This window comes from Loxodonta africana, chromosome 10 (genome assembly GCF_030014295.1).
Source record: "Loxodonta africana isolate mLoxAfr1 chromosome 10, mLoxAfr1.hap2, whole genome shotgun sequence".
In the NCBI taxonomy this organism is placed as follows: domain Eukaryota; kingdom Metazoa; phylum Chordata; class Mammalia; order Proboscidea; family Elephantidae; genus Loxodonta; species Loxodonta africana.
Window position 1 is genome coordinate 25,018,688 of NC_087351.1, and position 72,089 is coordinate 25,090,776.

The 72,089-nt window shown below is 36.4% G+C and overlaps 3 protein-coding genes and 1 pseudogene across 3 annotated transcripts; all 4 read right to left on the minus strand.

Annotated features, from left to right (window-relative positions):
• Positions 1-5,165: 5,165 nt before the first annotated feature.
• LOC100654767 (olfactory receptor 4K15) lies at positions 5,166-7,361 on the minus strand. The gene has a single exon (XM_010602604.3). The coding sequence runs from the start codon at positions 6,239-6,241 to the stop codon at positions 5,267-5,269; it is 975 nt and encodes a 324-aa protein (XP_010600906.1). The 5' UTR covers positions 6,242-7,361; the 3' UTR covers positions 5,166-5,266.
• Positions 7,362-22,642: 15,281 nt separating this feature from the next.
• LOC100677625 (olfactory receptor 4K3-like) lies at positions 22,643-30,474 on the minus strand. Its single transcript, XM_064291951.1, has 2 exons — positions 30,327-30,474; positions 22,643-23,670 (listed from the first exon to the last, which is right to left on the minus strand). The coding sequence occupies exons 1-2, from the start codon at positions 30,472-30,474 to the stop codon at positions 22,706-22,708; spliced, it is 1,113 nt and encodes a 370-aa protein (XP_064148021.1). The 3' UTR covers positions 22,643-22,705.
• Positions 30,475-37,590: 7,116 nt separating this feature from the next.
• On the minus strand, positions 37,591-39,031 carry LOC100664017 (olfactory receptor 4K1). Its single transcript, XM_064292229.1, has one exon. It carries the CDS (start codon positions 39,001-39,003, stop codon positions 38,068-38,070), a length of 936 nt encoding a protein of 311 aa, XP_064148299.1. The 5' UTR covers positions 39,004-39,031; the 3' UTR covers positions 37,591-38,067.
• Positions 39,032-45,938: 6,907 nt separating this feature from the next.
• LOC135232508 (olfactory receptor 4K5-like) lies at positions 45,939-47,412 on the minus strand (annotated as a pseudogene).
• Between the last annotated feature and the right edge of the window lie 24,677 nt (positions 47,413-72,089).

A 72,089-nucleotide genomic window follows, 5' to 3' on the forward strand; every position in this document is an offset into this window, starting at 1 on the left:
CTACCATAGTCTCCACCCTACTGAGTCCAGCACAACTAGATGGGGCCCCACTATCACCACTGACTGCTCAGACAGGGATCACAATAGAGTGTCCAGGACAGAGTGAGAGAAAATTGTAGAATAAAATTCTAACTCAAAAAAAAAAAAAAAAGACTGGACTTACTCATCTGACAGAGACTGTAGAAACCCCAAGAGTATGGCCCCCAGACACCCCTTTAGCTCAGTAATGAAGTCACACCTGAGGTTCATCCTTCAGCCAAAGATTATCCAGGCCCATAAAACAAAATGAGACTAAATGGCCACACCAACACAGAGGCAAGGACGAGACGGCAGAAGGGGACAGGAAAGCTGGTATCAGGGAACGCAAGGTCGAGAAGGGGAGAGTATTGACATGCCGTGGGGTTGGCAACCAACGTCGCAAAACAATATGTGTTCGAATTGTTTAATGAGAAGCTAGTTTGTTCTGTAAACCTTCATCTAAAGTACAATAAAAAAGTAATTGTACATTAACATTGTACTATGGTTAATAAGACGACAAGTAGGTTTAAATATGGATCTCTTCCAGTCAGTTGGCCAGAAAGCTGTCTTCCATATTTCTTGGCATAGATGAGTGAGCACCTCCAGCACCACATCTGTTTGTTGAAACAACTCAATTGATATTCCATCAATTCCTGGAGCCTTGTTTTTCACCAATGTCTTCAGAGCACCTTGGACTTCTTCCTTCAGTACCATTGGTTCCTGATCATATACCACCTCTTGAAATGGTTGAATATCAACTAATTCTTTTTGGTATAATGACTCCGTGTATTCTTTCCATCTTCTTTTGATGTTTCCTGCATCATTTAATATTTTCCCCATGGAATCCTTCACTATTGCAACTCAAGGCTTGGATTTTTCCTTCAGTTCTTTCAGCTTGAGAAATGCTGAATGTGTTCTTCCCTTTTGGTTTTCCATCTCCAGCTCTTTGCACATGTCATTATAATACTTTATTTTGTCTTCTCAAGAGGCCCTTTGAAATCTTCTGTTCAGTTCTTTTTCTTCATCAATCCTTCCTTTTGCTTTAGCTGCTCGATGCTCAAGAGCAAGTTTCAGAATCTCCTCTGACATCCACCTTGGTCTTTTCTTTCTTTCCTGTCTTTTCAGTGACCTCTAGCTTTCTTCATGTATGATGTCCTTGATGTCATTCCACAACTCTTCCAGTTTTCGGTCACTAGTGTTCAATGCGTCAAATCTATTCTTGAGATGGTTTTTAAATTCAGGTGGGATATACTCAAGGTCATTTTTTGGCTCTTGTGGAATTGCTCTGATTTTCTTCAGTTTCAGGTTGAACTTGCATATGAGCAATTGATGGTCTGTTCCACAGTCGGCCCCTGGCCTTGTTCTGACTGATGATATTGAGCTTTTCCATCATCTCTTTCCACAAATGTAGTCAATTTGATTTCTGTGTGTTCCATCTGGTGAGGTCCATGTTTACAGTAGCCATTTATGCTGGTGAAAGAAATATGGAGGACAGCTTCCTGGCCAACTGACTGGAAGAGATCTCTATTTATCCTATACCCGAGAAAGGTGATCCAACTGAATGTGGAAATTATAGAACAATATCATTAATATCATATTCAAGCAAAATTATGCTGAAGATCATTCAAAAATGGCTGCAACAGTATATCAAGAGGGAACTGCCAGAAATTCAGGCCAGTTTCAGAAGAGGATGTGGAAAAAGGGATATCATTGCTGATGTCAGGTGGATCCTGGCTGAAAGTAGAGAATACCTGAAGGATGTTTGCCTGTGTTTTATTGACTATGCAAAGGCATTTGACTGTGTAGATCATAATAAACTATGGATAACATTGGGAAGAATGGGAATTCCAGAACACTTAATTGTGCTCATGAGGAACCTTTACAGAGATCAAGAGGCAGTTGTTCGGATAGAACAAGGGGATACTGATTGGTTTAAAGTCAAGAAAGGTGCACGTCAGGGTTGTATTCTTTCACCATACCTATTCAATCTGTATGTTGAGCAAATAATCTGAGAAGCTGGACTATATGAAGAAGAATGGGGCATCAGGATTGGAGGAAGACTCATTAACAACCTGCATTATGCAGATGACACAACCTTGCTTGCTGAAAGTGAAGAGGACTTGAAGCACTTACTAATGAAGAGCAAAGACCACAGCTTTCAGTATGGACTGCACCTCAACATAAAGAAAACAGAAATCCTCACAACTGGACCAATGAACAACATTATGATAAATGGAGAAAAGATTCAAGTTAAGGATTTCATCTTACTTGGATCCATAATCAACAGCCATGAAAGCAGCAGTCAAATCAAGAATTGTATTGCATTGGGTAAATCTGCCGCAAAGGACCTCTTCAAAGTATTGAAAAGCAAAGATGTTACCCTGAAGACTAAGGTGCACCTGACCAGAGCCATGGTATTTTCAATTGCATCATATGCACGTGAAAGCTGAACAATGAAAAAGGAGGACCGAAGAACTGATGCCTTTGAATTGTGGTGTTGGCAAAGAATATTGAATATACCATGGACTGCCAAAAGAACGAACAAATATCTCTTGGAAGAAGTGCAGCCAGAATGCTCTTTAGAAGCAAGAATGGCGAGAATGTGTCTTACATAGTTTGGACATGTTTTCAGGAGGGATCAGTCCCTGGAGAAGGACATCATGCTTGGCAGAGTACAGGGTCAGTGGAAAAGAGGAAGACTCTCAACGAGGTGGATTGACACAGTGGCTGCAACAAGGAGCTCAAGCATAACAACGATTGTAAGGATGGCCCAGGACCAGGCAGTGTTTCGTTCTGTTGTGCATAGGGTCGCTATGAGTTGGAACCGACTCGATGGCACCTAACAACAACAACAGCAACAACATGGTTAATAAATTTGTTACACTTGATGGTATGTTGTTGTTGCTGTGTGCTGTCAGTTCCGACTAATAGCGTATAGGTTAACAATTCCAAAACTGCTTTGCATGTATTCTAGAGTTGAGCAAATAAGTAAATGGATGCATGATGGTTAAGTCAGGTTTTTCACTGTCAGTGAGGTAAGTTATAAATAAACTAGAAATGAAGGCTAGAATAAACCCTGTGGTATTGGATTAGAGTCAGAGACATCAATATGAACTGATGTTTAGCTTAATATAGATGCAGATGGATACATACAGAAAGAAAAATAGATATGTATGTATACATGGGTTACTATACATAGATATATTTCCTTGCTTTGTATGCTGAGAGGGCGTAGAAACAATGACACTACAATAGCAAAGAACGTTCGTAGTACCCAAATCTTGGTTTTTAAATACCATTCTCCAGGATCATTTTCTAAGGTTGTTTCTCTACGGCCTGTAATAAACTGCCAAGCCATTTTTCACTGCCCAAAATTAATGCTTATTTTTACCTAAAGCCTATTCTCCATCCAAAGCTGATATTGTTGTTGTTGTTAGGTGCCGTTGAGTTGGTTCTGACTCATAGCGACCCCATGCACAACAGAACAAAACACTGCCTGGTCCTGTGCCATCCTTATAATCGTTGTTATGCTTGAGCTACTTGTTGCAGCCACTGTATCAATCCACCTCGTTGAGGGTCTTCCTCTTTTCTACTGACCCTGTACTTTGCCAAGCACGATGCCTTTCTCCAGAGACTGATCCCTCCTGACAGTATGTCCAAAATATGTAAGACACAGTCTTGCCATCCTTGCTTCTAAGGAGCATTCTGGTTGTACTTCCTCCAAGACAGATTTATTTGCTCTTCTGGCAGTCCATGGTATATTCAATATTCTTTGCCAACACCACAATTCAAAGGCGTCATCTCTTCTTTGGTCTTCCTTATTCATTGTCCAGCTTTCACATGCATATGACACGATTGAAAATACCATGGCTTGGGTTAGGTGCACCTTAGTCTTCAACATGACATCTTTGCTCTTCAACAGTTTGAAGAGGTCCTTTGCAGCAGGTCTACCCAATGCAATGTGTCTTTTGATTTCTTGACTGCTGCTTCCATGGCTGTTGATTGTGGATCCAAGTAAGATGAAATCCTTAACTTCAATCTTTTCTCCATTTATCATGATGTTGTTCATTGGTCCAGTTGTGAGGATTTTTGTTTTCTTTATGTTGAGGTGCAATCCATACTGAAGGCTGTGGTCTTTGCTCTTCATTAGTAAGTGCTTCAAGTTCTCTTCACTTTCAACAAGCAAGGTTGAGTCATCTACATAATGCAGGTTGTTAATGAGACTTCCTCCAATCCTGATGCCCCGTTCTTCTTCATATAGTCCAGCTTCTCAGATTATTTGCTCAGCATACAGATTGACCAAAGTTGATAACCAAGTAAAATATTCAAGGCTGTTCCCACTAAGATTCTTTCCCTGATCCTAGATATACTACTTGCAAAATAAGATGTCTTTGTATTTTGATTTCTAGAAGTTGTGACTTGCTAAATGATAGGCAGTCCTGTTCATGTAGTCACTTGGCAGCCCATGATCAGGAACTCTGTTATACTCAAGCCCAGTAGCATGCTACGAGTTGGTTTTCAAACAGCAAATACTTCACTTCTTCAAAATATAGTCCTTTCGTCCAAAATCCTAAGAGTTAGCATTGTCATTCACATGTTTGACCTTGATATGGAATACACACAAGGACCTTCTTCCATTTAATTGGATTTCATTGTTCATATAACCTGAGTACCACTGTTCATATAATCTCACTTTGCATTGAAGACTGGGCTTGGCACAGGGCCCCCCTGAAAACTGGTGGCGATCCTCTTAATCACGCAATAACTGAGTCAGAGTAGTATTCACGAGTTGCTATTTGTTAGCAGGAGAGTTAACACAGATCTAGGCAAAATAATAAGGTGGCATCATCATTCTTCCCACTGAAACAAATTGTTGAAAAACGTATTCCCTTATTTACATATAGTAAAAATCATATTGGTTGGGGTCCAAACATACAGTTTTCCCCATATAGAGTCCAATGGGTTTATACTTTATGAGTAAATGCCATTTTCTTGTTGATTCAGAGTCAATAACAATTTATTTTAAAACTACTTTGAATTAAAAAAAAATCTGGAAGATAAATAAAATAAATAGAAGAAAAATAAGATTAAAAGTGCTAAAATTTATTATGCTTTTTATTATCACCATTATCCCTTAATTCACATTAACCCACTCTTTCCACTGGTTAAAGTGATTTGCTTTAACATCACAATGATTCCATTTATAACAGTCCAGAGACAAGACTAAAGTGGTAATAGTCCTGTAGCTTTACTTGGTTCCCAGGAAAAGAACGTTTATTACGACCGCAGAAACCTGGCCAGGCTTCAGATACGGGCTCTTCAGTTTTGACATAGCTGCCTTCACCTCTTTGTTCCTTAGAGTGTAGATAACTGGGTTTAAGATGGGAGTAAAGATAGTATAGAACACAGCAAGAACTTTATCCACTGAATAACTGCTGAAGGGCCACACATAGATGAAAATGCATGGTCCAAAGAACAACGTGACCACAGTGATGTGGGCAGTCAGCGTGGAGCGGGCCTTTGCCATGCTAGCAGAGGAGCGGTTTCTCACTGTGATCAGTATCACCGTGTAGGAGACCACCAAGAGGAGGAAGGAACTCATAGAAAGAAAGCCACTGTCTGCTACTATCAGTAGGCTTACAACATAAGTGTCAATGCAGGCTAGCTTGGTCACTAAAGGGAGGTCACAGAAGAAACTATCTACCTCATTAGGACCACAAAAAGGTAAGTTAACAGTAAAAGCCAGCTGACTAGTAGTATGGATGAAGCCAACACACCAGGAGATGAGAACCAGAACAATACACGTACAGCGGCTCATGATTGTCATATAGTGGAGAGGCTTACATATAGCAACATAACGGTCATAGGCCATGGATACAAGGAGCACCATCTCACTGCCCGTGAAGAGATGAACAAAGAAAATCTGGGCCAGGCAAGCATCAAAAGAAATAGTCTTTCGCCCTACCAGTAAGTCTGCAATCATTTTTGGTGTAGCAAAAGAGGCCACACATATATCTACAAAAGACAGGTTTGCAAGGAGAAAGTACATGGGGGTATGAAGGTGAGCATCTGAGGTCACTGTGAGGATGATGAGAAAGTTGCCTAGCAAGACAGCTATGTAGAGTAGAGAAAATATGACAAACAAAAAAGGTTGGAGCTCCTGAGAACTAGAGAGTCCCAGTAACACAAATTCGGTCACCTGAGAATAATTAGTCTCATTCATTGGCTTTGGAAGGGCCTTTATCTTCAGTTACCTGAATAGGAAAGAAAGAGAGGTCAATCAAACAACTGTAGGGGCTCGATTTCTCAATTTCACCTAGTTTTTAGGGATTCTAACTCTTACTAGCATTCATGTGTCCGGGTTTTCATGCATTACTAAGATAAAAATTCTACTCAAAAAGGAAAGTTGGTATGAGTGGATGGAGGATTGTCATGGAGATGTTCAACTCGTTGCTTCATCCAATTACATGAATTTAAGAAGTTAAATCAACTAATTTACAAGTGAAATCGAATATATGAAAAGTTATTTTGAAATCACAGAAATCCAGTCTAAGAATCTACAGACACAATCTGAATCTTTTTTTCCCCCTAAATCACAGGTAAGAAAGAAAGAGAGGGAGAGAGAAAGGAAGGAAGGAAGGAAGGAAGGAAGGAAGGAAGGAAGGAAGGAAGGAAGGAAGGAAGGAAGGAAGGAAGGAAGGAAGGGAAGAGAGAGAGAGAGAGAAAGAAAAAGAAAGAAAGGAAGGAAGGAAGGAAGGAAGGAAGGAAGGAAGGAAGGAAGGAAGGAAGGAAGAAAGGAAGAAAGGAAGAAAGGAAGAAAGGAAGAAAGGAAGAAAGAAGAAAGAAAGAAAGAAAGAAAGAAAGAAAGAAAGAAAGAAAGAAAGAAAGAAAGAAAGAAAGAAAGAAAGAAAGAAAGAAAGAAAGAAAGAAAGAAAGAAAGAAAGAAAGAAAGAAAGAAAGAAAGAAAGAAAGAAAGAAAGAAAGAAAGAAAGAAAGAAAGAAAGAAAGAAAGAAAGAAAGAAAGAAAGAAAGAAAGAGAAAAAGGAAGAAAGAGAAAAAGAAAGAAAAGTGAACTGCTACCACAGAGGAATGGAATTTCCCAAACTTAACATTGAGCAAAAATATCAAATATGAAAGAGTATATACTGTATGCACCTACTTAAATAATGTTCAAAAATAAAATTAATTGATGATGTTAGAAGCCAAGGTAGTAATTATCCTTGAAGGGGGAATAGGAAAAGGAAGGAAGCATGGTGGGGCAGAGGCTCTGGAAGTGCTAGAAATGTTCTGTTCCTTGATGCAGATGAGAGTTACACGGGTCAGTTCACTTGAGAACAGTGTTCTTAAAATTTGTGCTCTTTTTTGTATATATGTTTATATTAATAAAAATTAAAACGAGAGAGCCAGAGAGACAGTATTCTGGTTGTGAGATAGATCATAGGAAAAAAAAAAAAAAACACTGACTAGAGTAATTAGATATTATCCTTTCCTCTGTCCAGTGACAAATTATGTAAACTCGAATACAAAAGCCTGACAAAACTGAAAGGACCAGCAATTACTGGAACTCTTTCTGTATCTTCTGTCTGTGGCTCAGCTCTTCATGAAGTTCTACTTTATGAAGAAACCTAAGGCATTAGTTCCTTTCAGTTTATCCCTGGAGATACTAAGGTCATTTAAACTCAGCCAGAAAAAAAAAAAAAATTTTTTTTTTCTTTATTGAAGTTGCTTGGAGCCCTAGCGGAGCAATGGTTAAGAGCTTGGCTGCTAACCAAAAAGTCAGCAGTTCGAATCCACCAGCAGCTGCTTGGAAACCCTAAGAGGCAGTTCTGCTCTGTCCTAAAGGGTCAGCATGAGTCAGAATTGACTCGATGGCAACACATTGGTTTATTGGTGTTGCTTAATTACAATATACGTTTTACTGAGTTTTGATTGGTATTTGATTTGGTGAAGCTTTTTAATTGTAATGTTATATAAGATTGGAGTATATAGAATAAGGCATTTAGGCCTTTCTTTTCCGCTTATTTATTCTGTTCTGCTTTATCAGAACGTTCACATTTTTTATGTTATTTTTACTTTTATAAACTGTGCAGTACTTAGAAAAGTTCTGTGGTAAATACTGAAAATAAAAAGTGCAATTTAAATGAGCAGCATTTTATCTGATTTTGAAGAATCTAACCATTTATTAACCACTTGTATTTTTTTCTATTAATATTATCTTAAATTATAATTGCTTAGTCTCTTTTTGAGTGTTGCTGGAGGGTTTATGCATAATGACAGGACATGTGATGAATAATTTTAACTCTCAGACTCCCAGACTCATCTCTATAGTTCATTTCTCTAATACACACACACACACAGACACACACACACACAAAACCTAATGCATGTGTTATTATGGATCATATAAAAAATGTGATCCAAAGATTTCCAGAAGATGTTGAAAAGTGGAGTTTGAAGTCAAAGTAAGTCACTGGCCAAATTACACACTGGGACAAAGTTCATCTTGGAAAAGCCAGCAGATTCTCTTAAATGCCCTTCTCCCCTCCTCATCACTTCTCAGGAGCCTGCTGTCATCAGGTTAAACCAGATGCCACCTTGGCTTGTCCTCCCTGGAAAGCACCCTCTGAGGCTTCCAGATCTAAATGGTGCACTGAAGCCCTAGAGGTGGGAAAGGCAAAAATACCTGGTAAAAGCGGCTAATAAGGTCTCATATGTACCTCTTCAGAAAGAGCAAAGCCTTAAGCAGAGGGAATGAGTCTCCTAGAGGAAGCTTCTGGTGCTACAGCAGAGAAGGGTGGCAGGAGGCATTTTCAAGCAAAGGAGACTGTCTGGTGCCTTTAGAATGACACTGTGGCTAATCCAATTGTGTGGGAGAATCATCACAATAGTCATTCTCCTTATAGCTTTTCTGAGACTTCTGCAAAGCTGTATTCCTCCATTATGACTTTGGCTTTTTGGAGTGTCTAGAAAAAGAAGGGACCCTGCTTTCCATGAAGTAATATGTTGGGCAAATTGATCCCACCAGTATTTCAGTTTCTTAATATATAAGATGAATGCGTTAGGTGACAAGAGCTTTAAGTTTCTCTGTAATATAAATTCATTATTTTTTAGTTTATTCATTCTTGAGTATTTGAATACCTACTTTGACCAGGGTGTTGTACTAGACACTGAGATATGGCAGTTAGGCTTACAACTTGCCTGCCGGAAGATCATTTACTACTAATTATAATCCAGTGTTCATTTAGAGAAGTTAATGGTCCCTCATTTCTCTATACTTCCCAGCCCATTCCTTACTAGATGAAACAAAAGTGAATTTATTGCTTAATAAAAGGACTACCTTTATGCCCAATAAAATCACTGTACTACAGTGGAAACAACGTTATTGAAATGAAAGATTCTAAGTTAAAATCATATCAGGCGGGTATCTGACACTGAGCAGTGCATTTAGCCTTTCAGGGCTCATTGGCCTGAAATATTAGATATTGAGGACAATATTACCGTCAAAGAGACTTTCAATATGTTTTTTAAAAGATGATGTAGGTGAGAGGTCTTTAATAAATTGTGATGACTACCCATATGTAAACATTCTTAATAATGAATATTTCACATCAGAATTACTATTTTTTTCTAATAATTATGCCTGCTCAAAGATAGCATGATCTGACATATGTAAGGATGAGTTTCCAATTAGTAGATGTGCTCAAGTAAAGGCCAATTTTTCATTTCTTATGATATTTTAGGGAGACTTAATATATGCATGGAAACCCCAGTGGTGTAGTGGTTAAGTGTTACTGCTGCTAACCAAAAGATCAGCAGTTTCAATCTGCCAGGCACTGCTTGGAAACTCTATGGGGCAGTTCTATTCTGCCCTGTAGGGTCGCTAGGAGTCTGAATCAACTCAATGGCAGAGGGTTTTGATTTTGGTAATATATGCATACGGTTTTGTAGTAGGTGAGCTTCATGGCCCTCCTAATCCGAAATCCGAACAATCATACTTTTCCCTCATATTCCTATCTGGGATATTAGGGCAGGTTTGTGAAGTAAAGTATCAGTATAATTACAAACTTACCAAACCGTATCAGTTCAAAGGTACATCATTTACAAGCTTTTCACATCGCCACCCCCACCCCCATTCCTGCCCCAAATCCAGGTCAGAGGTATGTATAATGGTCACTATGACGACAAAGGCTGGTGTATGATTTCAGAAGAATGTTGAAAAATGCTTTCACTTACCTGAAATGAAATGGAAAGTGTGGAAATATCCTGTAGGCTGGGTGGCAAAAATGGTTTGCATTCAACTAAAGGTTGGAGATTCAAACTCACCCAACAGCACTGAGGAAGAAAGGCCTGTCAATCTGCTTCTGTAAAGACTACAACTAAGAAAACCCTATGGGTGAGTTCTACTCTGTGACACATGGGGTTGCCAGGAGTCCAATCAACTCAACAGCAATGAGTTTGTTTTTTTTGGTCGATAATCCTTGGAAAGAATTTAGTTGTTACTTCCTCCTCTTATAAGAAAACACCGACCTGATTCTGAGCAAATGAGTCATAAAGAGCTTTGTTTTAGGAAGAAGGAAACAGGCTCAGGATGTCCGTTGCCAGGATGGGCCGTCTCCAAGAAGGTGGGAGAAGGTTGGATGCAGTATTCCAATGGAGGCCCTAGCTGGGGGAGCACCTGGGAACAGTCAGGAACCTGAAAGACAGAAGGCAAAAAGAACAAAATGCTGAAAAGAAAACTTCCTGTTCTACAAATTTTCATAAAATTTGCCTAGCTGTAGCTATATAGCTTCTGTTTACAATAACAGTAAACTAGTTAATCATAAAAAAACTTTTAAAGACCTTTAGAAATTAAAACCAAACATACATGAAGAGTGTTGATTCCTGGCCTCCATTCCAGCTGCAAGCATAGAATTTTTACCTCTACATCATAGGAAAATGCCACTTTCCAACTTAATCTCCTCTGAAAGGTCCAGAATGCGGATGGAATCTCCGGGGTGTTAAAGCATTGTGTTTAAGGGGAAGCATCAGCAACTTTATCTGGGTTTTCACATAAGGTTCCATTTTCTAACTAGAAAATACTGTCAAGAATATTTTTTAGGAATTATAACAAATGATAGTGATTGTTTTAAGATCTGGGGACTGTAAAAACACTGCAATATTAGAAATATTGCACAAATTTAACAAAACCACGCTTAGCCTTTCATCTCATTTTTCCTTGATTCAAAGCATGGATAACTTTTTCCTGTTTTCCTCAGGGGTGTGTTATGTATAATCATCACATAATTGAGTCAAGCATTTTATTCAGTAATAATACAATGCATTTTCCTATAATGGCAATTCTATTTTAAAAGCTAGGAATCATGCATGGAATATACGTGTTTTGTTTTCCCATAACTAGGTGTGCAGCAGGACATTTTGACTTTTATTTATTACTTATGTTAGTATTTTTCTGTCATAAATTAAAAAGGACCATTCTGAATTATAAGCTTTAAAATGATCTGAAGTACTGGTGAAGAGTGAGCTTCTTGGAACAAGTAAACACATGAGACTATGTGGGTAGCTCCTGTCTGGAGAAGAGATGGGAGGGCAGAAGGGGTCCGAAGCTGGCCGAATGGGCATGAAAATAGAGAGTTGGGGAATGAGTGTGCTATCTCATTAGTGGCAGTGCAACTAGGAGTATATAGCAAGGTGTATATGAGTTTTTGAACGAGAGACTGACTAGGTTTGTAAACTTTCACTTAAAGCACAATAAAAATTAAAAAAAAAAAGTCCTGAAGTTCATATCAAAGAATGATGTCCAAAGACAACATGGACTATGCAGAGAGTATTAGCCCGGAATATAGAAAATATTGTTTCTACTGCTACCTCTGACTAAATAACTTTGGAGCTTTTGCCAAATCACATATCTTTCCATAGGTTTAGTTTCTCCTAAAAAACAAAACAAAAAAAAAGTGAAAATTTCTTCCTCCTAAACTCCAATATTCTATCATTCTGTTTTTAAAAACATGAAGCCCCCAAAAAGCAAATGAATTCCATAATAAAAATAATTGTAACAGGTTGAAGTAAAATAAACAGTATATGCAATCAAATGGGCAAAACCATCCTCACTTTAGCAAAGAAATACAGCCTTCAGTCATTTTCCAGTCAGGTATCTGGACAACAGTAAACAGGCAAAATGGGCACAGGATCTGGGAAGGTTAAGCCAGAGTGGGAAGGATAATTGCCCGCCCTGTCCTCTGAAGTAGAAGACTAAGAAACAACAGCACCCTTCCCTCCCTGGGCTTGTAATATCTGTACCTACCAGGAAAAATAACATTCTTCAGGATCCGTCGGAAGGGAAGCAAAATTGGGAAACTCGTGTCTTCCCAGATTTCTGTCTTCACCCTTTATTTACTCTCTAAAATGTCATTGTTCTTAGCTCACAGATATAAGAAAAGCCATCACAATGATTAGAAGCTCATTAGGGATTTAACATCACCAGGTTGTAGTGACAAAGGGACCTAGAGGAGGGTTGTGATAGCAGAAATCACCTGTATTTGGGATAATTATGTGAGAGCATTTTTTTTTTTGGCGCTGCTCACAAGAATAATAGTGCATCACCTTGAGTATTTTACAAATGGACCAAGCAGCAAATAAATGGAAATGGCTTGTCCTGTAGGGGAAATTGTAACGTGGTGGAAAGAAAGACATAATGATGAATAATTTTATTGACTACGGTAGTCCTTTCTACTTCAGGAGAGCATGAGAACAGTGCCATTGGGAGTGTTGCAAGTTGATGTGGAACAATTACGTGCCCCTGCATACTACACAGTAAGGCATACACCTGATATTTTAACAACCCCAGAAAAGCCACATGTTCGCTTTCCAAAGGCAAGGATTCTAGGGTAGGGTAGGAGAGTAAGAGTTTGTGTTTTACATCAGAGACACCGCATCCTCAGAGTAGATTCTGGATACAGATATCACCTACCCCAAACTCCCTGAACCCTGTTTTTCCTATTGTCAGCTCAAGTCAACTATGTTCTGGTTTGGATTACCTCCTCACGCCCCAGCAATGAGATGTAGGAAGTACCTCCAGGCAGAAAACTAGGTCGACTATAATGTTCACCTTTTTTTTTTTTTATTAGGGATCTAATCTTGTGTTGCCAGTAGTGCAATGCTTAAAAACAGTTATTTCATATACTTTGTCTAGATTTCTAGTTGATTACAAGGAGAGATTAAGTTCATTACCAGGTTTTTCATCATGGCTATAGGTGGGGGTTCTTGCATTCTTTTTTTTAATCATGAATACGGCTTACTTCTTTTTTAAAATGAGGTATAATTTAAGTACCATAAAATTAATGTTTTTTTTATTGTGGTAAATATATATATGTAACATAGCATTTGCTCTCTCCACATTCTCCACAAGCACAATACAATGACATTGTTTTTGTCACATTGTGCAAGCATCACCATTATCTACATTCAAATTTTTACATCACCGTTAACAAGCTCTGTGTCCTCTTAGCAATGAGTCCCCCTCTTCCCTTCCTTTTCACCTTGCCCCTGATAACGACTAATCAACCTTGGTCTGTATATACTTTCCCAATGTAGATATTTCACACAAGTGAAATCATACAACATTAGTCCTTTTGCGACTGACTTATTTAGCTCAGTATGATGTTTTCAAGATTCATTCATGCTGTACTGTGTGTCAGTAATCCTTTTTTGTTGCTGAGTAGTGTTCCATTGCATTGATGTACTGTATTTTGTTTATCCATTCGTCTGTTGATGGACAGTTAGTTTGAGCATGCATCTGTTTGTACTCCAGCTTTCAGTTATTTTGATTATATACCTAAAAGTAGAAACAACACACCATTAAATAATCAATGGGTTGGAAAGAAATGAAAAGAAAAATCAGAAAAAATTTAGAGTTGAATGAAAATGAGTGCATAACATAGCAAAACTTACGTGATGCAGTGAAAAATGCACAGAGGGAAATGTATAGCTGTAAATGCCGACAAAAAAGGAAGAAAGGCCATAATTCAATAATCTAACATCACAACTTGAGGAACTAGAAAAAAAAAAGAGAAAACTAAATCCAACAAAACCAGAAGGAAGGAGATAACAAAGTTCAGAGTGAAGATAAATAGAGAACAGAAAAACAATACAGAGAACTGATGAAAACAGAAGTTGGTCCTTTGAAAAGATCAATAAAATCAACAAAACTTTAGCTAGACAAAGAAGGAAGAGAGAGAAGATGCATATATCTAGAATCAGAAATCAAAGTGAGGACATTACAACTGACCCTACAGAAATAAAACGGATCATAAGAGAATAATTAAAACAATCATATGCCAACAAATTAGATAATTTAAATGAAATGGACATACTCCCAGAAACACATAAACTTTCTGCATCTAATCAAGAAGTACAAAATTGTAACAGATTCATAACAAGTGAAAAGATTAAATCAGTAATAAAAAACTTCCTAACAAAGTCCTGGGTCAGATGGCTTCATTGGGCAATTCTACCAAAGATTTATAGAAGTGACCCCAATCCGTCTTAAGCTATAAAAAAAATAAAAGAAGAAGAGGAAACACTTCTTTATGTAATTCTTTATTTTTCATTGTGCTTTAGGTGAACATTTACAGAACAAATTAGTTTCTTATTCAAAAATTCATACACAAATTGTTTTGTGACATTGTTTGCAATCCATGTGATATGTCAACACTCTAACCTCCCCACCCTGGGTTCCTCGTTTCCATTCGGAGAATTTTCCTGACCTTCTTGCCTTCTTGTCTTTGCTTTTGGGCAGGTGTTGTTCATTTGTTCTCCTATATATGATTGAACTATGAAGCACATTCCTTACATGTGTTATTGTTTGTTTTATAGATGTCTTTTAGTCATCTAGTGCTGTTATAACAGAAATACCACAAGTGGATGGCTTCAACAAGCAGAAGTTTATTCTCTCACAGTCTCATAGGCTAGAAGTCCAAATTTAGGGTGCCAGCTCCAGGAGAAGACTTTCTCTTTTTGTCGGCTCTGGAGGAAGGCCCTTGTCATCAATCTGCTCCTGGTCTAGGAGCTTCTTGGCTCAAGAACCCTGGGTCCCCACTGCTTTCTTTTATATTTCTAAAGAGATTGGCTCAAGACACAGTCGAACCTTGTAGATTGAGTCCTACTTCATTACCATAACTGCCGCCTATGCCACCTCATTAACATCATAGAGGTAGCATTTACAACACATAGAAAAATCACATCAGATGACAAAATGGTGGATCATTACACCATACTAGGAATCATGGCCTAGACAAATTGATACACATAATTTTGGGGGGACACAATTAAATCATGACAATAGGCTTGTCTAATTTTTGGCTGAAGGGTGCACTCCAGGAGTGACTTCAGTTCTGAGGCAAAAGGGTGTTTGGAGGCCATAGTCTCAGGAGCTCCTCCAGTCTCTGTCAGACCAGTAAGTCTGGTCTTTGTGTGTGTGTGTGAATTTGAATTTTGTTCTACATTTTTCTCATGCTCTGCCCAGGAACCTCTACTGTGATCCCTGTCAGAGCAGTAGGTGGTAATAGCCACGCTCCATCTAGTTATCCTGGGCTCAGGCTGGTGAAGGCTGGAGTATTCGTGGTCCATTAGTCCTTTGGACTAGTATTTCCCTTGTGTCTTTGGTTTTCTTCATTCTCCTTTATTCTGGACTGAATGGAACCAGTAGATAAATCTTAGGTGTCTGCTTACAAGCTTTTATAGCCTCAGACACTACTCACCAAAGTTGGGTGTAGACATTTTCTTCATGAATTATGTTATGTCAGTTGACCTAGATGACCCCTATAAACACTGTCCCCAGCCCTCAGCCCAGTAATTCAGTTCTTCACAGTGTTTGGGTGTGTCCGTGAAGCTTTTCTGACTTTGCCTTGGTCAAGATGTGCTGACTTTCCTTTATTGTGTGCTCTCTTTCCCTTCACAAAAGTTAACACTTACCTACTATCTAGTTAGTGATTTCCCCTCCCCAACCTTCCACACCCTCATAACCTTCAAAGACTGTTTCTTTCTGTGTGTATACCTTTTCTTGAGTTTTTACAATAGCGTTCTCTCTCTGTTGAGAATAACGTTGGCTGTTGGTTTTTTATAGATGTCCTTTGTTATGTTGAGGAATTTCCCTTCTATTCCTATTTTATTGAGGGTTTTTATCAGGAATGAATGTTGGACTTTATAAATGCTTTTTCTGTGTCTATTGAGATGATTGTGTTATTCTTTTGTTTTATTTATGTGGTGGATTACGTTGATTGATTTTCTAATGTTGAACCATCCTTGCCTACCTGGTATGAAACCAGCTTAGTGATGTTGTATTCTTTTTTTGGTATGATGCTGAATTCTGTTGGCTAGAATTTTGTTAAGAACGTTTGCATCTATATTCATGAGAGATATTAGCTGTAATTTTCTTTCTGTGGTATATTCTCCTGACTTTGGTATAGGGTTGTGCTGGCTTCATGGAATAAATCCAGGAGCATTCCTTTGTTTTCTATTCCCTGAAATAGTTTGAGTAATACTGTTGTAAGCTCTTCTCTGAACTTTTGGCAGAATTCTCCAGTGAAGCCTTCAGGCCAGATTTTTTTTTTTTTTTTTTTAATTACCTCTTCAATGTCTTCTCTCATTATGGGTCTGTTCAGACTTTATATCTTAGTTTTTGTTACTTTAGATAGGTAGTATGTTTCTAGAAGTTCATCCATTTCCTGTAGGTTCTCAAATTTGTTGGAGCGCAATTGTTCATAGTATTCTGTTATGATCCCTTATATTTCAGTTGGGTGTGTTGTAGTAACCCACATGTCATTTCTTATCAGGGTTATTTAACTCCTCTTCCGTTTTCCTTTCGTTAATTTGTCCAGTGGTTTGTCAATTTTGTTGCTCTTTTCAAAGAACTGACTTTTGGTCTCATTCTTCCAGTTGTTTTTCTGTTCCCTATTTCATTTATTTCTACTCTATTATTTCCCTTCTTTTGATGGCTGTGGGCTTCTTTTGCTGTTCTCTTTTATTTGTTTAGGTTGTAAGGCTAACATTTTGATTTTGGTCATTCTTTTTTGATGTGTGGATTTATCGCTATAAATTAACCCCTGAGCACTACCTTTGCTGCATCCCAAAGGTTTGTTATGTTTTCATTCTCATTTGATTCTAAGAATTATTTATTCTCTCTGTGCTTTCTTTTATTATCCAGGTCTTTTTAAGCAAGATATTATTCAGTTTCCTTGAGTTTGATTTTTTGATTGTTGTTCTTCCCCTTATTGATTTCTACTTTCATGGTGTTGTGATCAGAGAGAACATTTTATATTATTTCAATGTTCTGGATTTCATTGATGGCTGTTTTACAACCTAAAATGTGGTCTATTCTGGAGCATGTTCCATGTACATTGTAAAAGAATGTACACTTTGCTGCTGTTGGGTGGAGTGTTCTATTTATGACCAAGAGGTAAAATAATTTAATTTTGGCCTTTAGATCTTCTGTATCTTTGTTGACTTTTTGTTCTAGATGTTCAATCCTTTACCGTGTTGTTAGAGTTTGTTCAAATCTACCAGCCACTCCATGGTAGAAAAATGTGGCAGCTTGCTTCCATAAAGATTGTAGCCTTAGAAGCCCTATCAGGCAGTTCTACTCTGTCCTATAGGGTCACTATCAAGCAAAATCAGCTCAACGGCAAGGAGTTTTTTTGGCCCTTTTATTATTGAGTTTTAAGAGTTAATTATATATTCTGAATACTAGTTCTTCATCAGATATATGATTTGAAAATATTTTCTTTCATTCTATGAGCTGTCTTTTTACTTTTTGATAGTGTCTTTGAAACACAAAAGTTCTTAATTTTGATGAAATCCAATTTATTTTTTCTTTAGTTGCTTGTGTGTTAGGCATCATGTCTAAGAAATCATTGCCTAATTTAAGATTATGAAAATTTTCATCTATTTCTTTCCAAAAGTTTTAGTTTTAGCTCTTACATTTAGAACTTTGATCCATTTTGAGCTAATTTTTGTGTGTTGTGTGAGGTAGGAAACTAGCTTCCTTCTTTTGCTTGTATCTATTTTTTTTTTATTTAGTTGCCACAATAAAATGCAAATTAAAACTAAAGAATAATTTCATTTTCCCCTATCATATTAAGGAAGTATAAAACAAAACAATAATAAGAAACAGGAGTAAAAATTTGGATATATGGGAGCTCTATTTTGTCAAAGTTACTGAACAGTTTTTATAAAGGAATTTGTTGAATTTATTAAAATATGTTCAGACTCACGATCCAATAATTATACCTCTAGTTAACCTCTAAAATCTTTCTGATTCAGCTATGCTGTAACCCCAGCCTCTCTTTCGTACATATTTATATTTTTTGTTTATTTTTGTGGGCATTGTTTTTTGTCTTCTGTGCTGTCATTCCAGATGAGTGGAGCAGATAACTGTGTGATTCATGTTTTTTGGAAGTTTTCATCCACAGTCACTTCTATTCCTAGTTTTCCAAAGTTTTTTATTTTTTCCAACAATGATTGCTAATAATTATCAAATATTTTGTATACCTTTTGAAATAATCATGTATTTTTTTCTTTTATTCTTTTAATGTGGTAAATTATACTGAAGGATTGCAAAATGTTAAATCAGCCTGTTCCTAAGTACTCATAACTGGATCATGATTCACTATTCTTTTTTATGAGTTTCTGCATTCATATTGCTCATTCTTTCAAAGAAATTTATACTTTCATTTATGAGTGAGATTGTTTATAATCTTCCCTTATACTGTGCTGGTTAAAATTTGAAATCAAAATTGTATTGGCTTCAGTAAGAGAGTGAAGGAATATTCTCCCAGAAAAAGAAAGAAATATCATTCTCTCTTTTCACATGGCACTCTTAAACTGAGGGAATCCTAAGTTTTCTTTCTTTCTTAATAACTTACAACAGCATTTTGTGAGGACTATATATTCTAGAAGAGCCTTGGTGGTGCAATGGTTAAGCACTAGGCTGTTAATCAAAAAAAAGTTTGAACCCACCAGCCGCTCTGTGCAGGAGAAACATGTGTTATTCTGCCTCTATAAAGATTTACAGTCTTATGGGGGCAGTTATGCTCTGCCCTATAGGGTTGCTGTGTGTTGGAATTGACTGGAAGGCAAAGGGTTTTTTAGTTATATATTCTAGAATTCATGATCTCCAAATATATACCCATTTAACTTTGTGCTATAGAATTGGGAGATAAATTACTCCGAGACAGTATCTTAGAAATAAAATTACTGGATCATGAGATTGAAAATATTTTTATAAACACAATAAATTTTCTAAAAATTTATTGTGTTTATAAAAATATAGTGTTACTAAACCATTTTCTAAAAATGGTTTAGTAACATTCGACAAAATAGAGTTCCCATATATCCAAATTTTTGGTACTATTTAGTATTTTTGTTTTGTACTTCATCAGACTGGGGAAAATGACATTACTGTTTTGTTTTAACTTACATTTTTATTACCTGTTAGATTGACTACTTTGTCTACTTTTTTGCCATGTGATATATGACCCCTCAATACTTTAGAAATGATGAAGTAAGGCTGTCATTTGAGAGTTAAATTGTACAGGTATATATATTTGACAAGAGAACATATGCCAACTCTCAGAATGATTCCCAAACCAGTGAGACTTGATTTTCACTTTCTTAGAGGTATTAGCACACCTAAAGAAGGGCAGTCTCAAGCCCTGAATATACGTAAAAATAAGAGGAGTAAAAATAATACTACCTCCTGTCCCAACATTAGTCAGATAGGTAATTCCCTGTCAGGCTATCATAGCCTGATGACCTTACACATGCCAATCCTGTCACCAAAATTTTTGATTTTAACACAGGTTTACCAAAGCCACTTACTGATAATTTGGCTTCTGCTCCAGTCACACTGCTCTATTTGTTTCATTTGATGATTATATTTTTCAATGCAATCTGAAAAAGTTATCTTCTAAGTTTCTTACAATTATCAACTTGGAATTTCCAAATTTGTGAGTCTGTGGGCCAAAACTTGAATTGGGCCAAATTCACTGAGTTAGTGTCCAGTTATGAGGTTTCCTGGTAGTTGGACAAATAAGTGCCCTTTCCAGGCAATACCATTTTGTAACACTTATACAGAGTCATAGCCAATGAAAACCTTAAGTCTCACAACAGACCCACTTGCTTTGAACATATCAGGAGGGATCAATCACTGGAGGAGAACATCATGTTTGGTGAGTAGAGAGCCAACAAGGTTGTAGGAGGCCCTTGATTAGATGGATTGGCACAATAACAATAGCCAAAACAAAGGCCTGAAACATGCTGGCAATTCTGAGGATGATGCAGGTAACTTTCTGATTTATTGTACATAAGGTTGCCGTGAGTCAGAGTCAACTTGACAGCATCTATCATCTCTCTCTCTCTCTATCATCTATCTATCTATCTATCTATCTATCTATCTATCTATCTATCTATCTATCTATCTATCTATCTATCTATCTATCTATATCTATCATCTATCTATCTACAGTGTAAACTACTTTTCATTCAAAACCTGTATGACATCTTTGTTTATGACTGCATATTTCTTAATATGCAGTCATTTCCATGAGATCGGGGATCTATTTCACTCTCCTTTATGTGTCCAAACTATCTGGCATAAATTAAGTAAAAAAGTTTGCTGAAATGCATCTTTTTGCTTTTAATTGAATAGAACTGAGCATTACCACACTGAGATTATTCACACAATATATGTGTTTTATAATTCCTCTAATACCTTTTACTTTCCTCTATTCTTATTTCTGAATGTGTTTATTGCTATACTGATTGATTTGGAATCTATTCCTGAACAGAGGACTATGACTTTTGCCTCTTTTTTTAATACCTCTCATTGTCCAATTCAATGGTATGCATACAGCCAATTTTTAATCAAAGTCAGTTTATTAAAGTAATATCCAATAAAGTAACCTCACATCTGAAGAACATAATGTGTAAATGAAATCAGATTCCTACAAAGTGCATTGACTACCTAAATTTGGAGACTTAGGGATGTAAAGATTAGTTTTCTGTTGGCTTCCTACCCCAGTCATTCCCAAATACCTCATATGTTTGAAACAATGATATAACGTACCTGAAAATTAATGTTTTGTTTATAATATCTCCCATATGGTACTTACTGCCTATGCTTTCCTGTTAAGCTTTTGGTACTTTGACAAGTGTGATAGGAGATAGAATAATATTTGCCTTAGAATAATCTATTCTAAGTAATAAAACAAAAGACAATCTCATTTTCAGTTCAGAAACTACACATTTGAATTGAAAGCTAGCACAAACAGAATAAACTCCTCCTGAAATGAATTAAATAATCCAGGGAAGACAGGAACAGATCCTGTGGCTGAAAAAAGGCAGAATCAATTGCATGCTCACCTTTCTCTTATCCGTTCCATGGTAAGATGGTTACTGGTATGCTTCTGAAGTTTCACTTAAAGTTTGATAAAAAAGAGTATTGGAAATACTTCCTAATTACTCATGTATGAGCTTTCTGTAACAGCCTTAAAATTGACCCTCTCAAATGTAATTAACTAAGCAAAATCCTGCAGTGATTCTCAACTAACAGTAGGCTTATTATCAGTGCTATAAAGAGAATTTGTATGTACGTGTTACATTTCTTCCAGAGGGTACAAACTATTGTAGTAATTTCAGCTACAGACGATTATATTTTTGGTGTGCTATTATTTGTTTCAGAGGTCCCTAGGCGTCACAAACACTTTGTACTTGTCTACAAACCTAAAGGTTGGTGGTTCAAACCCACTCAGCTTCACTGCTTCATAAAGATTACAGTCAAGAAATTCTATGGAGCAGTTCTACTCTGTAACACATGGGGTCACCATGAGTCAGAATCCACTCCATGGCAACAGGCTTATTATTTCCTTCAAAGCCAGAGCAGCAAAACTCAATCTCATAATTGCTTCTATAGTATTTTATGTCTTTAAGATTTAACAAACTCACTAACCAAACCCACTGCCGTCGAGTCGATTCCTACTCATAGCGACCCTATAGGACAGAGTAGAACTGCCCCATAGAGTTTCCAAGGAATGCCTGGTGGATTTGAACTGCTGACCCCTTGGTTAGCAGCCATAGCACTTAACCACTATGCCACCAGAGTTTCCTTAAGATTTAACACAAATGAAATCTGATTTTACAAACATCAATGTCTTATTTGTGTGTCTGGAATTTTAAAGGACACAAATTTCCCCTAGAAAAATTATGAGCTATAAGTGATAAAGGCAGAGGAACATGCTTTAGGGTATTCATACAGCCTTTCATGCCAAAGCAGTTTGTTCTTAACTCACATTATGCTAAGTTACCCTCTGTGCTAATCTGGTCAAATCAGAAGAGTTAGGAAATCATTTTTAATGCCTAAAATGCTGCAAGAGATTAAAAATTTTTTTTTTTTTTATATATAAGGGCAAAAGGATTACTTAGGAGTTTTAATATATGAAATTGATGTATTTTAGGGAAGATAATGTGAGCCACAGAATATAGGGACTATCATAAAAAGATGAGATTCTGCACTGAATTTACCAACTTTTAGGTCACCAGTTTCTGGACCCCTAGTAGTGAAAGAATAATTATGATATAAACGCAAGGATAATAATTATACACAGTCACTACAATGGCCAAGAAGTAAGGTTACATGTTACGTCCTCACAGTTATCAAAAGACCTCTGTTCCTTAGCTTCCTTAAGGCTTCCTTCACATCTTTATTCCTCAGTGTGTAAATGATGGGGTTAAGGAGAGGAGCAAAGACAGTAAAAAGCACAGAGATAAATTTATCAATTGGGAAACTTTCAAAGGGCCAAATATAGATGAAGATTAATGGGCCAAAAAACAGAACCACAGCAGCGATGTGGGCAGACAGGGTTGAGAGAGCTTTGGATGTCCCACCAGAAGCTTGGCGATGGACAGTGGCAAGGATGATAGTGTAAGAAATAAGCAAAAGGAGGAAACAGATAAGTGATAGCAGACCACTGTTGGTGAGCACCAGGATCTCCAAAATATAGGTGTCTAAGCAGGCAAGCTTGATCACGAGAGGGAGGTCACAAAAGAAATTGTCTACCTTGTTGGGTCCACAGAAGGGCAGGTTGACTGTGAATGCCAGGTGGCTGGCTGAGTGTATGGTGCCAATGGCCCAAGAGACTCCCTCAAGAACAGTGCACACCTTGCGACTCATGATGGTCATATAATGCAGAGGTTTGCATATAGCAATGTATCGATCATAGGCCATGGCAACAAGAAGCACCATCTCACTACCCCCAAAGACATGTAAGAAAAAGATTTGTGACATGCATCCCTGGAAGGTGATGGCCTTGTGTTCATTGAGGAAGTCTGCAATCATCTTGGGAGTAGCAAATGTAGCCTGACAAACATCAATGAAGGAGAGATTGCTAAGGAGAAAGTACATCGGGGAATGCAAGTGAGAGTCTGTAATTACTGTGAGGATGATAAGGATGTTTCCCAAAACAGCAGCTCCATAAAACACAGAGAACACAAAGAAAAGGAAGACTTGGAGTTCTTGAGAGCTAGACAAGCCCAACAAAATAAATTCAGTAACCACTGACTTATTGCTCCAACCATCAATTGAATCTGGGCTGCTGAAGTTACCTAGAAGAGAAAAAAAAAAAAGTAATTGAAATGGATAAAGATAAGTCCTTCTTTCATGCAAATTTAACAAATATTTTAATTCTAATAACCATAAAAAAATGATGAGGGAGTGAGACAGTGATTATTCACATTATTCTTAGGAAATTGCTACTTTTCTCTGTGGTTCCTTAAACAATTACATGAATTATTCTTTACTTTTGGCATGTAAGATAGATGATAGATTGGATGGATGGACAGACGGATGGAAGGAAGGAAGACAGGTATATAAATGCATCCAATTAATAATGTCAATAAAGATGGAGAGAAGAAGTTGAGAGAAAGCAGTATTTGCCATTGTATTCTAACATAGTAATGCAGAAGAAGTGTCCAAGTTCTCCATAGTTCTTTGAAAGGCAAAGTCTGTACTTACACATTTAGATATAGTGCAAAATGATTCTAGCGCCCTTGACAAAATCTTGGAGGGAGAGGAAATTTAGAGCAGTGTAAAGAGATGGAAATCGGCCCAATTACTCTGATAAATTACATCAAAGGAGTGAGACGTGGCCATGTATGTGAGATATCTGCAATAATAAGAATAGAGAGAGATTTATTTCTAACTAAACTAGCATGAGCCAGAAATTGCATTTGCTTTCTTATAGTAAAATAATTTAAATTTTATAGCAGTGAGTTATAAAAAAGCAAAAAAAAAAAAAAGATATCTTCCCAGGACCTTGGAAACACACATTCTTTTAAATAAGAAAATGATTCTTTTAGTATCACAGTTGTACTATCTTCCTCAATATTATTTGCCTTTTATAGCAACTGAATTGAATATTATTTGAGCAGACCAGCTATCTATGCAATTTTAATTAGCATCAGGTATTTCTGATTAAATTTATATTTGAGCTTCTTATCTCGCTTGTCCTTTTTACAACCACTTCATTCTTTAGTATAGTTAATATTACAATAACAAAAGTCTTTTCCAAAGCCTATTGATCAAAGTCTCTATTGTAAATTATTCAACAAATAAAGTATCTGCTATGCATCAAACATTATTATTATAGGCCCTAGAGAAAAAGAAACTAACGTAAATGTAAAAAATCCTCCACCTCCAAATAGCTTACATCCTAAGGGGATAAGGAGCTGGAGATTAAAAAATAAATAAAATCTGTATTGTATTAAGTAATGATAAGTGCTATGGAGACAATGTTCCTTTGCTGTTCGTAAGGTTTTCACTAGGTTTTTAAATACCAGTGGCAAAGATTCCAGTATCACTGCAGCAGGCAAGCCACCACAGTACGACAAACTGGCAGACACACGCGATGTGTATACTGAGCAAATAATCCAAGAAGCTGGACAATGTGAAGAAGAACGGGCATCAGGATTGGAGGAAGACTCATTAATAACCTGTGATACACAAATGACACAAAATTGCTTGCTCAAAGTGAAGAGGATTTGAAGTACTTACTAAGGAAGACCAAAACCACAGCCTACAGCATTGGAGTACACCTCAGCGTAAAGAAAACAAAAATCCTCACACCTGAATCAATAAGCAACATCATGATAAACAGAGAAAAGATTGAAGTTGTCAAGGATTTCATTTTACTTGGATCCACAGTCAATGGCCATGCAAGCAGCAGTCAAGGTATCAAACTATGCATTGCACTGGGCAGATCTGCTGCAAAGATCTCTTTAAAGTGTTTAAAAGCAAAAATGCCACTTTAAGGACTAAGGTGCGCCTGACCCAAGTCATGGTGTTTTCAATTGCCTCATATGTGTGTGAGAGCTGGACTATGAATAAGGAAGACTGAAGAAGAGTTAATGCCTTTGAATTACGGTGTTGGAGAATATTGAATATACCACGGACTAGCCGGAAAAACGAACAAATCTGTCTTGGAAGAAAGATAATGAGAACGCCCATTAGAAGCAAGGATGGTTAAGACTTTGTCTCACATATTTTGGACGTGTTATCATCATGTTTGTTAAAATAGAGGGAAATGAAAAAGAAGATGACTCTTAACAAGATGGATAGACACAGTGGCTGCATCAATGGGCTCAAACATAGCAACAATTGTGAGGATGATACAAGACCTGGCTGTGTTCTCTTCTGTTGTACATAGGGTCGCTACAAATTGAAACAGACTCCATGGCACCTAACAACATGGAGAAAATAAAGTAGAACACAGGAATACAGATTGTAAATGGGTGGTCAGAGAAAGCCTCCCTAGGCAGGTTTCATTTCAACAAAGACAGGAGAATAAGGGCCATGAGGAAATCCATTCCAGACAAAGGAGGTAGCCAGCAAGTGCAATAACTGATTGATGTGAAATGAGTGCTCTTTTTGGAAACATCTGTATAATTTTGGCAGGTTTATTGGAGATAAAATGAATGGAGATTTAGCTTTTAACATTATTATGTACTTGACAGATGTATAACTGGCTTTTCTGAAAAAATTCTGCCTCATGAGTTTAAAAATATTACCAACTTAAAAAAAAAAACTTAGGAAACTATAAATTCAGCCTTAAGAATGAAGACACGTAAGCAACTTGCCTTTGCATTTTCCGAAATAAAATACGCATATAAAATTGCTTTGCAAATTCCGTATTTCCATGTAAATACATGGTGTAAGTTTTATCATTCAAAATAAAGTGAGAACTATCTAAGGCTTCCAGGAAGGGTCCTTTGAAATGAAAAACTCAGGGCCAAATCTCACAAGCTGGGAGGCACTTCCTCTGTGTCTGTAGTGACACTCAATGACAGTGAGTTCAGATATATTATTTATTCATGGCATGACTTTCAAATATCGAGGCCATCAACAAAAACATAAAAATTGGTCATTGCTTTTTATGGTAACGCCTCACAGAATCTTGATCCTTTTGATGTGTCTTCCTCAACTATAGCTCTGTGTATACAAGGTCTGATAAAGGATTCGAGTAGTGGTAAATGCATTAAACCAAAAGTTTTCTAACCTAAAACCGTTTTATTTTGTATCCAATTTTAATTGAATTGACTTAGTTTAGTTTTACAAGTGTAGGCAGAATTTCTCTAAAATTCTAAAAGCATTTTTTTCTGTATTAAGGGCCAATCAGAATCCTTGTTTACAACGTTGTGGATAAGCCAGCCTTCAGGGAAAGGAAAAGACTGAAATTTCCATAGGAAACCATTATATAAATAGCATACAATTTGAGATCAGATCTGGGTTTAATTCCTGGCTTTACTACTTATTTTGTGATATTGTTCACGTATTCATTTATTCAACTTATTAAACACCTTCTATGATTATATGCCAAGCAGTCTGTAGGCATGGGAATATAACAGTAAACAAAATATATAAGATTCATGTCCTCATGCAATTGACCACAACTCTCTGAAGTTTTGATCCCTTAACTGTGATAGCATACATTTGAAAGAAGTTTGAAGACTATAAAGTGACATATAAATATTACTTGTGTTAGGATGCTATTATAATTGAAAATCACATTAAGTTTTAGCACCATACAATCAGAATGGAAAAATATCTGCTTGTGAGCAGATTCACAAGCTATGGTTTTTTTAAAAGCAAAAAATAAGATTTATGAACCAATATTAGAATGAAAACATTTTTCTGTAATAAGCATACAATTGTTGAAACAATAAGATGAAAATCTGCAAAGAGGAGCCAGGTAGGGTTCCTCAGAGTGCTCCCTGTATTCACCTGTAGTCACTTCCAATCTTCAGAGTTCTCGAAGCCTAACCTGTAAAAGAAAAAGAAAAAAGAAAGAGTGGGATAAATCAGAGGTACAATTATGTTCCAAATAGTTATCGTTCTGAAAGAAAGGGAAGCCTTCTCTGATGTTTTATTAGGAAATCTACTTTAGAATTCAAATACAGAGTTAAATACATCCCTGACTTGGACATGAGAGCATCCTAAGGGTAATACGATGACTTTGGAAAGCTGCTACAGGCCTCTGTCTAAGCTAAAGTTAATGTGAAACTAGCCTTTCACTTAAAGAAGAAATGTGAAATTCGTAGGTGGTACTTCCTGGACTTGGGAATTGATTTGATTTAGCCAAAAAGTTCAACTAAAAGCATTCTAGTCAAGCATAAAGAGGGAAGCAAAATTCATAAGGCAAATTGTAACAGCTTCTTCTTTGGGTTAAACTCTAGGTTTCTTAGCTCAGATTAACAAACAAAACCATTTGGTGTTAATGATGGTGTTGTGAGACAAAAGAGTCAATCAAAGACATCAAAGAGAAGAAAAATAGTTTGGCAATGAAGATAACCATCTTTACATGAGGAAATCGGCTTCTTTGTGTAGATAATCAAATTAAGTCAAGGATTTTGTAACAAAGGACTTGCTTTAGTTGCCTTTCATTGAGATGTGACTAATCACCGCATAAAGAGATATATAATTCTGATGTAAGAAAGTGCAAAATAGTAGAACTTAGAAAATTCCTTCAACATTATCCTCTGGAGCCTTAAAATCTTGTGAGTGACCATCTAAGATGCTCCACTGGTCTCACCTGATCTGGAGCAAAGGAGAATGAAGAAAATCAAAGACACTAGGGAAAGATTAGTCCAAAGGACTAATGGGCCACATCTACCACAGACATCACCAGATTGAGTCCAGCACAACTAGATGGTGCCTGGCTATCACCACTGACTGCTCTGACAAGGATCACAACAAAGCATCCCGGGCAAAGCTATAGAAAAATGTAGAGCAAAATTTTAACTCACAAAACAACCAGATTTACTGGCCTGACAAAGGCTGGAGAAACTCCAAGAATATGACCCCCGGACACCCATTTAGCTCAGTAATGAAGTCACTCCTGAGGGTCACCCTTCAGCCAAAGATAGACAGTCTCATAAAGTGAGGCTAAAGGGGTGCACCAGCCCAGGGGCAAGGACAAGAAGGCAGAAAGGGACAGAAAAGTTGGTAATAGGGAACCCAAGGTCTAGAAGGGGAGAATGTTGACATATGATGGGGTTGTTAACCAATGTCACAAAACAATATGTCTACTAACTGTTTAATGAAAAGTTAGTTTGTTCTGTAAACTTTCATCTAAAGTACAATAAAAAAAAAAAAGTCCCTCAATGAGAGAAAACATCAAAATATCAAATTACAACACTCTGTAAAGCTGGGAAGAAAATGGCTCTGCCACTCATAATTACAATAGTGTTAGTCTATTTTCAAGTCAACTTTTACAAAGCATTGTGCTAAACATTTCATGCATTATCTTGTTAATTCTTACAACAGAGCTGTGATGTATGTACTATCACAATCCTAACATTACTGTAGAAGAAGCTTAGCTTAGCGGTAAAGTCAGTGTCACAAGGGCACACTGCTAGTAAACAAAGGTTTGCATAGTCCAAGAATACATACTTAATCATATATTTTTCCTAATTAAGAAGGACCTGATCACTGGGAGCCTATATCTGAAGAAGTCTTCCTGGTCATTAAAATGACAGTTTTATGTCCCGTTCTATACTCTAACATCATTTCTGTTCTCTCTGGTTTAAATATCAACATGCTCACATTTACCTGAATCCCTCCATCAATCACCAGTGTTGGCAGTGACAATAATCAGACATGCTTTGATGTTTTGTTTCACATTTTAAAGTCTCACACGCAAACTTCAAGTTCACCTTCTTAAGAACTCAGGTCATCTTAACCCTATCAATAAATTTAGCTTAGAATACCTTTAACTCTCTGAGTGGTAATATCTATGCTTAATCTTTTGCTTGATGTGATTAAATTCCACATACCAGTTCTGATAGTAACCCCAAGGGAGTAGCAGCAGCTTGAGGAAGACAAGCCTCCAAAACCTATTGGTTTTTTAAAAAATGAACCATAAGGGCATACAAGTATTTAAATACCATACCACACACCCCAAAATCTCAGATAGCCAATCCCATTACAATAACCAGTTAAAGAACTTCCTTTGAGAAGTGAAGTCATCTTGCTGTGGGAGTTATTAGCATCATTTTTGATGCCTTTCCCAAAGCCATGATGATGATAACTTTTAAATTATTGGCCTGTAATTGCAAGTGAAGACATTTATCTCCAGGGAAAATGTAGTGACCCAGAAGCTTGAAATAGTTACACTTAACCTCACTTAATAATTTGTCTCCCTCCACGTGCCTCTTTTCCCTTACCCAAGGTGACCGTTCCAGTAAGCACCAACCTGCATATTCAGAGCCTGAAGAAAATCAGATCAGAAGAAACGTGCATCTGGCAGGTGCCTAAGAAATTTAGAAATATTTTTTTTAATCTTTTGTGTCTTCCTTTTCATGGCAGTATTTATGATAAGTGCTTCAAACACCATACTACATAATATTCTGTTAACCAAATTCGATATTTTAATTGTGTCTGCTCAGTACTTGACCATACAATAAAATCAGAAAGAAAGGTTAGTTGGGGGTATATGGGTGGAGTTGCTCATATATACATAGAGCTTGCTTTTGGCTGTTGTGAAAAGAAATCTCATGAGAGATGTAGAAGAACTAAGACGGTCTCCAGAGAAAAGCAGATAACAACGAGAAAATGTTTAATGTTGAGACAAAGAGTAAGCATCAAGAAAATGTGGTGAACATAATCTGGGAGCTCGGCTTCTCTGAGCTCCAGGCTGATACACCAAGTTCTTTCTCGACATTTTCTTTTTAAAGTTTCATGGACATTTTCAATTCTGTTTACAAACCTATTCCTTCCTTAGTCTGCTCCAGCATTTCCACAGGCCCCTTGGTTTCAGATAGAAACTTGATTCCTTCCCTCCATATATCCAACCCATTAACAAGACCTGCTGTGCCTTCCTTCAAAATAGTCCCAACATACCAACTTGTTACCATTTCTGCCTCAATCAGCCCTATCCAAACCTTCATTATCCTTCTCCTTAAAAATTTCAAAGGCCCTCGAATGATCTCTCATTTTCTACCATTGACTCTTTCCAATCAATTCTTCGAAGAGTAGTCTTTTTAAAAATTAAATCATAGTAAGTTACCTAACTTTAAAATGATAAATGTGTTCTCACTGTTGTTGGAATAAAACTCAATCTCCTTAGTGATTCCTTTCCATTTTAGATTTTATATATTACCCTTCAACCTTATTTCTGGTCACTCTTTTCTCTCGCTAAACTCTGCTTCATTTCCTGGTATGCACCCTACCTTTCCACTTTAGGAAATTTCACATTCTATTTCCTCTACCTGAGTATTTTTTCCCCCTGGTTCTTCATATGCTATATCTTTTTCATCTTTCAGATATTAGCTGAAAGACTATTATACAGAGGGTCTCCTGATTTGTAATTTTTTTTTTAATCTCGAGACTGTATTTGTTCTTTTCGTAACACATCACAGTTTTCATTTGTTTGTATTGTTTACTTTCCTCTCCTGTTTTTTGTACTTTTGTTTTCATACATTTACTTCTGTACATGTTGTGAGCCTCGCAATATGAAACACTTAGAGAAAAAGTTTGAAAAATTAAGCTGTGGAAGACTGTCAAGTGGTGTAATATATGCAGAATTAGAATCACAGAAAGAAGGAGGAAGAAAAGTACTGGAAGAAATAATGGTCAAATTTTTTTCCAGGTACGATGAAATTATGAACTCAGAGATTTAAGAAACTCAGCTAACTCTTTCAGAAGATAGTTGACAAGAACCTCGCCAAGGCACATCACAATCAAATTCCTGAAAACCAGTGAACTGAAATAATGATAAAAGCAGCCAATGGAAGGAAAATAAAATCCAAAAATGCTCTTAATCCTATCTTATGTATTTTGCACCTCAGATATTTTAATTTTTATCTCTTGAAATTTGATTTATTTTATTTTTTCTTATCTTGTCCATTTCTCTCCACATCATGTTCATGTTTTCCTCTACCTGGTTGAGCATATGGAGTATATCTTTAATGACTGTTGCAAGAGTCTTGCCTGATAATTTTATCACTTGTGTCATTTCTCAGTCTCTTTCTGTTGGCTGTTTTTTGCTCCTGCTTATAATTCATATTTTCCTACCTTGTTGCATGTCTGGCAATTTTTAATTATAATCTAGCCATTTTGAATTTTGAAATATTTTTTTTCTTTCTTTTTCTTTTTTTTATTCCTTTAAATATAGTTCTATTTGGTTTGATGACACAATTAAGATTCTTGGAATTATTTTGCCCCTTTTGGGACTTGTTTTTAAGCTTTGTTAGTGCAAGTGTAGATCACCCTTTAGGGCTAATTTTTCAGCAGTACTGAAGCAATACCGATGAAACAATGCCATTGCCATTGAGTCAATTCCAATTTATGGTGATTCCATGTATTACAGAATAGAACTGTTCCATAGGGCTTTCTTGGCTATAATATTAATGGAAGGAGATTATCATGCCTTTCTTCCATGTTGCCACTCAGTGGATTTGAACCACCAACCTTTAGGTTAGCCACCCAGGGATTCATTGAGGGAATATCTTCCTAGAAATCTACACTAATCTGGTTGCAAGTAATATGACATATTTCTGCCATGTGTGAGCTTCAAAATTGTTCTGCCCACCTATTGTCCAATGGTTCTTTCCCAGGTTTCAGATAACTTTTTCACACATATGCACAGAGTAGTATTTAAACAAATACTTGAGGAGAGCCACCTGAAACTATCTAGGACTATTTCTCTGCTCAGCTTCTTCTTATCCAGTATTTTTCCCAGAAAATTCTAGTCATATTGACCTGCTCAGACTTCAAATTTTGTCTTCTTAATTCAGAGAAACTAGCAGCTTCTATTTAGGTTTGCATTCCCTCTACAGTAGCCTGGAAACTCTCACCAGACTATAAGTTATTGAATTAATAGAGTACACCTTGATTGTTTGTCTTCTTGGGTATTACTGTCCTTCACTGTTGTCCAATGTCTAAAAACCATTCTTTAATATATTTTGTTCAGTTTACAGATTATTTAAGTTAGAAGTGTAAATCTGATCTCTGTTAATCCATGGTGGCCAAAAGCAGAGTCAATTAAGATTTTTAATGGTGATTTTTAAATAAAATTTAAAAATAAATATCCTTCCAACTTTTACCTCTCATCCAAAGAACCCTATCCCTTTTCTTAAAGGCAGCATCTGTCACCAGACTCTTTAACATTTCCCGAGATAATTTGCATATATATACACAAATATGTATACATGATAATTTATACATTTATTTTGATATGTCCAAGAATCATTTTCATTATATTAATAACAACCTATTCATATACTTGGAAACCGTGTTGGGATAGTAGTTAAGTGCTATGGATGCTAACCAAAAGCTCAGCAGTTCAAATCCACCAGGTAGTCCTTGGAAACCCTATGGAGCAGTTCTAGTCTGTCCTATAGGGTCACTTGACGGCAATGGGTTTGGATTTTTTTTGGTTTAATTATATGCTTTGTCAAATTTTCCTTTGGCTCGTGAGGATTTTACTTAATATTTGTAAGAGTTATTTACCTATTGAAGGTCTTAGTTCTTTGTCTACTAGTTATTGCTGTTTTTCATCTAGTTTTTCTTTTGGCTTTTTTGTGATGGATTTTTTTATACCTCCATGGAAAATTATATAGTGAATTTTAGCCATCTTTTTTTTATTTTATGACTTTTGGATTTTTTGTCACATTTAATGCAATAGTTTATGGTCTTTACTGATCACTGATAACCCAAATAGACTCAATGGTGAAGTAAGAATTAGAAAGTGGAAGAATGTATCTCTGGCAGTACAGAGAATTGACCAAATCAAATAGCCACTCAGAAATTAAAATCCCTCTTCTCTTCTTCCTCCTCATTCTTCTGCTCCTCATCATCCTCATCTTTTCCTCCCCCTCCTTTTCCTCATCTTCCTCATTCTTCTTTATCTCCTCTTCTCTTTCTCTTTAATTTCTTCTTTTATTTAATGAAAATAGTATTCACCTTGAAGGGTTGCTAGGTAGTTGGTAAAAATGAATAGTGCAATCACTAGCACAGAGTAGGTGTCAAATAGATTTTATTTTGTGTTTGTCTTCCTTAAAAGCCACTAATAATCTTTTTTGCCCTCATCTTCTTGAGCTTTGTGCTCTGCTACTAATTTCCATGAGTGCAATTTATGAGATAAAATCTATTATTAGTCTTTCCTGAACTCTACTCTCCCAAATCTGTGCCTGTGTTAGTCAAGGCACAAACTGGGAAACAGAAATCCTTCTACATTACAGAGCCAGTACAGTACAGTTAATCATTTACACATGTGATTGATGAGTTAATAAGGCAACTAGGAGATGCCAGCCACACTTCTTCCCCAACTCAAGATGGAAAAATAGAGAAAGTGTTTTTGGATACCTGGGGTCACCTAGCAGAAGCAGAAAATATGATGGCCTATCTTCCAGGAGCTAAAACACCCCCAGAAATCATAGTCAGTATAATGAAGCATCCAATGAACAGAGAAGTATCCAATGAACAGAGCAAAGAGTAAATTCCTTGGCTTCTATTTTCCTCTTGCCATCCAATATTCATTGTGTCTCTAAATGACCAAATGCAGCTGGAAGCAAGCTAAAATTGCAGCCTGGAGAATGCAGATTTCAGGGTCAGCCTAATATGGTGCAGAGTAGAGGAAGGATAAGGAATAGATGTGAGAACAAACAGGATAAGAACTAGCAATGTGGTTTTGTTTGAAAAAATAAAATGGGCTGTTATCTCTTCCAATGTGTTCTTTCCACCATCTGAATCCATGGAAATATCAAAATCCAGAATCCAAAAAAATATATATTTTTTGACTAACGGAGAGGTACAGTTTTGTTTCTTATTTCTGTAGTATGTTGCTCCACTATGACCTTCATCAAAGTCCATCTTGTATTTTAATTCTTTGTGTTTATGTTATTTCTGCCATACATGATTCTAAGTCTTTGACAAAAAGATTGATTTATCTTTGTATAACTTGGACAGAGTACGTTGTTTGTGTTATAGTCTTACTTGATATTGGATAAATTTTATTTGACTTCTAAGTTTTGCTAATAAATGAGCACTGCCTAGTTCCAAATTTAGAGATGTGCATTTTACTAAGACAAAAAAGAAGAAAGGGAAGAGTGAGTGTGTGCATGTGCATCATCAATTTAGCCTACTTGCAGAGGCAGGAGTAGAAAAAGCCTACCTTCACAGAGTCCATACCTATCCATATGTTGACAGAATTACCTGTTCCAAAAAAACTATTTGCTTATACAATGTTTTACTATTCATAGTGCTTTTGTTTCCATTACATCATCTTGTCTCACAGGATTCCTGTGACATAGTTATTATTAACAACCTCATTTTACATATGAGAATACTGAGAATCAGAGTAGTCCAATGACTTGGTTTTTCAAGGATATGATCAAAACCTGTAAATTTTCACCAGTTGTTGTTGTTAGGTGCTGTTGAGTTGGTTCCAACTCATAGAGACTCAATGTACAACAGAAGAAGATACTGCCTAGTCCTGTGCCACCCTCACAACCATTGTCATGCATGAGTCTATTATTTTAGCCACTGTGTCGGTCCATCTCTTTAAGGATCTTCTTAGTTTTCACTAACCCTCTACTTTACCAAGCATGATTCCTTCAAGAGGAACCGGATTTGTTTATTTTTCTGGCAGTCCATGATATATTCAATATTCTTTACCAACACCATAATTCAAATGCATCAATTCTTCTTCTGTCTTATTTATTGCCCAGCTTTCTCATGCATATGATGTGACTGAAGTTACCATGAGTTCAGTCAGGCACACCTGAGTCCTCAAGGTGACATCTTTGCTTTTTAACACTTTAAAGATATCTTTTGCAACAGGTTTTGGCCTCTGCAATACATCATTTGATTTCTTGACTGTTGCTTCCATTGGCCTTGATTGTGAATCCAAATGAAAAGAAATCCTTTACAATTCCAATATTTTATCAGTTTAGCATGATGTTCCTATTGGTCCAGTCGTGAGGATTTTTGTTTTCTTTATATTGAGGTGTAATCCATACTGAAGGCTATAGTCTTTGATCTTCATCAGTCCTCTTCACTTTCAGCAAGCAAAGTTGTCATCTGAATATCACAGGTTCTTAATGAGTCTTCCTCCAATCCTTATGTCACATTCTTCTTCATATAGTCCAGCTTCTCGGATTATTTGGTCAGCATACTGATTGAATAAGTATGAGGAAAGAATATAACCCTGATGCACACCTTTCCTGATTTTAAACCATGCAGTATCCCCTTGTTCTGTATGAACAACTGCCTCCTGGTCTATGTCGAGTTTTGACATGAACACGATTAAGTGTTCTGGCATTCTTATTCCTCGCAATGTTATCTATAATTTGTTATGATCTACACAGCCAAATGCTTTTGCATAGTCGATGAAACACAGGTAAACATCTTTCTAGTATTCTCTGCTTTCAGCCAACTTTTATCTTATATCAGAAATGATATCCCTCTTTCCACATCCTCTTCTGAATCAGGCTTGAATTTCTGGCAGTTCCCTGTGAATGAACTGTTGCAACTGTTTTTTGAATTATCTTCAGCCCTCAGCAAATTTTACTTGCATATGATTTGATAATTTCCACACTCTGTTGGATCACCTTCCTTTGACATGGGCACAAATATGGATCTTTTCCAGTTAGTTGACTAGGTAGCTGTCTTTCAAATTTCTTGTCATAGATGAGTGAACTCTTCCAAATTTGCACATATTTGTCTCTATTTTTATTCCATCAATTCCTGGATCCTTGTTTTTTGCCAATGTCTTCAGTGGCTCTGGAACTTTTTCCTTTAATTCCACTGGTTCCTGATCATATGCTATCTCCTGAAATGGCTGAACGTCAGCCAATTATTTTTGGTACAGCAACTCTGTGTATTCCAACTAGGAGAACAGAGTTAAATAAAAAAAAGAAAGAAAATACCACCAAAAAATCACAATTGATTTAATGTTTATTGTATGTCTAAAATTGTTTTGGCACTGTATAAAATATACAACACATAGTCAAGTTTGAAAGATTATTACCCGTGTTCAACGTTGTACAACTGAGATTGACTGTCTATTTGAAGTTCCTAGAAACTTTAGCTACATAGCATGTATGTTTATTACTAAAATTTAGCTTGCACAGGGTTTAGCACGTGGAGTTATTATATTTGCACATAACAACTAATTTATGTCTTATTGTGCAATTAAAATACTGAATTCAGAGTGATAACAATTGAAGACTTTCAATTTTATGTTAAGCAATTATTTTTTCATTGTTAGAATACACTTAGTTTTTCTGTTATAAGGCCTTTTCCATACTGCAAAGCTCAGGTGGGAAGTATATAGGAAAAATTTTGAATAGCAAATGAAACAACATTTAATAGATGCTTTTGATCTTTAATATTAGGTCTATATGTGAATTGTACCTGTCCTTTTGCACTTTCAAGAAATGTGAAAGAATAGATTCCAGACTCAGTTCTAAGTCAGACCAGTTTTTGTCACTTTGTGCATTTGTTAGTTTCAAAAACAGATGGACTTAACATTTGCTTTGCATCTTATATTGAACACCTTACATATTTGCAAGCAATTTCAAAGATACTTGCAATTTTCTGTGAATAATGTCTAAATCATTGTAATCACTTTACCCATATTTCAAAAGAAGTAGCCTTGGAAAACAGATGTACTTATATATGTTGCTGATACCACTAAATATTTAGAAAAAATCTAGGTTTTTGAGTAGAAATACATACCATATATAATCTAAAAGAAAACAAAAAATTTATAGTAGTATTTGTATGTTACTAGTAATAAGTAGAAAAAAAAATTTAAGTAACCAAAAGAAACCATAGTCAACACAGAAGAAAAAGATATGCTAACATATGTATATCAATGAAGTGAAATTCATGTCGTAAAATACAATAATTTTTCCACTATGTCAACATGTGGAGTAATGCTATGAATAATTTGAGTGTAGTTTTTTTAGATATCAGAAGCAAAATTGGCTCCTACATATTGACTGCAGTGTATGAAAATATCATATGTTCAATTAAGGAGAATTATAAGTTTGTTGTTGTGTGCCGTCAAGTGAATTCTGACTCACAGTGACCTTATATGAGAAGGTAAAGCTGCTCTATAGCGTTTAGTAGACTGTAATCTTTGTGGAAGCAGGTCACTAGGTCTTTTCCCTGCAGAGCCATTATGTGGGTTAAAACTGCTGACCTTTCAGTTAGCAGCCAAGCACTTAACCATTGCACTACCAAGGCTCCTATTACAAGTTTAGAAACATGAATAGCTTTTTTTTTTCCATTCGAATCTATTGTCTCCATAAAATATTTTAAAGTATTACTAAATATTTTCAGGACAATTTAGAATATTATGCAATTCCCTTGCACTTAGGGCAAAATAACAACTCCATAGCTAAATAAACCGTATCATTAGCAGAGATGGCTACACAATGCTGTGATCCACTGGAGTTTTTTCATTCACATTCAAGATTATCCTCCCTCTTGGTAGTTCTCTAGTTTTTCCAGGAGTTCACATGACGGTTTCTCAATTTCCGCATGGCAGATTTAACTTCTTCATTCCTCAGAGAGTAGATGATGGGATTCAACAGGGGTGTACAAACAGTATAGAACACAGAAAGGAACTTATCCACAGAAAGTCTGCTAAAGGGCCATATGTAGAAATAAATGCAAGGTACGAAGAAAAGAATCACCACAGTGATGTGGGCAGTTAATGTGGAAAGAGTCTTGGAAGACCCACTGGAGGATCGGCATTGGACAGTGATCAAAATGACGGTGTAGGAAATAATTAAAGCCAAAAAACAGCTCAGTGATATAAGGCCACTGTTAGTTAGGGTCATAATTTCCATTTTATAAGTATCCATGCAAGCCAACTCTATCACCAGGGGAAGGTCACAAAAGAAGCTATCTACCTCATTGGGGCCACAGAATGGCAAATCCACTGTAAAAGCCAAGTGGCTTACAGAATGAAGAATACCCACAGCCCAGGAAATTGATACAAAAATTATACATAATCTCCGATTCATGATTGTAGCATAGTGCAGGGGCTTATATATGGCTATAAATCGATCATATGCCATAGCTACAAGCAATATCATCTCACTCCCAACAAAACTGTGAAGAAGGAATATCTGGGCCATGCAACCCTCAAAAGAGATAGTTTTGTGCTCAGCAAGAAAGTCTGCAAGCATCTTGGGTGTGGCAAAATTAGACTGGCAGATATCAATGAAAGAAAGATTACTAAGCAGGAAGTACATAGGAGAGTTCAGATGGGAGTCAGAAGAAATGATAACAATAATCATGATGTTGCCTAGCACAGATGCCACATACACAATTGAGAATATTGCAAAAAAGAAAAGCTGAAGTTCCCAAGAACCAGAGAGTCCCAGCAACACAAACTCAGAGACCACTGATTCATTTGTGTGAGCCATATATCCAATGAACAGTCACCTAAGGGAAAGAAAATCAGCATATCACAATGATTCACAATAGAATATAATTAGTTTATATATAAAATAAATATAGGCTTTCAATTAAGTCAATCAACTTAATGAAATATGGATTATCAATTGATTGCTATTTAAACACCTATGAAGATGATGGAAAATGGGAGAAGTGGGAAAAAAGGAACAGGTAAGGCTCCTATCATAATTAAAAAGTAAGATACATATCTAGAAATAAATAATATGAAATCAGGACTAGGCGAATATGAGTGATACATTAATACCATACATATTAGCAAGATGAAAGAGATTACTCCAAAGTAGAAGATAAGGTATTATGGGGTAGGAATTATTTGAGTTAAAACTTTTTAAAAGTTTGGAATTTACTAGACAAAAATGAAAGAGAAAGCTATTTTAGGCAGAGGAAATAATAGGAAGAAAGATACAAAAGTAAAAACGCAGAAGACATTTTCAAAGACACATGAATGGAGAGTCCTACCTGGAGGGCATTGTGCGTGCTAAGAAACAGTAAGTTGGGAATGGTAGATCAGGATGTAATTCGTAGTTGTAATTTATCTTGAAAGCAAGGCTAAGTAGTTTTGATTAATAGCCTTGAAATTGAGAATACTATATTTGAAGTGTTTTAAGAAGTTTAAAGAAGCAATTTACCGTCTTATTGAAAAAAAGAGAAAAATTCTAGAGACAATGGTGATACTCTGAAAGTTTCTGTGAAGGTCAAGAATGTTTCTTTTTACCCAATTTTAATCAAATTCACCTTCTGTCACATAAAGATCAATCAATTATGAGTGAACCATCTATGCTTTTTCAGTCTCTTAGTTCTTACCTTGCCTTTTATCTCTTCGTAGACACTCCTTGGCACACTTGGGTTTATCAAAATCTAAAACTTCTTTCAGGAATGGTCCTTTTGGAAATGCCGCATGTAACTTAAATATATGTGGTAAATTTTGAACACACAATAGATTCTCAAAAGGAAATATTTAAGTAGTGTGTAAATTGCCATTGGATTTTTTTTTTTTTTTTGACATTTTGCTTAACACACTGGGCACAATGTGAGCACTTAGTGCAAAAAGAAAATTATGCACCATCTCCAGTTTTTAAAGAAACATGTTTGGCTTTAGCCATGTACCCACCAATACAATAGATATTTGTCCTTATATTAAAGTTCTGTACCCCATATTCTTCAGTGGTTTGTTAAGACCAAGTTATCTATATATAACCAAAACAATAAACATTAAAACTTTTAAAAGTAAAAACTGATCTTGACCTTGACCTGTTGCCATCAAGTCGATTCCGACTGTTAAGTGACCCTATAGCACAGAGTAGAACTGCTTCATAGGGGTTTCTAAGGAGCAACTGGTATAAAAAAAAAAAAATTAGGTAACCTTAATTTCGTTATATAATTTTACCTTGATTGTTGAAGTGTAAATTCTAACGTTTAAGTGCTTGCATCTTTACATTTGAGTTATAATATCTAATTTTAAGAAAAAATTCAGAAACTTATTCAAGTATATGATCAGGTCAGTGAAGCCAGAACTGACCTAAGTACAAGATACCTAAGTACAAGGTACTTTCATGGAACAAATCTATTCTCTTATAAACACAATGATTCTTTAAATATTTGAAGGTGTTCTTATTCTTTTCCATTGGAAATCTTCTGCTTCTCCTCAAAGACACATCAACAGCTTCATCTCCTATACTTTATGTAATAACTTTTCTCAGTGCCACACATCTTACTGTCCCTAGAGATTCTGATGCAAGATTTAAGTGATCGTTCTCATTCTTCCCCAGATCACATTTCTCTGATTTTCCAATTTTGTTCCTCCAAGGTCCCTAACAAACAACCAAAATCAATTTTTCACTGTTGAGGAATTCTAACCATTTCTCCATCCAAATTTGATAGCTGAGTGAGTGTTTGTGTTTCTGCCCAGTGAGATAATTTTCTCTCACCAGAGCCCATTAAGGTCATCAGAGTGGGATGTAATGCAGCAGTAGTCCATTTTTTTGGCTCATACCAGTCTGTAGACTTACGCCATCCATAGCAACCTTCCCATGATACCATAAAATTGAGGAGAGTGAAGGTTAGGATACAAAACAAGTAGGTGACACAGAGGCCTGTATTACTTGTTCAAGTTCATTACTTGTGCCTTTGGACTGCTTGAGCTTGACCCCAGGTGTACCACTTCTAACTTACGATGGCTTGTGACTGAGACAAAGTCATTTGGTAATAACACATGGCCAGGAGCTGAGTTCCTACTGAGGCCCAGTAGCATGCTAGGTTTTGCTTTTCAGACAAAGGGTAGTTCTATGATGCAGAATTCAGGGCTTTCCTCCAGAATCTTAAGACCTAGCATTGTCACTCTAATTGCTCTTGCCAAAGAATCAACGCAATGCCCTTTCTTATAATGGATAGCTACTTTTCGTTGGATTTCCTGGTTCATATAACCTGAGTGGCAAGGCAGTTTGCACTCAAGACTGGACTTAGTCCAAGAACCCAATCAAAACAGCTACTATCTGAGTCACCTTAAAATTAGGTCAAAGTGGTATTCACAGGACAGATTTATACAGCCTCCAAAATTCAATGAGGCTGTAAGCACTGTGTCTCTTTCTTAATGTAAGGGATACAGGGTAAAATCAGTTGTATTTTAGTTATAGGGGATAACCTAGCATGTCCCAGAGTATTCAACCCCTTAAAATCTGGATGATTTGGCAGATCCCTGAAAAATTCTATAGACTGTCAAGACAATGAAGGACTGTATTGTGACAGAGAGCACAATAAACATAAAAATAGACAAAATTGTAAATTGTATTATTTTTCATCCCCCAGTTCCTGACAAGATATTTAAGTTAGTTTTCTAACTCTTTCAATGAGTAAGCTATTTCTTCAAGAGCAGGAATGTTATTCTGCAGTCTGGGCAAGGCAGAGTTCTCAATTTAGTTATCAGTCAAAGGGAATGAAGGGAGAAGGAGGAGCAGAAGGGAGGAGTACAGCATCATTTTGTGAGGCATATGCCTCAGGTAAGGTCTTTAAGATCTTTAAGCAAGAAGAGCTGCTGTCTTCCAGCCAGAAGGAAAAGCAATTTCTGCTAGTTTCGAGAGTTCAGAGAAGCCCTTGGTATATGGATTCCTCGATGTGTCCACTGAATGTCTCCATCTTAAATCTCAAGGCCCCACTCTTCTCTATTAGATTCCTGACTTGGCAAGGGACAACTGCCAGGTTGGAGCATTTTTTTTCCCTGTTGCCTCTTGGCCACTCTTAGTAATAATATATAGGCTTTACTGCCTTCGCAGTCAGCCATCCAGCTACAGAAGACGAGAATTTCTTCAAAAACACTATGGTAGTCTTCTGGTTTTCATACTACGTGCAGAACTGAGAGTTGTTTACTATGAGCTTGTCCTTCTCTTTTTTTCTGAACTTCTACTGCAGTTAAAAAAGCCGTTCAGCTTCATAATTCATATACCACCATTGGGTCCATACATTTCAAAAAAGTAGAACACCATAGTGGATTATTGGACCTTCCCTTTGCTGTCAATTTTTTTTTTTTTCCTTTCTGTTTCTAAAGATCATTCTGAAGTACCTTTGCAATCACCCATCTCATTTCTTTGGAGTATGCTGTTACTTGGCATTCTGGGAAATTATGTCCCTAATACTTCTCTCTTTGCCATCTGGCTCACTTGAATCATGTTATTGCTAGTTCTTTAAACTTATTCAGTAGATCTAAAGCTTCTTCATCTTTTGTCCTAATCCAGCATTTTGAGGTACAGTCTTCACTAGTCATGTCGCTCTCTTTGTCTTGATTCTGATACATCACATCAACTTCTTCTTTTTTTTTAAGACCCCAGATGTCACTCATCAGAGTGGGATGCAAAACATTTTCTTAATAAAATTTGTTATGCCATTTGACCCAGATGTCCCCTGAAACTATGATCCCTAGGCCCCAACCCCAGCTACTCTGTCCCTCAAACTGTTTGGATGTGTTCAGGAAACTTCTTGGCTTTTGCTTTCATCCCACATCAACTTCTTTAAATAACCTCTTAGATATGCATTAAGTTTCTGTTCCTTGTCTGAAGGTGCTGCTCATTCACTTAGCTCATAAACATTGCAGAGTTAACTCAGAGCCTGACAGCTGAGAAAACAAGTCTGCCCTGGCTTTTGGTACCATCTCTTCTTACTTTTTAGAATATTCAAGTTATCAAAAACACTTTAGGAATATGCTCATCTTCCATAGACAAAGTCCCTGTTCTCATGCAGTGTACAGTTCAGTCAGGGAGAAATATATGAGATTAGGGTACAGATATAAGTAGGTGGCCTTATCATGCAGAGTCTTAAAAAAAATTTTTCTCTTTTCTTTATCCTAGGAGTAATGAATAGAAATGAAAAGACTTTAAAGAGATGGATGGTCTGCAAAGAGATACAAAATGAACAGAAAAAAAAATTTGACATCATTATATTACTTTGAAATGTGTATGGAAATAAGTTTATTACAGAAATAAAAATAGTGACTTTTTTCTAAAATAAAAACACGAAATGTGTCTGTACTGTACTTAATGTCTCACATATAATTAAAGTTACAATGCTATTTGCCTTGAGTAGTTTCCCTTAGCTAGACATTAAATTATAAAAACAACATCATTGTCAGCATCTCCCTTCGTTTTCCTTGGGACTAAAGTAAGTTAAAATATTACAAGGAACAAACATTGAAGTCTATGTACTGAGCGCTCATGACAGAGCGGTTAAAGGCTCAGCCGCTAACTGCAATTTCAGTGGTTCAAACCCACAAGTTGCTGCACTGGAAAAGATGTGGCAGTCTACTAACATAAAGATTACAGCCTTGGAAATCTTATGGGGCGGTTCTAGTCTCTCCCATTGGGTCACTATGAGTCAAAATTGACTTGACAACAATGGATGTGTTGTGTTTTGTTTTGTTTTTACTGTTGGCTTTATTTTTATTATTAAATGTGTGGCTCACAAATGTAATAACACAAAGTGGTGGAGCTTTGGCTTGGTAGGTGTCTTGACAGTGGAAGGTTAAATACAGCAAACAGTGTATCTTTTCAAATTGAAAGTTCATCAGTATCAGAATTTTAATGAAAGTGGACTCAATTTTTATTATTAATACTTTTATCATTTTATATAAAATTTTAAGGATTAAAACATGATACAAACTTGAATTTGTCCCCATTGTAGAAGCATTCTATGTTTTGTTTATTTTTTTATCACACTTAAAAAAAAAAAAAAACCTTAAGCCACACATAATTTGGGGGAAAAGTAAATAAAATAATAGTAAAAAAACAGAACATATAGTAAAAAAAAACAAACTTTGATGAAGCTGTAAAAATAGTTAAGCTGGCTTGAAGCAGAGAAAGAAATTTTAAGCATTGGCTCTACCAAATTATGTTATGCTCTCCTTAAAGGCTATGATTTCTTTTATTTTAAAGCATGTCATGGATGAATTTACATCATCGTATAACTACATGAAACTACTGACATTTTTTGGTTCAGCCAGCTCCTAGTTTTCCTTATTATGTGTATCATATCTTACGAGTCATTTTGGATACTTCCATTTTTTCAAAATCTTCAAAATGTTTTCAAGTTTCTATATCAGTCACTCCCCAGTAAGGAGATAGAAATAACACCAGTAGTTTGAACAAGGAACATTTGGTATAGAGAATCAGTAACTGATAATAGAAGATTAGCTAATAAAATAGTATAGAAAAGAACTCTAAAGAAAACTCTAGGGCTGAAGAAGAGTACCCAGGGAAGGAATACATCTGGCAGAAAGGAGTACATTACCACAGATGACTTTCAGACCTCTTTGTAGAGGGTGTGACTGTGGCCCACTGGATAGGAGGAAGTACATTGGGTTGCCCAAAGCCATAGCTGGTCCAGATGGTGCATCAAAGCTAGTAAGCAGAGACTGTCAACAAAACTTGTTGAATGGTGGGTGTCACTAGAACCAGAGGCACAACAAAGTGTAAAACAACTGTTCTCATACTTGGAATAAAAAACAGACTAATCCTTACATTAGTCTATTAGTTTTTTGTTTTTATGATTTGAGCATTTTGGAAAAATAAACTTAAAAACTGTAATTAACACCAATACAAGCCCTGACAGTCTCTACAATTCATCCAGTTCTGGAGTCCATTTAGCCAGTTTGGAATATATGTTTCCACATTGATTCTTTATCACTAAGCACTTCATATTTTGGTCCAAATGCAGAGTATTGCACATCTATCCATAAAAAAAAAAAAAAAATCCATAGCACAGACTAAAAAGTTGATGTTAAAATGATTCAGTTTTCTAGGTTTTCCTTTCCCTTCTACAATTCATAATTTCAAATGAAACTGGATTATCCTATCAAAAAGTCCATTAAATGTAAGTTTCAAGATGGGAGTTTCTGATTACCTATAACTCCATATTTTAAAGGATTGTTATTTACTGGAAAAATACATGGGGTAGGCGTAATTGAAGCGCACAGGAGAATCTCACAACTTAAGAATTTCCACTAAAGCCTATGCACTTATCTTAAACAGGGAGTTTGGTTATCCCCTAAAATTGAGAAAACTTGGTTTCATATTCTTAAACATTGTTCATTTAGGTAGAATGTTTTTCAGGCATGATTATTAGAAAACACATAGAATCAGGAAAAAAAAAAATTATGCCCCACCAAAGAATCAGGGTATTTTTCCTTTTTCCCCACCATATTCATACTTATTTGTAACAAGAGCAGTGAATGCATGAATACTATCTGTGTATAGTAATTCTATATTTCATTTCTAGAACAGGTAATCATATACACAATAATATAAATTTTTTCATAGTTTTTTTGTTTGTTTTTAATATGTAACTTTTGCTTAGGTGATATGGGAAAAGACTTTCTAGTAGTCATTAACTACTCCCTACATCATTTTCTTCATTACTTTTTCCAGAGTTGAGTTGTATCACAAAAATACAATGCACATCTTTATATGCAGAGTATTGATTTGATGAATTTGAATGAATTTTGTCTTAAATCAGGGAATTCCTTACTACTAGTGGCATTTCCGAAATTTTCTTGGGCTTCAGGTAATGGGTCACAATTTTCCTCATGGCAACTTTCATATCCCTGTTCCTCAGTGTGTAAATAACGGGGTTCAGGATGGGGGTAAAAATGGTGTAAAATATAGCAAGGACTTTATCCACAGAGTAGGTGGTGAAGGGCCACACATAGATGAAGATGCAAGGGCCAAAGAATAATATTACCACCATGATATGGGCAGCCAGTGTGGAAAAAACCTTGGCCATTGCAGCAGAAGACTTAAACCAGACAGTGTCAAGAATAATGATGTAAGTGCTGATCAGGAGAGAAAAAGCGCTGAGGGAGAGAATTCCACTGTTGGCCACAATTAATATTTCAATAATGTAAAAGTCCAGGCAGGCAAGCTTGGTCACTTGAGGAAGGTCACAAAAAAAGCTGTCTACAACATTGGGTCCACAAAAAGGCAGGTTCACAGTAAATGATAGTTGGCTTAATGTGTGCACCAAGCGCACAGCCCAGGAGAGCATTACCAAGACAGTGCATGTCCGTCAGCTCATGATGACCACATAGTACAGAGGTTTGCAAATGGCTACATACCTGTCATAGGCCATGGAGACAAGTATCACCATCTCCCCTCCAGTGAAAAGGTGGATGAAGAAAATCTGGGCTATGCAGCCCCTGAAGGAGATGGTCTTGTGTTCACTCAGAAAATCTGCAATCATTTTAGGAGTAGCAAAGGAAGCCTGACAGATGTCAACAAAGGAAAGGTTTCCCAGGAGGAAGTACATGGGAGAGTGCAGGCTGGCATCAGAAGTCACAGTGAGGATAATGAGGAGGTTGCCCAGGACAATGACCACATACAATGCAGAGAAGAAAATGCAAAAGAAAAGCTGGAGTTCCTGTGAACTGGAGAGCCCCAGCAACACAAACTCAGATACCACCGTAGAATTGACCTTATCCATGGATCCAGGCCGCATGCTTGCTTGGAAACAGCCCTAAGAGAAGGAAAATAGGAAGGGATCAGATTATGAGCTAAAAACACTTTCAACATGAAGAATGCTGGCATCACAAATGTAGTGTGTATTTGCTGAGCACAAAAATTTTGAAGAGACCAAAATAATATATGTGCAGAGTAGAAGGAAGTCTATGAAAATGTCTAAATAAAACTTAAAATTCCTTTGTCTCATTACAGACCCTAGAGTTTTTGGATATTCTTAAAAACATGTTACACAATAATAAACTAGCTCAGCCATGAGCTGAGCAGTTGTGGTCATAAGACTAGAAGACTAACTAAAAGCCTAGTTCCATAGGCTTTGAAGATGGACAAAGACAATTTAGATGTGTTGGGCTTGTGGTCATTTTCCACCATCAGTTTTAATAAATTTTTATGTACAACATTTTCTTTATCTCTTCAAGAGATATTCAGGTTTTCGTGCTTACTGGTTATGTGACTTCAGGCTACTTAATTTTTCTGAGCTTAAATTTCTACATCTTATAATAAGGTTGTTGTTGGTGTGTGCTGTAGAGTCAATTCCAACCCATAACAACCCAATAGGACAGAGTAGAACTGCTCCATAGGGTTTCCAAGAAGTGACTGGTGATTAAAATGGGCAAACTTTTTGTTAGCAGCTGTAGCTCTTAACCACTGCACCACCAGGGATCCATAATGGGGAAAAAAAAGCTACTTTACTAAAAGCAGTAAAATTTAAACATGATAATGGGTTTCTTAGCAAAGTAAGTATAATACAGTAGATGTTCTTAAAATGTTGTTGTTGTTAGTTGCCATTGAGCCAACTGCTCCATAGGATTTTCTTATATGTAACCTTAATGGAATAGATTGCCAGGGCTTTTCTTTCAGGTACTGCTGGGTGAGTTTGAACTGCCAACTTTTAGATTAACAGTCAAGCACAAACTCTTTGCCCAGCCTAGATATCTTCTTAATATGTTAAATAACTTCATATCAACAAAAATTTATCGTACTGCTGTTGCATAAATTAAATACAGTTTAGACAACTCACTTTCTAAAGAGATGCTGTTGGATATATACTGGACAATGTTTCACTCTGTTGTACCTAGGGTCACCGTGAGTCAGAACCAACTCGATGGCACCTAACAACAACAAAATATCAACCTCATTTGTCATTGATTCATCTGTATAATTTCTTAAAATGCCTGTTATACCTTTAACTTAATTACCTAAAACTCATTTCACCTGATTATCCAAGATCAGTGCCTAAATGTTTCAATTTCTTTGCCTGCCAAAATTAGATTTGGGCTTACGTATGTTCCCCTTGCCCAGTGTTCTCCTAAATAACACATCTTTTAAACTAACAAAAGAATAGAGGAGTTGTTTTAGGATCTTTTTGCATAGATAGAATGATTACATTATAAACCTCTCACTTCTAAAAATATCTATTTATTTGGAATCTCATTAATTCTAATAATGACTTCAATTTCTCACCTCATTTTTTTTTCTTTTTCTGTGCTATGTAAATCTAGGTTGGTTGAACTGATAAAATTCTCAGGAGATCTTATTTTAGGAAACTGTATTATTCTGACAGCTAACCGTTGACCCAAGCATAAGGCTGTGATTCTAGACCCATTTAAGAGCACAAACCTCTTCCATGGCCTACTTATTTCATAGAAGAAGCCAAAAATTTTCCTATGTCAATAGCCTCTCATATAGATTGGTGAGACTGCAATCCACTTAGGAAAGCCCTCAAGTAGGGAATCGTTTCATGCACTCTTATTTGCAAGAACTTCCTGAGAAGCATTTCACTTGCCCATACTTTGCATGGTACACTGTTGTGGACTCTGGAAGAGAGCCAAAAATAAATTAAGTTGACTCATAATTGTACATACTGCATTAGCATCCATGATAAAAATGAAATTACTCTTTAAAAGAGAACAATAAATGAGGGGATCCTGAAATATAACACAATCCTTTTATCATTTTATCCTAAGTATAAGTTATTTTCTTTCTTTCCAAATCTAATGGAGCCCTGGTGGCACAGTAGTTAAGTGCATGGCTGCTAACCAAAGGGTTGGCAGTTTGAATCCAGTAGCGGAACTGCAGGAGAAAGACATGGCAGTCTATTTCCATTAAGATTACAGCCTTGGAAACCCTATAGAGCAATTCTACTCCGGTCTATAGGGTTGATATGAGTCAGACTCAACTGCAACAGGTTTGAATTTTTGGTTTTACTCGATTTCTAAATGAAAGTTGTTCTTGCTCTCATGTTCATGGATTTATTATGTTAAATGATCCAGTTCACCTAATGAAAATATTTATTATATGAATATAATGTATGTAAACTAAAAGAATGAAGTAGGTGTCTAGTGGATGATGGATAACATTGTTATATCTGCAACAAAACAAAAGAGAGAGAAAGAAACAAAAGAAACTTTGAGTTTTTGAGAGGCTGCTAGGTAGCAGTTATTGGGTTAGATGTTTATGTATATGTTGTATTAAGCCACCCTCAGAACACAACCACAAGGGGAACATTATTTTTCCTGACCTGCAGAGGAGAAAACCTAAGATCAGAAAGATTTAATAATCACAAGACACTCAGACATCTAGTAAGTGTTGCAAAATCTTAGTGGGTATATGAAATCAGATAATAAAAATATATTTAAGTTTATTAAACATTAGCAAAGTGTAAACACTTGTTAGCACTTTACATATATTAATTCAGCCCTCTCGTAACACTACATGGTAAATACAATCATTACTCCCATTTTACAAAAAGAAATCAGAGCCCCAAAGATGATAAGTAACTTGCTGAGAGTTACAGAGTTGGAAGATCATTGAACTAGAACTTGAGCCCAGCCTTGGACACCAGAACTAGTCTCTTCAACACTATAATATATTGCTTCAAATCAAAATAACACAAAATTCATACATTTACATTATGCTACAAAAAGCAAGGAGAGCCTGGTGGTATAGTGGTTAAGAGTTCTGCTGCTAATTAAAAGGTTGGCAGTTTGAATCCACCAGGTTCTCCTTGGAAACCGTATGTGGCAGTTCTACTCTGTCCTATAAGGTCACTATGAGTGAGAATCAACTCAACATGACAATGGGTTTAACAATAAGCAAGCCAGTCATTATATGCTCTTGATTCTAAACTTGCCCCCTATTAAGAGAATATGGTCCTTCAGGTAATCCAGGGTTTCTCAATCGCTGCAATGTTGACATTTTTGATGGGATAGTTCTTCGTTGTGAGGAGCTTTCCTGTGCATTGCAGGATGTTCTACAGCATCTCTGGCTGAACATCCAACTGTGACAATCAAAAATGTCTCTAGACATTGCCAAATGTCCACTGAGAGGCAAAATCACCCCCATTTGTGAACCACTGAGTTAAGCCATCTTTAGGTTGCATTGGAGCCACGGTGGTGCTGTGGTTAAGAGCTAAGGAAAGCTAAGGCTGTTAACCAAAACGTCAACAGTTTGAATCTACCAGCCGATGGGGCTGTTCTATTCTGTCCTTATAGGGTCTCTATGAGTAGGAATGAACTCAAAAGGAAAGGAAATGGTATGACATCATCCATGGTATTGCCCCTTACAAGTAGATTTCCACTAAGGTCGCAGCTTCTAGGTTTACATCTGTCCCTTGTCTGTGATTTTTCTCCCCTTTTCTCTTATGTTATACCCTTATTTATCTCTCTTCTTCTTTCTCTCTTCCTTGGCCCTTTCATTCACTTCTCTGGTATCAATAATTGCTACTGTATAATGACCTCTAACTTTTCAGCACCATTCCTCACCATACACTAGTTTTCCAAACGTGTTTCTGACAGTTTTACAGATATGAAAACCACATAGGCATCTCAGACCTCAGCTCACAATTTTTCTCCTTAAGTCAGCCCTTTTTCTTTTAAACTTTTTTTAGTCATTCTTCCAGATTGTAAATCTCAAAGTCATCTTAACCCTTCCTTTTTCCTGTATCTCATTCTTCCACTTATAACATCTCTCTTTAAAACAAAAGATTAAAAATTAGAAGTCCTTAGCATGACAGCCAAGCATATATGAGTTGGCTTCACCTGTGTCATATCCTACTCTCTAGATAAAACCAGACTACTCGGTATTTATTAAGCTTGTAAACATTTCCCATTGCTTTTCTCATGTTCTTCACAGACGAGGTATTCCAACTCAAAGGCCATTTCCCCTAAAAAGCCTTCCCAGGTTCAAGTTGAAATGTCTCTTTTTTTGTAATGTTTCTGTAACACTTTTCTTACACATACATTCTGTCCCAAGGTAAGAATTTTTGTGTAGATATCATTCCCCTACCACATTGAGATTTCCTTGAACTCTCATGCTTCTGTATGTATCATTCACAGGATTTGGTATATATTTTGGTACATGGTGTATATTCTTAATAGAGGTGTGTTAGTATTAACTGAAATATATTTCACCTCAGATTCATCATTCATTCAATATTTCTACCTTCCAATATTCCTATACACAGAGACTTGCTCAGTGAAAGACCTTGAACTCCACAAACCATAAAGTCATCCACAGAAAGTCCATCTCCACATGGGACAAAAATACTTCATCTCATTCATGTCATAGTAATACAAGCTCACGCATGAGTCATTAAAACCAGTGCAAATTAATCAAACCAGCAAATTCAAAGGGAATGAAATAATCCCTTTAGATTGAAGCAAAGAGAAAATAGAGTATTTCTTTCTTTCTGACAAATATTTTGGTACCAAGCGTTTAAAAAGTGATGAAACTATGAATGTGATATTTAAAGAAGAAGAAATTTGCACTCTACTTTCATATGGTTAAATTGTTTTTGAAACATTTTGAAGTGCAGAGTTATTCAAATAAATCATCAATGCAAAGGTGCTACAACACAAAAGCTTCTGAGGTAATAGGTAAGAGTTTCATAATGGATTTGTCTAAGCAGAATTTGTCATGATTTCCTCAAGAACACTTCACATTCTTATATAATTTCTTGCAGTTCTCTCAAGCGTGCTAAAACATACGGATAGCCTTCTCTTGACTTCCTTTCTTTTACCTCCCATAGATTTCTTTTCTTCCTATCATTTGTGGATCTTCTCTAAGGCACAATGTAACAATTGAATAGAATAAGTAACAGTACACAGTCTATTTTTAAGATCTATCTCAGCCAGGTATATCCTACCTGATATGATGCATATTAAAGAAGGCAACTGAAATCTTTACTTTACCTGTTGTGGAATTAATCTCTTCAGAGTAGTGGTATTTATAGCTGCCTTCTTCTGTAGTCAAATTGAAAGCATACCATGATTTCATTTAAGTGACCGCTTGCAGCTCTTGAGAGTTAGCAATTGATAGCCAAGGTTCATCTTCCAATGGGGTTTATTAATACCTTCCACCAGATATTCTCATTGGAAAAAAGAAAGTAACATATCACATTGTCAACAATTAAAATGAAGACTGCACGACTATAGGAAAAAAAATGATGGGTCATTTAGCCCTTGGACAATATGTGGAGTCATGTATCTTCTGTGAATTCTGTACAACTAAACCTGCTACTCTAGAGAAAATGTGTGGAAAAGTACAGCCTTTTGCCCAAATGAGAAATGTTTTGATATGGGAATGGAAGTGCGTACTGTTTCCTTGACACATGAGCATGTTGTGATATGGGGGAAAGGTAATTTCTTAAAACTGAAAGGACATAAGCTCTTATTTCCAAGTCTGTCAATAAGTAAGAACAGATTATTGGAGAGATCACTTTAATTTTTCTGAGGCTCAGTTTGTTCTTGTGTAAAATGATTTTTAATATGTCAAGCACACAAAAAGTAAAAAGAACTATGAAAGAATATTCTTGTATTAAGGTTTAAATTTGACAAATCTTAATACCTCACCATGTTTCCTCTATTTCCATCTTATGTACCACCATAAATCATTTTTCCAGAATTAACCCATAACCTAAAATTGGTATTTAACATTCGTGTGACTTTTAGAGTCTTACAACATAAAAATATATCCACATATCCACAAAAATATGTTTAGTCTTGAGTTTCATATCTGTGTACATTCAAAGAAGTAGTATCAACTTCTATGCATTATTTCACAACTTTCTATTCCCACACAATAATTTGTTTTGAATACTTTTCAAAATTTGATAGAAATCAAATTGACTACACCTGTGCAAAGAGACTATGGAAAAGCTCAATATCATCAGTCAGAACAAGACCAGAGGCTGACTGTGGAACAAACCATCAATTGCTCATATGCAAGTTCAAGCTGAAACTGAAGAAAATCAGAGCAAGTCCATGAGAACCAAAATATGACCTTGAGTATATCCCACCTGAATTTAGAGATCGTCTGAAGAATAGGTTTGATGCATTGAACACTGGTGACTGAAGACCACACGAGTTGTGGAATAACATCAAGGACATCATACTTGAAGAAAGCAAGAGGTCACTGAAAAGACAGAAAAGAAAGAAAAGGCCAAGAAGGATGTCAGAGGAGACTCTGAAACTTGCTCTTGAGCATCCAGCAGCTAAAGCAAAAGGAAGAATTGAAGAAGTAAAAGAACTGAACAGAAGATTTCAAAGGGCGGCTCAAGAAGACCAAGTATCATAATGACATGTGCAAAGAGCTGGAAATGGAAAACCAAAAGGGAAGAACATACTCAGCGTTTCTCAAGCTGAAAAAGCTGAAGAAAAAATTCAAGCCTCGAGTTCTAATAGTGAAGGATTCTATGGGGAAAATATTAAATGACGCAGGAAGCATCAAAAGAAGATGGAAGGAATACACAGAGTCATTATACCAAAAAGAATTAGTCAATGTTTAACCATTTCAAGAGGTAGCATAGGATCAGGAACCCATGGTGCTGAAGGAAAAAGTCCAAGCTGCTCTGAAGGCATTGGCAAAAAATAAGGCTCCAGGAATTGACAGAATATCGTTTGAGATGTTTCAACAAATGGATGCAGTGCTGGAGCTGCTCATACTCATGTGTATGCCAAGAAATATGGAAGACAGCTCCCTGGCCCACAGAGTGGAAGAGATCAATATTTGTGCCTATTCCCAAGAAAGGTGATCCAACCAAATGTGGAAATTACAGAACAATATCATTAATATCACATGCAAGCAAAATTTTGCTGAAGATCATTCAAAAACAGTTACAGCAGTATGTTGACAGGGAACTGCCAGAAATTCAGGCTGGTTTCAGAAGAGGACATGGAACCAGGGATATCATTGCTGATGTCAGATGGATCCTGGCTGAAAGCAGAGAATACCAGAAGGATGTTTACCTGTGCTTTATTGACTATGCAAAGGCTTTGACACTGTGGATCATAACAAATTATGGATAACATTGCAAAGAATAGGAATTCCGGAACACTTAATTATGCTCATGAGGAACCTTTACATATATCAAGAGCAGTTGTTCGGACAGAACAAGGGAATACTGATTGGTTTAAAGTCAGGAAAGGTGTGCGTCAGGGTTGTATCCTTTCACCATACCTATTCAATCTGTATGCTGAACAAATAATCTGAGAAGCTGGACTGTATGAAGAACGGGGCATCAGGACTGGAAGAAGAGTTATAAACAACCTGCGTTATGCAGCTGACACAACCTTGCTTGCTGAAAGTGAAGAGGACTTGAAGCTCTTACTAATGAAGATCAAAGACCACAGCTTTCAGTATGGATTGCACCTCAACATAAAGAAAACAAAAACCCTTACAACTGGAGCAATAAGCAACATCATGATAAACGGAGAAAAGATTGAAGTTGTCAAGGATTTCATTTTACTTGGATCCACAATCAACAGCCATGGAAGCAGCTGTCAAGAAATCAAGACACATCGCATTGGGTAAATCTGCTGCAAAGGACCTCTTCAAAGTGTTGAAGAGCAAAGATGTCACCCTGAAGACTAAGGTGTGCCTAACCCAAGCCATGGTATTTTCAATCGCGTCCTGTGCATGTGAAAGCTGGACAATGAATAAGGAAGACCAAAGAAGAATTGATGCCTTTGAATTGTGGTGTTGGCGAAGAATATACTGTGGACTGCCAAAAGAATGAATAAATCTTTCTTCGAAGAAGTACAATCAGAATGCTCCTTAGAAGCAAGAATAGCGAGACTGGGTCTTACATACTTTGGACATGTTGTTAGGAGGGATCAGTACCTGGAGAAGGACATCATGCTTGGCAAAGTACAGGGTCAATGGAAAAGAGGAAGACCCTCAAGGAGGTGGATTGACACAGTGGCTGCAACAATGGGGTCAAGCATAAGAACGATTGTAAGGATGGCGCAGGACCGGGCAGTGTTTTGTTCTGTTGTGCAGAATGCTATGAGTCAGAACCAACTCAAAAGCACCTAACAACAACAATGACAACACAGAATTTTAGTTCATTCATTTTATTACTGTGGATTTTTCTCAAATGCTTTGTTCATTTGTCCATTTTTTGATGAATGGCCATTTAGGTGGTTTTTCATCCTTGCGGTTATGAACAACAGCATAATGACCATGTGTGTGAATGTGTCCTAATGATTGTGTGCTTCAGGTTTTCCAGAGCATATTCTTAGGAGACAAATTCTTAGGTTGTAAAGTATATTAATCTTCAACATTACTAAATATTTCCAGGATTGCCTGCAACATGGTTTTACAAGATTGCACTTTGTTTCAGTTATCAATGTATTGCCTTTTAGATCCAACTGCATCCTTAAATATATACTCTATGATGAATAATGGGATTCCTTTAACTATTTCTCCTTCAAAGTGAGCACAATCTTAAGCTTTCTCAGAAAAAGGCATTAGAGGCACATGGCAGGAGGAAGAGACACTCTTACTGCATTTCTCAATGTTCTGAAGTCAGCAGTGTGGGTTCGAAGACATCTAATGGGCTCTGCCCTAGCTGTGAGTCCAGAATGTTGTCTCTGCAAATTCCAGCCAACACCTGGTAATAACCTTTCTGCAGTCCTCCGGACAAAGAAATCAAAGTTCCCTTTCTGAAGAGTTCCTGCCACTGCCACACCCAGCCTCCATCTGCTCTCCTGCACCACTTGTTGTTGATCACCATCTTAATCCCCCACCCCTACACCACCTGTACTCCAGGTGGTGGCTTATTGTTTGCCCAGGAGCCCTAGGCCAGCTCCAACCTAGCCAAATCAACACACCTTTTTACTATCTGGTAGAATAAGCCACACCTCTAACCCTAGCCAAATCAGCAAACTACTACCTGTTGGAATGAGCCACACCTCCAGTGAGGCTTGAACCTCTCCAAGTTTGTGTCTTCTTGGGTACTCTCCATCCTAGGATAACATTAACCCATTGCCTTAAAGTCGATTCTAACTCACAGCAGTTCTGTAGGACAGAATGGAAATGCCCAGGTTTCCAAGGCTGTAATATTTATGGGTGCAGGCTGCCTCGTCTTTCTCCTGAAGAGTAGCTGGTGGGTTTGAATCGCCAGCTGTTTAATTAGCAGCCAAGTGCTTAACCACTGAGCCACCATGTCTCTTTCAGTGTAACATTAGCATTCCCATATATCTTATGGTTAAAGATTGTATGTTCAACTTTCTATTTTTAATCAGTGTGGTTTGTAGATTCTTATTAGAACCAGACTGCTGCACACTTCTACCAACTGTGCATGGAAGCTCCTGTTCTTACGCATGCTCACCAAAAAAAAAAAGTTTGCATGCAAGTAGATTATGACTAGTTGTGACCTCATGTGTGTCGGAGTAGAACTGTACTCCATAGGATTTTCAATGGCTGAATTTTCAGAAGTTGATTATCAGCTCTTTCTTTTGAGGCACCACTGGTTGGACTAGAACCTCCAACCTTTCAGTTAGAAGCCTTTGTGGATTGAATCTTTTACCATTATACAATGTCTCTCTCTGTCTCTGGTAATTTTTATTTATTTTGATGTCTACTTTATCTGGTATCTGAAAGCCACTTTTGCTTTCTTTCAATTAATATTTGTGTGATATAGTTTTCCATTCTTTTTCTTTCAAGCTTTCTACACTCTTACACACTCTCATATTCAAATGAGATTTTTTTTTTTTGACAACATATAGTTGGGTCACTTTTTTTTTTTTTTTAATTCACTCTAGCAACGTCTGTCTTTTACTTGGTGTATTTTGACCATATATACTTTAGGAAATTGTTGATATGTTGGGGCTTACATCTGTCATTTTATTTTTCATTTTCTGTTTGTTCCTTCTGACATTGTTTTGTTTCCTTTTTCTTGTCTTCCTGTAGGTTATTTGGATATTTACTAAAATGCTTGTTTGATTTAACTATAGGGTTTGAATGTATTTCTTTGAACAGCACTTGTAGTCGTTACTCTAGATGTTACATTATTTCTACATAATTTATTATAGTCTACTTGTCATTTTTCCACTGTTAAGTGAAGCGTTCAAAGTTTACCTCACTTCTGTGCCTTTACCCTCTACCATTAATAATACAATAGCCTTAAATGCTTCCTCTACATACATTTCAAATCATATTAGACAATGTTACCTCTTTTCTTCAGTTACTAAACATGATCTAGACAACTCAAGGGATAAGAGAAAGGCTATTGTATAGTGCCTATATTTTCCTTTCCATGTTCTTCTTCCAAATGTTCCAAGATCCCTTCTTTCATTGTTTCCTTTTGCTTATTCTTTTAGGATCAGTCTGCAGGTAACAAATTATATTTAGTTTTTTTTTTCATCTGATAATGTTATTATTTCTTCTTCATTCATGAAATATATTTTAGTTCGGTATAGAATTCTGAGTTGACAGTTCTTTTCTTTCACCACTTGAAATAAGCTGAAGCACTTCTGTCTGGCCAGCCTGGCCTCTGACAATAAAACCACTGTCATTAGAATTGTTTTTTTGTTTTTGTTTTCCTGTAGGTAAGTCATTTCTCTTTTACTATTTTCAATGTTTTTCTTTGTCTTTAGTTATCAGAAGTTTGACCATCATGTGTCTTGGTACGAATTTCTTTGGGTTTATCCCATTTGGGATTTGCTTGGCTTCTAGAATCTGTAGACGTACGGCATTTGCTAAACTTGTGGGTGTTTTCAGCCATTATTTCAGAAGGTTTCAATTCCACCTTCATTCTTTTCTCCTTCTGGAACTTTGATGACAGAGACGGTAGATCTTTTGTTATAGTCCCACAGTTCTGTTCATTTTTTGAAATATACATTCTTTTTAATTTTAGAATAGTTTTAGGCTGACAGAAAAATAAATTTGAATATAGTAAGAAGTTCCCATACCCACTAGCTTTCTCTATTATTAAAATTTTACTTTAGTATGGTATGCTTTTCACAACTAATAAGCCAATATTGATGCATTATTTTTTAATAATATCTGTACTTGTTTCAAATCCCTTTCCTTTTTTAGGTAGTATACTTTTTCTATTCCAGGGACCCATCCAGGATACCATGTTGCATTTAGCAACCATGTTTCTTTAGTTTTCTTTTGGCTGTGACAGTTCTCAGGCTTTCTTTGCTTTTGATAATTTTACCATTTTTGAGTCATGCTGGTTAGGTATTTTGTAAAATTTCCCTCATTGAGATTTGTCTAAAGTTTTTTCATGATTAGATCCATGTTATGGATTTTTGGAGGAAGACTGCCATAAAAAGATGTCATTCTCTTCACATCATACAAAGGGTATATATTATTGGCATAATTTATCACTCTTGATGTTGACTTTGATTATCTGGCTGAGATAGTGTTTGTCAGTTTTCTCCATTGTGAGGTTAGTCTTTTTTCCTCCTTTCCATACTTTACTCTTCGGAAGAAAGTCACTATGGGGAGTTCACATTTAAGGAGTGAGGAGTTATGCTCTATCTCTTTGTTCATTTATTTCAGCCTATTTTCTCTCATATTATGTAATTTCTGTTGGTCTATGTTCAGTTCACTTTTCTCCTTACTCCAGTTTCTCAACTCTACTGTTAAGCCCATCTATTGATTTTTTTTCCTTGGTTATTGCTAAAATTTCCATTTTGTTTTTCTTTATATCTCCTATTTCTTTGCTCACACTTTATATTCTTTGCTGAGGATTTTTTTTCCATCTGTTTCAAGTGTGCTCATAGTTGCTCATTACAACATTTTTATGATGACTGATTTAAAATACTTCCCAGACAATTCCAACATCTCTGTCACCTTAAATAGGTCTATTGTCCTTTTTCATTCATGGTGAGATTTTCTAGTTCTTTGTGTGAGTCCCTAGCCAGTCTGTATTCTTTTTCTCCAATTTTAGAGTATTATTATGTTTGTTTTATAGTAAATGCCCACGTCTTCAGTGGTAATTAAGAGAATGAATACAGAAGAAGAAAAAATAATCTTCCCAGAAGCATAAATCATATGTTTTTTTTTTTATAGTAATCTCTTTTTTATTCACTTTGTATACTTAACCATTTTAAACATCTTCACTTCAATCCTTTATACTACAGAATCATTACTTACTCAGATGGGGAAGGGTAGGTTAGTCAACTGTTTATTCTGTTTGCTAACACTCGTTCATTGTAGATAGCCTCCCCATGTGTTCTGTGACTTTAATCGTGAACTCAAATTTAACAGGACTTCTCATGCCAAAATCTTGTGTGGCCAGTGTTAAGAGTGTGGCCCACCAGAGAGTTTTTTGTCCTTATTTTTCCAAATGCCCCAAGAATTTCATTGACCCCTGGAGCGAACTATTTTATGTTGATTTTTTTCAGATTAAAGTTCTGCTGACCATGCAGAGTATAAATTCAAAATCTGAATTCATTTCATATATGGACAATTCCATGATTATAACTTCCAAGAGTAAACAAGCACAAGGAAAAGAACAAAAATACATTCTAATTGTCATGGTCTATCATCCATAGTCCTATCTATAGACTAGGCCAATTAGAACATATTTTTGGTCTTTTCCTTGTACTGATCAGAACATGATTCTAAACAATACCTTCACTGAATGAATAGAATCTGAGGGTCTCATGTCCAAGGGATCTAACTGTACTTCACACTCTTGCACAAACAAAATTTCTTCCTAATGGCCTTGTATCATTCTGATTGCCTGAAATCATTTCCTATCACCCTTCCTCTCCCAAAACTTCTACTCTTTCAGCTGCCATGAGGTGATCTGTTTGCATTAAAGAATGCTTCCAGAATTCATAGATATTTTACTAGAAGAATCTCTGATTATATAATATTGTCAGTAATAAAGTAAATCTTCTTCTAACCTTTTACTTGGATCTGCAATCCACGCCCATGGAAGCAGCAGTCAAGAAATCAAACATCACATCGTATTGGACAAATCTGCTGCAGAAGGCTTCTTTAAAGTATTAAAAAGCAAAGATGTCACTTTGAGGACTAAGGTGCACCTGAACAAAGTCATGGTGTTTTCAATCGCCTCCTATTCATACGAAACGTGGACAATGAGTGAAAAAGACCGAAGAAGAATTTATGCCTTGAATTATGGTGTTAGCAAAGAATATAGTCAATATTCCATGACTATACCAGGGACTGCCAGAAGAATGAACAAATCTTTCTTGGAAGAAGTACAGCCAGGATAGTCCTTAGAAGTGAAGATGGCAAGACTTCCTCTCACATACTTTAGACATGTTATCAGGAGGGATCAGTCCCTGGAGAAGACATTATGCTTGGTAAAGTACAGGACCAGTGATAAAGAGGAAGGCCCTCAAGGTCATGGATTGACACAGTGGCAGTAACTGTGGGATCAAGCACAACAAGAATTATAGGGATGGTAGTGGACCAGGTCGGATTTTGTTCTGTTGTATGTAGGGTTGCTACATGTAAGACTTGACAGATGGAGCTCAACAATAAAAACCTACAGATACCTTGTGAGGATCAAGAAAGATAATATATAAAGACACAATTTGTAAACTATATAGTGATTATTAAAAATAAATTTGAATTTATTGTCAATGTTATCATAATCATCATATGATACAGTCCTTTTTTTTTTTTTAATTGTTTCTGAAAAGAATAGACAGGGCCTTGGAGAATAGTGTAGTTGTAACGGAGCAAAGTGAGATAAACATTGTTTAGAGCATATTTGTTATTAAATCCTATTCTACACTACCATTTATCCCACACAATTTTAAAAGCATAACTTCACTTTTGGGTTTGACTATCTCTTTCAAACACTAAGCATCAGAAGATCAGGATGATTGCCTCAAATTAGAATGTGGTGTCAGTTAAAATGATGACTGGTAAAAAACATTTTAAACTAAATACGATTCTGAAACTTTTAAAAATGTTATTTAAATATGTTAAATTACTTATGTATTTTGTAAATTTTCATACTTATAAAGTTGAATAGAAGAAATATGAACTTGAAATAAATACTCTTTTTATAGGAAAAGAAAAATTTTTTATCATTAAGCATAAGTTTAGTCTAAATCAAATAATAATTATTTAATAGGTAAAAGATGGGGGTCCCATTTTCCTGTTTTCTAAAGTGATTTGTTTTGTTTTTAAAACAAATGCTACACAAATAAAGAAAATATGTCCTATAATATTTCAGGCATAATGATAATTCAAAAAGGACAGTGAAAAATATAGACTTCTTCTTATAAAAAGTCAAAACAATGACCTTAGACATTTTGAGAGCTTTGAAAAATATGCATTCTCACTTATGTTTTACTGGGTGATGTTATAGATAGAATTGTGTCATCTAAAAATTTGTGTCAACTTGGTTAGGCCATGATTCCCAGTGTTATGTGGTTGTCCTCCATTTTTTGATCTGTTGTAATTATCCTATATGTTGTAAATCCTAACCTCTATGATGTTAATGAGACAGGATTATTGGCAGTTATGTTAATGAAGAAGGACATATCTACAGGATTAGACTGTATCTTGAGTCAATCTCTTTTGAGACATAAAATAAGTCAAGGGAGCAGAGACAAGGAGAAACTCATACCACCAAGAAAGAAGCACCAGGAATGCAGTGAGTTCTTTGGTCCTGGGGCCAGTGCTGAGAAACTCCTAGTCCCAGGGGCAGATTTTTGCAAGTACCTACCCTCAGAGCCAAAACTTACCTTACCCTGGAGCCAGCACTCTGAATTTAGACTTCTAGCCTCCTCAACTGTGAGAGAATAAATTTCTGTTTGTTAAAGCCATCTGCTTGTAGTATTTCTGTTATAGCAGCAGTAGATAACTAAGACAGGTGGTGTAGATTAGACTGCAGGACCTGGAGTTTGGTAAACAAATACATAGAGCAAAGGCATATATTTAGCAGTGTTGTTGGAAAAAAACTCTATTACACAGACAGAGATATTCATTTTTGAGTGTGGTCACTGAACCACTAACATTGAGTGACAATTCTGAACTTCAATTCACTATGCTGAGACAATGAAACACTTACTGTGGGCCCAGATTTTGGTATTTGTAACATGGTGAAAAATACTACATTTACATGGTTAAGTACATGAATATTTTGGTGTCTGAATTTGGTTAATGAGTTCACCAAAGCTATTCACTATTCCAGTAAACACCATTCCTAGAGACAAGAAATTATCTCCATCTGTTTCACTTCATAGTTCAAATATAGTTTTAATAGCAAAGGATATAAGTGTGTGTCTTCAGTATGGTTGTCAGTATCATGAGGGAAAGCCAAGAAACCGTTAGGAACTTACTTGTCGTCTCCTCAGCTTCTGCATTGCTGATATTATCTCCTTATTTCTTAAAGTATAGATCAAGGGGTTTAAGATCGGGGTGAGAACAGTACAGAATATTGAGAGAACCTTATCCACTGCAGAGTTGGTGTAAGACCAGGCATAGATGAAGAGGTAGGGCCCAAAGAAGAGGGTCACCACAGTGACATGGGCAGTCAGGGTGGCCCGGGCCTTGGCCATGCCTGCTGAGGATCGACGTCGCACAGTGACCAGAATGACAGTGTAGGAGATAAGCAAGAGCACAAAAGAGCTCATAGCCATTAGACCACCGTCTGAAAGCATAAGTTTCTCAAGGATATAGGTATCAGTGCAGGCAAGTTTGATAACCAAGGGAATGTCACAGAAAAAGTTGTTGACTTTATTTGGACCACAGAATGGAAGATTTACTATGAAGACCAACTGGCTTACTGAGTGCAGGACTCCAATAACCCAGGAGCCCGGGACAAGGCCTGCACACTTGCTTACACTCATGATGGCTGCATAGTGCAGGGGTCAACATATGGCTACATATCTGTCATATGCCATGACCACAAGGAGCATCATTTCACCACCAGCACAGACATGCTGAAAGAATATCTGAGCTATGCAGCCCTCAAAGGAGATGGTCTTGTGCTCCTTGAGGAAGTCAACAATCATTTTGGGAGTGGCAAAAGTGGATAGACACACATCGATGAAGGAGAGGTTGCTGAACAGGAAGTACATGGGTGTGTGTAGAGCAGGTTCAGAGAGGACTGTGAGCACAATGAGGAGGTTTCCCAGCACAATGAATGAATAGAAAAGTGTGAAAAATGCAAAATAGAAAAGTTGTAGCTCTTGAGGACCTGAAAGACTGTGCAACACAAATTCAGTCACTCTTGAGTTATTTTCTTGGTCCATGATTTCAAGTTTCTGAGATCATAGCAGAAAATTTCCTGTAAAGTGAAATGGAAATAACATTATAGGATTGTGGGAGTAAGCCAGAAAATCCAAGCCTGGAATCAAATCTCACTCTATATACTTATGTGCTATGGATTCTCATGTTGTTTTGTGCCATTAGGTAGATACAGACTCAAAGGACAGTGTAGGACAGAGTAGAGCTGCCCCCATAACATTTCCTAGGTCATAATCTTTATGGGATTAGATCACCAGGTCTTTTCTGCCATGGAACCACTGGTGGGTATGAATCGCCAACCTTTTAGTTAGCAGCTGAGAGCTGAACCATTGTACCACCAGGGCTCCTTTAGATACTCATTAACATGCAAATACACACTATCTACAACCATTTCTTTTGTAGTGACTGTGTGCTTGGCTTTCATCTCTGCATCCCAGCATGACAGCTATACTTTAAAAATACAATTTTTACGCCTCACCTCTACCATGTTAAAATTCCTAATAAATAAGTCAATGAAGCTCTAGAGTCAAACTGAAAGGTTTCAAATTCTATCTCTTATATTTCCTAGATGTGTGACCTTGGGCAAGTTCATTAAGCTTTCTGTGCCTCGGTTTTTGCTTCTGTAAATTGGGGGTATAATGATATATACATCATAGAATTGTAAGAATTAACAGTTACAAAAGGTGAAATATTTAGAATAGTTCCAGGCCCATAAATACATGGTATTATGCCTTTTTTCCATCAATGATAAAATGTTTCTATGTGCAAATTAACATGGTAGACAAAATAGCAAAGCGTTTTCTCATCCTACTTAAAAGAACAAGATATTTGATGTGCTTTTGTGGCATCTATTTGCATTCAAGTATGTTAATATTTGAGTTAATATCATAATTAATATCATATTTTCATCTTTTGATTAGACAGTCTAAATTTAGACTATTTGTACAGTCATGATGGCTCTTCTTCACTCAGTGACTCTGAATTTACTTACAAAATAAGTCATATTTGCTGATATGATCAACCTGTCTTGCTTGTAATTAACATAAACACATTTTATGATTCTGAAGGAAAGGGTTCATATTTTGTCCTTTTTGTTTGTCTGTTTTTCAGAATACATTGGTCATAGATTGTGTTCAATAATATTTGTAGATCCAAATGCAGTTTTAGTTTCATATTAGTTAAGAGAGAAGTGTTTTTTTTTTTTTTTTACAAACTTATTATCTCTGTGGAGTTTGGAGAAAACCCTTGAAAAACTCTTTCTTAAGAGCCTCCTTTTTTTCTTCTTAATCTGGGAAATAAAAATAGCTGTTTTGATAAAATTTCAACTTTTTCTTCACTATTAAAATTAATTTACTAAGATAATTAGAAGAAGCTAAACAGGATGCAAGAAAAAAGAATACCTAGATGCAGGAACATAGGGACCTTACGTCAAGAAATGTGGTCTCCAAATTTTTTTTTCACTGTACTTCTCTAACAACAAAAACCTATGACCAGGTATATTCACTTACCTGTAAGTTACATACACTAAAATATTACATACAACACATAATTAAAATTTTAAAAAGAATTCTTCATAAATATCAAGAGAACTACTAATACTTTTCTCACATTCAAGAAGCTCACCTGCTGGGATATGTATGTGCACCCTACTTTGCATTCTATTGACCAAGAAATGAAAGTGACTCATTTTCTGGAAAGAAATTTCAAAAAAGCCTGAATGGGAAAGAGCTAGGTCATTGTATGCAGCACTCTGTTTCTAGACGAGAAGACAAGAAGTCATTGTAGAGCAGTAAGATGCTTTCCCTAGGTTCTCTGGGTGGTACAAACAGTTAAGCACTTGATTACTACTTTAAAGGTTGGCAGTTTGAACCACCCAGAGGCTTCTCAGAAGACAGGCCTAGCAATCTGCTACCAAGGGTCACCACCTTGAAAATCCCATGGATCAGCGCTACTCTGCACCCATGGGATCACCGTGAGTGGGAACTGACTCAACAGATGCCAACAACAAACGTGCTTGCCCACATTCGTCAAAATTGTCAAGACGGTAAAGTTCATCTTTAGTTCCTTCTGTCTCTCCTTTGTTCACCAAAAGTCAGTTAATTGCTCTGCTTTTATCCGTTTCATTTTAGGATTCCAAGGTCAGCAGGCCCCTTTCTCCAAACAGCTAGTGAAACCTGAAGTCAGACAAAGTAAATGTTCTTAACTGCTCAAAACTCTGTTTCTTTACATGGAATGAAAGAGAACTACTACAGGGTTCTGAAACTTATTTGCTAAAGTCTCCTCTGTAACCAAAAAAAACAAACCCATTGCCATCAGGTCAATTCAGACTCATAGCAAAACCCTATAGGAGAGAGTAGAACTGCCTCCATAGAATTTCCAAGGAGCACCTGGTGGATTCAAACTGTTGACCTTTTGATAGCTGCCATAGCACTTAACCACTACACCACCAGGTTTTCCAAAATCACCTCCACAGAGATCTCTTTTTACTGTTGGAATAGCACATATATACATTGGGAACCTTTCACAGGCCTAGGCCAGTGTTAACAGCAGTTAATGATTCTCTGGGTGAGAATCATTTTATTCTCCATAATTTCTGTATTTCCTGATATATTTGTTTTTCTGCAATGAGCATGTACTACCTTTTTAATCAAGGAGCTCTGTTGGCGCAGCAGTTAAGCACTCAGCTGCTAACAGAAACATTGGCAGTTCAAACCCACCAGCTCTTCCAAAGGTGGAAAGACCTGGTGATCTGCTTCTGTAAAGATTACAGAAACCCTGTGTGGTAGTTTTACTCTGTCCTACAGGGTGGCTATGATTCGGAATTGACTCGAGGCACACAACAACATCTTTTTCATTAGATTTAAAAAGAAAAACAAAACAGTAAGGGTCTTTTGAATTGATATGTTTCTATTTTTAGTTTTTTAATTTAGAAAAATATAATATGATAAAATTAATAATTATCTTTAATTAAAACACATGCACATAAAATATACATTTATATACCTATATAAATGTTTGTTATCTGTGTCTTCTAATTAAAGGATATATATATCATTCTAACACGGAATATATTATTTTATAACCTAAAAAAAAAAAAAAAAACTACAACTCAGCAATTATCATAAATATTTTTCCATGTTAATAGAGTGCTTTTATGTCAGCTTTTTAAAAAATGTATGTTTGATCTTTTATTATACAGATATTTTCAATTTTCCCTATTATTCTTATATAATAACCTTATTTTTGGCAAAGCTTTATGGGCACAGATAACTGTTTGTTTAAGGTATATCATTGTTGTGGTGGTTGTTAGGTACCATTGACTCATAGCAACCTTATGCACAACAGAACGAACCACTGCCTGGTCCTGCACCATCCTTACAATTGTTACGCTTGAGCTCATTGTTGCATCCACTGTGTCAATCCACCTCGTTGAGGGTCATCCTCTTTTCCACTGACCATGTACTTTGCCAAGCATGATGTCCTTCTCCAGGTACTGATCCCTCCTGACAATATGTCCAAAGTATGTGAGAGGCAGTATCGCCATCCTTGCTTCTAAGGAGCATTCTGGTTGCACTTCTAAGACAGATTTGTTCATTCTTTTTGCACTCCATGGTATGTTCAAAATTCTTCACCAACACCTCAATTCAAAGGCATCAATTCTTCTTCGGTCTTCCTTATTCATTGTCCAGCTTTCACATGCATCTGATGTGATTGAAAATACCATCACTTGGGTCAGGCGCATCTTAGTCCTCAAGGTGACATCTTTGCTTTTCAACACTTTAAAGAGGTCCTTTGCAGCAGATTTACCCAATGCAATGAGCCTTTTGATTTCTTGACTGCTGCTTCCATGGCTGTTGATTGTGGATACAAGGAAAATGAAATCCTTGACAACTTCAATCTTTTCTCCATTTATCATGATGTTGCACATTGGTCCAGTTGTGAGGATTTTTGTTTTCTTTATGTTGAGGTGTAAACCATACTGAAGGCTGTGGTCTTCGATCTTCGTTTGAGAGGTCACATCTTGAAATGCCACATTTACTGGACAGATGGAAATGCCACTGTTGGGTGAGGTTGGTTATAAAGGATGCTACTGCTATGGCAATCAAAGACTTACGCTCAAGGAGATAAAATTCCCTCTTAGAAATTACAAATACCTGCAAAGTGTTGAAGGAGGGTAAAGAACAATATTTTCAGCATGCCTCTGAAATCACTGCACAAAATTTCCAACTATTTCATTTAGATGGTACTTTCACCTAGTACCAGGCTAAGGGGCCTTATAAATAAGCTAATCTCTCTTGTGTGTCCTTGTAATTGGTCATACATTATCTTTAACTTTAATCTCCTAAAATAAACCAAACCTTACTACAGGGTGTTACCAGAGAAAGATGTAATACCAGAGGTTTCATCAATCAGAGGGAAGTTTAAGATATTCTTGTTTGTTACCCAACAGAAGACCAAAAACCAATTAACTCAAAGCACAAATGTATAAAAATTTGTTTTATTACTCATTTAGTTGCTATTTATTTTAAAATAAGGAAGCTGAAGTTATAGCCTCTAAGGTGATTAAATTTTTATACTAAAATCTTCAAGCAAAGGAACCAAGCTTTTACTCTCACCACAGTTAAGCCTGTGCCTCACAAAAAATCTGCTTAAAAAAGCTCAAAAAATAGTTGCCAAATTAATGAACAGATTGGTAAATAATAATATGAATGATTACATGTATGCATGAATAGATAAAACAGAGTTTTAGTAGGCAGAATAATGATTGATGAAATACAAATTATTACATTAACATTGTCTTTGTTGACAAAAACTCATCTGCATTGAGTCCATTCTGATACAGAGCAACCCTGTAGGACAGAGTAGAGCTGCCCCCATGAGCTTTGAGGAAGCAGACCGCTACGTCTTTCTCCTGTGGAGCTGCTGTTGTATTCAAACCAATGAACTTTTGGCTAACAACCGAGGGCTTACCAACTGTGCCACTAGGGCTTCTTCCTTGTTACAGACAAAAGAAGCCAATCCACAGAGTGAGTCACAGGTGATTACCTGGATTTTTCAAATCTCAAAACATGAAAAATTTCAAAAAAGCCAACTCATACTCTATCATCTTGAATCATGACAGTGCTAATGGACAACTGATTTTTAAAAAGAAAAGAAGGAAGGCAGGAAGGAAGGGACAGAGGGACAGAGGGAGGGAGGAGGGAAGGAAAGACACCTTCAGACTGACTATGTTTCTCCATCATAATTATACTAATTTACTAGCATTGGTTAAGTCCTCTAAACTCTCCATTTGAATCATTTTTCTTAACATTCATCAGAGTATTCTTCATATTTTTAAAGCTGACATTAGGTAAAAATAGAAAAAAATATTAAAAATCAGAAGGCAATATTACTTAGAGCTATTTGCTTATGAATCAATTTTAAATGCATAGCTTTGAATACAAAAAGAAATCAATTTCATGGCATGAATTTGGATGGAATTCCATAAACAACAAGAAACAAGAGAATGTTTTAACACAAACAGAATTTCTGGATCACTCAGTAGTGTAGGTCATAAGGTAGACACACATGCTGAGGGTACCAAACTAGGAACCAGAAATCAAATCTTAATCCAAATCTCTATCATTGACTATTTAATTTTGAATAACTCCATAGACTCTGTATCTCTTAAACTTAACAGGAATCTATGGAAAATCATATGGGTGTGTCCTTCTGGCTGAAAATCATTAAAGAAGAAAAAGGATCAAAAAATAAATAAACCCTTAAAGGGAAAATAAATCTTCACAAGAGGCAAGCAGAAAGGCATGTGCAAAAGAGAAGACAGACTCTCAAACTCATCTAGATATAGGTAAAAGTGCTAGGTTGAATTTGTATGCCTTGGTTCTTTCTGAGTACTAAATTGTGGATACTTCACCAACTAGCTGAGGCACTGAAGCCCATGCACAAATAACACAATACCTTTGAAATTATGGAGCCTGAAATAATCTCTGTAATTAACTATAAACTAAGAATGGCACCAAATGGAAACTCATTGCCATTGAGTCAATTCTGAACTATTGTGACCCTATAGGACAAAATAGAACTGCCTCGTAGGGTTTCCAAGCAGTGGCTGGTGGATTGGAACTGTTTACCTTTTAGGTAGCAGCTGAGTGCTTAACCAATGAGCCACCAGAGCTCCAAGAATGGCACCCAAAACAATATCTATAAAAATCTAGAAGCTACTAAATATGTATTATATAAATATAAAATACAGATTATAATTGGATTGTTATATTTATTTCTAGAGTTTTGGATGAGATATTAATAGCCAGCATTTCTTATATACTCATTATATGCTAGGAATTCTACAAAGCCTTTTATAAGACTCTTGAGATACATATATCAATATACATACATGTATACAGAAGTATATAGAAATATACCAGAAATAAATACATACAGAAGTATACATACATATGTACAGAATTATACTTATAGATAATATATGTAAGTGTATATATATGCCATACAAAAATTCTTATATATAAGAATATGAGAATGAAACTATACTTGAAGGGTTATTATGAGCATCGTAGATTATATATGTGTGTGTGTGTGTATATATATATATTACAGAATCTGAGTGAAGTTAAACTATTAACCTAATCAAAGAACAAAATAGTGACAAAGCTGGAATTTTCATTATATAAATTGTATTCTAAGCGTTCATAAATTCCATGTTTGCCTAACTACGAGCACGGATATCAATGCACCAATCAAAGAAATGTATGCATACCCATGTAAAGGAGCAATTTCAGTGAACACACTGGCCATTGACAGAAGAACCACATTACGTGTCATATAACTGGAGAGTAAACTCAAAGATCACAGTGGCTGAGTCTGCAGAAGAGGAAGAGGCACTTTTGCAGACATGAGGTTGGGTGCAATTTAAAGAGTTAGCTCATCTCAGGACAGTGAAGGGAAGTTCAAATATGTTGAGACAAACTCAATATTGCTGACAGAATTAAAAGAAATAGGAAACCATATTAAAATAAATTGTCTACAAAGAGGTTTTTGAAGCAACACAAGTATTAAAACTTACATGATCACTGCTGGGTCGCCATATAGACTTTACTAAGACAGTTGGAATTTGTCAACTTTTTATTTCAGCTGTTCCACTGGAATAACCTGAGCTATCAAAAAAAAAAAATTTTTTTTTTTATCATAACATTAGAAACGTGATCTCATATAGCTTGCAATCTGCCACCCTTGTACTTCACACACTTTATTTAAGAGGATGTGGAGGTGAAAAGGTATTTTGTCAGTGAAGGGTAATTATGTCCCACTGGGACCATTACTAACAAGTTTTTTATATTGTAGTCCAGCAAGCATTGGTTCTATATTAGTTCTACCTAGGGACTCGCACTCCTAAGAATCATGCTACAAACCTTTCTTCAGCCTCTTGTTGCTAGTGTGGCATTAATTTCTTAAGAATATCTATTCACAGGCTAGATTTCTGAGCATTTCTTAGAGTTATCATTATGTCCTCATAAAGTAGCTGTGGGCTCTGTGGGCTCTGTGAAATAAGTATTGTTTCAAGACACATTCTTTTTGCTGTAATAATCCAGTTCAATTTGTCATCAAATCAACTCCGAATCATGGAAACCCTGTGTGTCAGAGTAGAACCGTGCTTCATATGGTTTTCAATGACCAATTTTTTCAGAAGTAGATCACCAGCCTTTCTTCTGAGGCCCAGCTGGGTGGACTTGAACCTCCAACCTTTCAGTCAGCAGCTGAGTGACATTAGGTAAAAAATTTGCACCAACCAGGGACTACTGCTGTGATAATAGATAAAGCAAAATGTTGAAATATAGCAAATGCTATAAATATAGCACAACCACAAATGACCAGAGTGTCCCATTTTTCTGCATCCCTCTAATTTTAGTTCAATAATTTTAAGAATTGAGTATCCACTAAATCTAAAACCACAGAAGAGCAATTCAAGAATGAGTAAGACAAAGCGCCTATCTACAAGTTGTTTGCAATTTAGAGTGTCCAATTAAAGAAAATAAACAATAAAAATAATACAAGAGAAAAGTATCCATATTACAAGGCAAGGTCAAACAAAATTACATAGGTATTCAGCATTGAGAGAGATTATATTTTTCTGGAAAGGAACAAGTATGAAGAAGGAGAAGGCAAGAGAAGGAGATAAATACAAAGAAGAAGGAAAAAGACAAAAATGTACTATATGTAAAGGGCCTTAATGAGGCAAAATGTTTGAAATGCAGGGATAGTGAGTGAAGAAAGGTTACACACTGTATGTAGGCCAAAATAAACAAAGGTGTGAGTGAAGAAAAGCGGAAGTGACCCAAGAATCACTGCTGTAGCTCGGCTAGAGCATAGCACATGTCAGAGAGTTTTACTGGGTCGTATTTTGAAGGATCTTAAACACACAGGGTTAATATCAAAGGATTCTATGGGGAATATATTAAATGATGCAGGAAGCATTAAAAGAAGATGGAAGGAATACAAAGAGTCATTACACCAAAAAGAATTGGTCGACTTTCAAACATTTCCTGAGG

Excerpts from the sequence above, each read along its gene's own strand:
- LOC100654767 (XM_010602604.3), bottom strand. The coding sequence starts at position 6,241 with ATGAATGAGACTAATTATTCTCAGGTGACCGAATTTGTGTTACTGGGA.
- LOC100677625 (XM_064291951.1), bottom strand. The coding sequence starts at position 30,474 with ATGGTAACAAGTTGGTATGTTGGGACTATTTTGAAGGAAGGCACAGCA. Across the intron at positions 23,671-30,326 it reads GCAGACTAAGGAAGGAATAG|GTAACTTCAGCAGCCCAGAT; the intron begins GTTTGTAAACAG and ends TTTCTCTTCTAG.
- LOC100664017 (XM_064292229.1), bottom strand. The coding sequence starts at position 39,003 with ATGGCTCACACAAATGAATCAGTGGTCTCTGAGTTTGTGTTGCTGGGA.